Source organism: Tachysurus vachellii, chromosome 10, assembly GCF_030014155.1.
Source record: "Tachysurus vachellii isolate PV-2020 chromosome 10, HZAU_Pvac_v1, whole genome shotgun sequence".
NCBI classification, from domain to species: domain Eukaryota; kingdom Metazoa; phylum Chordata; class Actinopteri; order Siluriformes; family Bagridae; genus Tachysurus; species Tachysurus vachellii.
In genome coordinates, this window is record NC_083469.1 from 18,240,511 (window position 1) to 18,312,599 (window position 72,089).

The following is a 72,089-nucleotide window of genomic DNA, read 5'->3' on the forward strand; positions in this document are numbered from 1 at the left end:
AATCCGTGTGCCTGATAAGACAATAAATGTTTAACATGTCGATTTGTGCTCTGAGAAAACATTTCCTGACATGACACTGAAACGAACAAGAGTGTCGGTAATACACTGAATACTTTGAGTTAAAAATTTACCTTTAGCGACTATCCCTCTGAACACCGCTGACTCTCCGCTAACCTTCTGAGTAGCTGAGCACATCTTCTATAATCTACAGTGTGTACAGATTTAACATGAGCAACAATACGTAAGAGGCAAGTCTGGATTCGGATTTCATATACACTGAAACCCTAGAATTGCATTAGAATAACATTTTTACCACATACAGTAAACATGTTATACACATGCCACTGAGTATATAGAGGTTTTACATCAAAAAATTATTTAAACAGTATCAAATATTTGAAACTCTATATCTGCTTTAAAGATAAATAACATTCAAAATTTCTTCATATACACAGAATATTCAATATTTATTAATTACATGTTAATATCTGTAGGACAAGATCAGGAAAACTAACACAACTGTACTACAGCTGGATTTCTCTTGTATGAACTTCATAAATAAATGTCATGTAGGGCCATCCACTTACAGGCTGGTATTGTACAGTCCCTGGTGTTATGATATAATCTATAAAAGCGTTTGCTGCATTTCGGGCTAAAATAGAGAGGCCCTGAAACAAAAAGAACATGTCAAGCTGATGCTGGCACACAGTCAACAATTATATGCATACTTTCACTTCATAGACAGCAACACACATGAATGCCGGACTGTCGCTTACCTGTTAAATGTTTCAGGAACTTTTCTTTCTGCCGCAGATCTCTAGGAATGACGTCTGTCAAAAATCAACAAACAACTGTGAGTTATGTTACTATTATTGATAATAGTTTATGTATTAAAACAGTACTTCATTTTATAACTGTTTCGATACTTTTAAGAATGCCACCAAACAATACTGATTACTTGATGACATCTAGATATATAAATAATCGGAAATAAAATAAATAGATAAAATGTGTTTTTTTATCTCATGGTGATCAAAGTTAGAACAGGTGAACCTTAAGGGATTTGTGAAGAATAGCCTGAGGCACTGAAATTTTAGTGATACAAATTATTTAAATGATTTTCCCAGAGAGGGATGTGGAAGTATATTTATACCAACTGTTAGGAATAAAGTCTGTAAAGCTTCATATTCTCCAATTATCCATATGGCAGTGTCTCTGAACACACAGCATGTCAAACCTTGAAGCACATGGGTTACAACAGTAGAAGATGACATTGAGTTTTCACTCTTGTCAATAGGAGATGAAGCCGAGGTTTTAGCAATACTTGCTGCTCTTCACTGACAGAAGTGTTATTCAATACAGTCGTCTGCTGTTGGGGATCCACCTCAAGGTTTGGTGAGCTGTGTGTTCTAAAGTGCTTTTCTGATCACTACCTTCGTTAGAATGGTTATTTAAATTACCGTAGCCTTGCTAGCTCAAAGCACATTCATCATTCTCTTCTGACCTCTCCCCTGAACAAGGCAATTCCTCAGAACTGTCCCTCATTTGTCTACCAACAGTCATTATCACATTTTCCCTGCTCTGATGTTTGATGTGGACATTAACTGAAGCTCTTGACATGTTTGACTTTATCTATTGAACTGTTGCAACGTTAATGAATGATCGGATAAGTGAATTAATAAGCAGATGTACAGGTTTTCTAATAAAGTGGTCAGTGATGATATAGTGCATAATTATTGTACTGTTATGGGTGATGTGTAAAGAAATGTGATGGTGAAAGGTATGTGATATTCTTAGAAGATACAGGCATGGGTTGGAAAAGAAAAGATGTGAATATTTTGTTAATTTATTATAGGTATTATTAAATTACTCAATTTATTAACTGACTTTATCCAAACATCAGTAATGTAATTGCAAGTAAATATTGTAATGAATTGTAATCAATTGTAATCTGATAATATACTACAGGTTTTGAATCTAAGTGTACTGTATGTTAGCATTGTGCAATTGGATTGAGTTATAATAAGCTGAATTGCTTTAAGAAGATAAATATATGCTACAATCCTAAGAACATTTATTTACAATGGCATTTTTTCCTGTTTTCAGATGCCCTGGCCTCAACATTTAGGGCAGATTCAGAAAACGTACTGTTATATCTGATAGCGTAAAACATGATATGAAGCTTCTTTTTGTACAGTAATATTTTGCCTATTTATTTGCATGATAATAAAGCTCATTTTATTCCCGAGCTTTTCTGTAATAGACTTTATTAGAACCAAACTGACAATATTTATAGGCTTCATATTTCAGAGTTGAGGCTTAGATTAAACCCATATTCAAATCAGCCAATTTAGATGACAAAATAGGTTAATTATAACGCCTCATAATAATAATGATGATGAATAACAATAAAATCTGATAGTCATGGGTTTCCACCTCTGTAACAAAAAACAAAACAAAACAAAACAAACTCTGATAGTCATGGGTTTCCACCTCTGTAACAAAACAAAAAAACAAAACAAAACAAAATAAACTCTGATAGTGATGGGTTTCCACCTCTGTAACAAAAACAAAACAAAACAAAACAAACAAAACAAAACAAAATAAACTCTGATAGTGATGGGTTTCCACCTCTGTAACAAAAACAAAACAAAACAAACAAAACAAACTCTGATAGTGATGGGTTTCCACCTCTGTAACAAAAACGAAACAAAACAAACAAAACAAAACAAACTCTGATAGTGATGGGTTTCCACCTCTGTAACAAAACAAAAAACAAAACAAAACAAAACAAAGTAAACTATGATAGTGATGGGTTTCCACCTCTGTAAAAAAAAAACAAAAAAACAAACAAACAAAAACAACAACAACAAAAAAAAACAATCATAGGTTCCCTGTTTATGATTCCAGTCTGAGATCCGTATCTCAGATGTATCCTATTAAAGATGTGTGTATAAGACCGATATGTGTCCTTTAAAAGTAATGTCCTAATGTATTCAGTAGAGCGGTCTACTTTACCCAGAGTTTGGTCATGCTGATTGGATTTGTTGACTTCGTTCCCTTTCCTCGACTCGATGGCGTATTCCGTCTTGATGGGAAGCGAAGAGTGCGCTTGATGCTCGGTGGATTGCGCGTGATGCTCGAGCTCGTCTCTCCCGCTAGCCGCGAGCAGCTGCAGCAAGCTGGTGGTGGCGCGTGCGGACGCAGAGCCGCTCTGTCCGCAGTAGTCGCCGCTCACGATCAGCAGCGCGAGCGCAGTAATGACTGGCGCGCGCAAGCCGCTCATACTGAAGCGCAACCGGAGCGTGCCTCTCTCGCCACTGAGGCGTGTGAACTTCTGCCCTTGGACGAATAAAAACACAAAGCACACACGATGGAGACACCTTAATGAAAAAAAGTCTGCGTTCAGAGACCAGGATTTTACCACACGTCCACACAAGTGGGCAAAGCTTTAAGCGTCCCATTACGCTCAGGCGTATTTAGCCCATCGCGCGCGCATCGGTATGACGATAGCTAATTCGAAAGTTTATTTTGCAATGACACAGTGCAATCTGAAGAAATGACTCTTAGGAATTTAGCTGAAGTTACGCCCCAACAATGTCTTTCCTTTGCTCCTACTTGGCATGAAGTGTTGACGTGCCAAAGATTGGCTGCAAAACTACAGAGAAGGAATTGTTAGAATCTCATATATCTCAAATAAAACGCCCGAACCGGTGTTCAACTTGTAGCAACACGCTTCAATACATATGCACGTACTTAAAATAGTTGAATAAGCAGAAGTGTTTAGAGAAAAAAAAAATCTGAAAGAACTCTGAAGCCAGACGCATTTTACGCACAAGATCCAAAGCCTTATTATTACCTGTTTTGCGAGTGTCACGCTGGTTCGGTGTCCTCCAGGTGTCTTAGCAGTTTAATACAGTAATGTAGGAGCTGCTAGGGTTCCTCTCTTCAGGTAGTCTCAGGTTAGAGATCTATTGCACCATGGCACAGAGAGATCCCAGTCTCTTTATAGGCGCCTGTGGTCATTCACTAAACTGTGTAGTGAGTGACGACTGACAGCCGGCGACTTTTCCTTTTTCTTCCTCTTCTTCTCCTTCCTTCTCCTCCGTCGCGTCTCTTGGTGATGTCTGGGTCACATTCATCCGGCATGAGATCCCTCGCTTTTTATCCTGTGCTGCAGACGTAAGGACTCGTCCCATGCGGATTGTCCCGGCATGTCGATGTGCGCCTCCAAAGACGCATTTTAATGCTTTTCCCTTAATCCGGTCATAACTGCTGCATATATCCACTTGTGGCTCAGGAAAAGTGGTGTCCCCCCTCCAATTACTAAGAATCTTTTCATTCCCTTAAACGGGAATATCTGGATCTGTTTCTAAACATGGACTGTGGTCGAATAGGCTTTTTATCTCTCTCTCTCTCTCTCTCTCTCTCTCTCTCTCTCTCTCTCTCTCTCTCTCTCTCCTTCCAGTAGCGGATACCGCAATCGATTCGAATTTATTTGACTTGGACCATTACGGGAAAGTCATTATAGACAACGTAATTAGGCGCAATTCGTCTGAAATACGCGTATGTGCGTGTGGCGCGTTGGAGCAAGAACCCGCAGGTGACGCGACAAATTTATAATTTCTAGCACAAGGACCGACGAGTGAAAAGCCAGGCCTTATCTGCTTTCGTTACTTTACTCCATCCCAACTTTACCACTCCCTTTAAGCATGCAAAAAATGTCCACTCATATTTTACTCTCCTCCCTGTTTTTCTTAGCCTCCCTTTAAACGGTCACCGGAGAGGAATCACGTTAACATAGCAGTTCTCTTAGGTAATCATAATCAGGATTATAAAGCTTTGATACTATTATTACACCTACTGTAGATGGAGTGCTGCAGATTTAACAGTGCATTTTAGTAGGCTTGTACTGTATATAGAACAGTGGATCAACAGTGCCACATAGTGAGTCTGGGTAGGTGATGTTCCATGACCTGAAAACACGAAAGATCCTTGGGTATTGTATTGAACCCAAATTAAATACAGTCAGCAGAGTCTTTTCCCTTCTTAAAGTCTCCACAATCGTGTTTGTATCTTATTAAAAGTAATAATGTGGGTGACAACTACTATGTCTCTGAATGAATCCTGAGGTTCTTTTTGTTTTATGCATTTTATTATGTTATAGATTTAAATGCAAAAGTTGGATGATTAGCTAACTGACCATTTGCTGTTGGTTTATTAATAACGTTAAAAGTTAAACATTCCACAAATATTCTATAAATATTATTAGTATGATAATCATTGTTGAAATATTATCAACAGTAATACCTTTCCCCCCTGACTTGCATTAACAGCCCCTAATAAATGATGCTAAACAGCTATTTATCTATCTATTTACTAATCACAAGCCACAGGCTGAAAAGTGATGCTGATTTTTTTAATAGTAACAGAGGTAAAACTGATTAGAAGTTTTGAATTTTATTATTTTAATCTTTTCATTTTTGCTCCCTGAATCACTTTTGTCTTATAACTCAAGAGTTTTCACTTCCATTTGCCCACCTACACTTTCCCTTATTTTTCAGTGATGCTAAAATACTTTTACTGTGTATTGATATAGCTAGTGTTTCTTCTGAAATAAAGTCTTCCTGCCACCCCTATTTTTTCACCTGTGCTCTTATAGGGGTGATGCTTTATAAGCTTGAAGCTCCATGAAACTGGCTTCTGTAGTAATTTCAAGTATTTATTAGAGCAGGTATGACAAACCACAAAAGTGAAAAAAAAAAAAATCAAATAGCGCATGTACATTCATGCTTTAAACACTTAGCATTGTACATTGAACTTTAACCTGCTTTGTGTGTTTCACTACATTTGTTTCTTGTGTAACGGGGCGTAACCCATAAATCCATTTTCTGTACCCATGATCCTACACAGGGTCACAGGGAACCAGCAACCTATCTCAGGAAACTCAGGGCACAAGCTTAGGGACTCTCTGGATATGGTGCCAAACCATCAAGGGCACAATCACACACACACACAACAATTTATAGATACCAATAAACCAAAAACAAATGGTTTTGGACTGGGAAGGAAACCAGAGTACCCAGAGAAAGCCCCATAACACAGGGAGAATGTGCAAACATATTCTAGTGTCTAGTCTCTAACACTCTTTTGACATTGGCCATCGGACATTGTATCCAAGGTAGGTAAATTTTACTTCTGTCTGTTTTTAATTCATCTTTTGATTAAATTTGTTTTCGACCCCTATTTCTTTGTCCGCTTCAAAGTATGCTCTCTATCTTTGTTACTAATTGATACCAAGCCTGTTACAGTGAAGCCACCAGAGGTGGGAATTGCACCCTGATCTCTGGCAGGAGAACCTCAGACTGGGGTTTTATTAAAAAAATAATTAAAAACTAACAAACACAGGAGAACACTAGGGAAAAACAAAACAACAGAAAATACAGAAATCAGAAGACATCACAAATCACGTAACTGCAAAACTGAACATTCTCATCATTTTTTAGTCATTAACTTAATCTTAGTTTGTGCCTGTTCCCTGTCCACAGCTTTAATCTGTTCTGAACTCCTTGCCGAGGCTGATACCATACACAGATTTCACAACAGTTTTCATCAGTTTATCTTATCAGATATTGATGGAAATTCATAAGCTTGTCAGTTGACGCCTCATCTTGCATAAGCCAGCAAGCCTTACATGGCCATACTTGTAGATTTCTGCTTTTTCCAGAATTTTTGAGCAAGACCTTCCAACACAACCTTCCTTCATGACCTTACTATATTATGCAGGATAAATAAACAAAAATCTTTATTATTGTCCTAGTTGTTCTAGGCTATAGCAGTGTCATTTAGACCTATGTCATTATCTGTTACAAAATCTAAGCAGAAATTTAAACATATATAAACATTTAAAGCATTCCTGGTAGATTTCAATTGATCTACAATAGAGGACAGTTGTATTGTAGCATCTCTGTTCTTCTGAGCAAAGATTTGACCATTTCAAGGACCTGCTCATTCAAGCAATTGTCATACGGTAGCAACACAATGCATAAAACCATGTCGATACCACTGGAATTTCAGTTACTTAAATTTTATTTGTATAGAGCTTGTAACAATGGATTTAAAGCAATTTCACACAAATAAAAAAAATGTATAATGAAAATTCCAAATGGTATTATTTTTACTCCTAATGAACCAGAGTCAATAGTGGCAAGGACAAACAAGCTGGTTTAAGTATTTCAGAAAAGGCTGATCGCCAGGGATTTTCATGCACAGCAGTCTGTCTGATGTGGGTACAATAATCATGTGTAAGCTCTGGGTTCAATTTTATTCAGTATTTTGACTGTATACGTGATTCATTTATATTGGAAGTACGATATCTAATTGTGATAATTTAACTCAATTCATTTATTCATTTACATATATATCATTCACTGTGCAAACATTTCTGATGTTTCTGTGATTCCCAATTCCCAGGCTTTTCACTCTGAAGCATTATACCATAGTTCTGCATAATGTATTCACTCTTCATTACTGAGGACAAAAACAGAATCTGAACTGACTATAAATACAATTGTGAATACTTTGTAGCACTGGATTATATGTACTACATTGACTTAAAATGTCAATATTGTTCTATTAACAGGTGTCTTAGATAATTATTAGTTATGCAAAAACACATATCCCATGGCCTGCTATCAAAGTGCATAAGGTTATAGGCAGAATGAGCAATGAAAAAATGTGTGATAAATATACAAATACAATTAGCATGATGATAAATAATTGGGGTGCTGAATTAACCAAATCCAACTTTACGTTAACCTCCAACCCATAAATTGAATGCCATATTATAAACTCAGTTAATGCAACTAAATAAAGAACAAATTACCAGAAGGAAAAAGTGCAGAATAATGTATTGTGGTGCCAGTTGATTCTCTGATGCTAAGTGCAGTATTATGTTTGTGTGTGTATGTGTATGTTTGAGCATATGCAGATTTTAATAAATAGACTACATGTTCATCCACCTGGAATACTGTAGCTTCTGATTGAAAATAATACTAAAAATTATATGTTGTCAATTCTACATAGAATATAATAGTAAATACCCGGGTGCTGTGGGAAGCTGACAAAACACATTATGGTAAAGTGGGTTTCTTTACAGCTACAAAACATTGCCTGTATCAACAAGACTGACTATGTAATGCTTAATTTGTGAAGTTTATCTTTTTATTGTAGAAATAAGTGAAATTATAAACCTTGAAGTATTTAAACAAACATCATTCCTTCACGGCGTGTGACATCAGCAGTCTCAGAGGCATAGTAGACACAGCTGGTGCTATAATAAGTCGTTTTAAGATAAAGGCATGTCGTGTTGACACGTATTAACACTTGCCAAACACATCTGCTATGTTTTTCTAACATGGACTATACTATACACACTAATACTAACAAAATAGTCATGAAAATGCACATGATTCATGTATGTAGGAACAGTCAATGGAAAAAAGTCAACGTTAATAAAGATGAAGAAAATGTCTAAAAGGAAAGAAGTATGTGGATGTTTCTACGTCTTTTACATGTTGTAAGGTAAAAAGTTAAGAATTTTTGACTGAGCTATTAAAAGGAGATGCTGGACAGATAATGTAGCCTTATTTGCAGATACACATACACACACATACAGACACACACAGACACACACATGCTTATACAGAAACACATACACAAATCACTTAATCACATTTAATCAAAATCACTTTCTAAAGTCTGTGCGGTGTAAATCTGATGACAGGAATGGTAGCTGGGTAAAAGTCCTCAACCATATCTTACTAATCAGACAGAAATAAACATGAATTTGGCCTACTTAACTTTCTTTGGAGGGGGCATGGTTTCCTCCCCCGGTCCAAAGACATGCATGGTAGGTTGATTGGCGTCTCTGGAAAATTGTCTGTAGTGTGTGATTGCGTGAGTGAATGAGAGTGTGTGTGTGCCCTGCGATGGGTTGGCACTCCGTCCATGGTGTATCCTGCCTTGATGCCCAATGACGCCTGAGATAGGCACAGGCTCCCTGTGACCCGAGGTAGTTCGGATAAGTGGTAGAAAATGAGTGAGTCAGTGAGAACTTTCTTTGGATAGGAGTTTATGGTCTTAAGATATTGCAGATGTTTTCGTGATAATTATGATCCAATCTGTGTCCTTTAAAAGCCCTGTTTAAAATAGCTTTTTACTTCTTACAAAAGTGGATTTTAATGGGAACTATTAAATATGATGGAGGGTATCAAAGTAAACTATAATATCAATTTGGGGCTTTATTAATATATGAGACTTTTGGCAAATCCGCATCTGTAACAGTGAAACCCAATATGTTATCATATCCAGTTTTTCACATCCATGTACCAGTTAAAAATGTATGTAATTTTAAAATGTTAACCCTTAAACTAATTCTAACTAGACACTTAATTGCTCGGACTTTTTCAGTATTAAGCAAATACTCACTCTCACGCACTCATTTTCTACCGCTTATCCGAACTATTCTCGGGTCACGAGGAGCCTGTGCCTGTCTCAGGCGTCATTGGGCATCAAGGCAGGATACACCATGGACGGAGTGCCAACCCATCGTACGGCACACACACTCTCATTCACTCACGCAATCACACACTACGGACAATTTTACAGAGATGCCAATCAACCTACCATGCATGACGTAGAAACCCCCAAGGCACGGGGAGAATATGCAAACTCCACACACACAAGGCGGAGGCGGGAATCGAACCCCCAACCCTGGAGGTGTGAGGCAAACGTGCTAACCACTAAGTCACCGTGCTCCCATTAAGCAAATAATACTATAATAATACTATTAACCAAATAAAAAAATGTAGATAGTGTAATACTAATAATAATAATAATAATAATAATAATAATAATAATAATAATAATAATAATAATAATAATAATAATAATACATAAAGGGGGCACGGTGGCTTAGTGGTTAGCACCTTCGCCTCACACCTCCAGGGTCGGGGTTCGATTCCCGCCTCCACCTTGTGTGTGTGGAGTTTGCATGTTCTCCCCGTGCCTCGGGGGTTTCCTCCGGGTACTCCGGTTTCCTCCCCCGGTCCAAAGACATGCATGGTAGGTTGATTGGCATCTCTGGAAAATTGTCCCTAGTGTGTGATTGCGTGAGTGAATGAGAGTGTGTGTGCCCTGCGATGGGTTGGCACTCCGTCCAGGGTGTATCCTGCCTTGATGCCCGATGACGCCTGAGATAGGCACAGGCTCCCCGTGACCCGAGGTAGTTCGGATAAGCATGAATAATACATAAATACATACAATCGCTGAAAGGAGTCTACAAAGCTTTAGTGCTTGGCCCCTTAATAAAGGTTAACTACTGTTAAAGTTCCAGTGAACATGCAGCATTATTCGATGTATTGATGTCATTTCAATTGAAATAGATAGTCAAAGAAATGGAGAATGATGTCATCAAAACTGACAATTGATATGAGTGGAAGGTGATGCATCCACTTTATCTTCAATTCAGTTTAATTTTGTTGTAGTCATGAAGGGCTATAAAGGGGGATATAAAGAAAAATCTTACATAAAGATTACACTTGTATGTGTGTCAGGAGGTGTTCCATCACTGTAAAATGTGATAGTGGATTATCCATGCTTTAGGCTGTTTTGTGGCTTTTACATTGTTGATAGTATCATGAATTCTGCAAAATATCAGGATATTTCAGCCCAAAACCTGGTTGCCTATATCAGGTATTTAAGAGGTTTAAACTTGGTCATATATTGAGCTTTTGATAAGACTATGAGCAAAATAAAGTTTGCATTAAATGTCCCAGAAAGTGCACATTCCCAAACCTAACAATATACAGATTTTGTATAGAGGACTGGACCTCAAGTCTTCTCTACCTTCACCATAGCAGCATCACAAAATATTAACTGTAAGGATGCCAAAAAGGTTCAAAAGTAGCGATTTTTCAGAAATTTTCACTACTTAAAAAACTTAGTTTGAAGAATGCTGAGTACTTATATATAGTCATTTTTGCTCATTTTCAAGATGGTTTACCTTAATCCTGGAGGAAACTGTGACTCTTAGTGCATGCTATACAAAAAAGGTATTATGAAAAATGGTTTGCTTGGACGTCTGGTGGTCTAGTCAATCAGTAAGGCAGATAACATGGTGAACAGCTTTGTGTAGAAGTACCTTTGAACATACTCATTCACACGGAATTAAAGAACACGGAGCCAAAGTCAACACTGTCAGTGACTGCAGCTGTTTGTGGCACATCATATCAGAGAACTCAAATACCATCTTTCCCCGGTTAGGATAAAAGTTTTATCACGTCTCCACCCATGTTCTACACACACGTAAGCCACTAAGGCAACATACTGTATGCAACAAGCCCTGATGTGTCAGTAAATTCCCAATGCTTTCCTAAGTGTTCAAACAGCATGTGGTTGATTAGGAGCGATCTGTGCCTGTTCCAGCATCATTCAGATGCATGCTGGAACTCCAGCTCATTGTGCTGTTTAAGTTTGGGTAGTTTTGGGGAATGTGTTGTTGTCATGGTGTGCATCCGAATGTGCTGTTGCCATGGTGAGATTTTGTTTTTGCTGCATAGTAACCTCACAAACAGTTGTGTTATGTAAGAAAGTCAGGTATTGATATTATAGCCATAAATATAGCCCCGACATTTTTTATACAGTGGCTGGCTAGGTATTTATATCTGTAACCATTTTGTTAAAAAAAATCTTACTGAAAATTTAATAAATGATGAAAGGATAAAAATTACATCTTAGCAAGAGATCTTCAATTAAGTCTAATGTATCTACTTTTTGTAGATTAGAAAGATTACACTAAACCATAACCATATGCAACCATTCTTTGCATATTGTACACTTTTTTCATTTTAACATTTTCTTTCTACAAATGAATGCTTGAAATTTATACAGTAATAGAACAAGAAAAATCAAAGCTTATATATAGACAAATACAGTATATCCAGAAATAGGTTTAATAATCTTATATTTTGGGAACAAAATAGAAATATGTCTTCATCATTGCACATTGTCTGTACATACTGTACATATATAGACCACATATATCTCTATTTATAATACTTACTGCATCTCATGTACATAAGACATCCATTCCCCTGTACATATAGCCCCTATAGCTGTATCTCTTTGTAATTCATTGAAAATATTCCACTTCTGCACATCTGGATAGATGCTAACTTCATGGTAATTTCATAGGGTTTGTACATTGTGTGATTGTACTTTGTACAATGGCAATAAAGTTCAATCTTATCTAATCTGTATTGATATATGGTTACTTTCTGCATGTTAGAAGAATTCTGCATGCTAGACAGAAGCCATTTCTCAAGACAAAAAGCTTAATTTTATGAATTTGAAAACCACAGAAGAGTAAACTGAAGTACACTGTGTGCAATATTATACAAATTGACTTATACACATTAATTAACTTATACACAGGGAAATTAAAAATACAATTAAAGACATGATAAATAGAGTAAATAAAATGACATTTTAAATGATTGTTCTCATAATTTTCTTTTTTAAATTAAGCAGAACAGTTATTTGTATAATTGCTAACTGATTCAAAGCACAGGAGATGCCCATTAAATGAGATGTGACCCAGGGATGTGTCTGACTTTAAGGTATGGATCAACCCACAGAGGCGTTGTCTAAAATGCCCTAAAATGTTTTCAGATTGTTGTCTTTCTATTATGATCATCACCAGCATTTATCAGTGAAAATCAGGTTTATCTTATATCTAATGACAGCAGTTATTGTCTTTTTCTCCTCCTAACTGTTTCAACTGTAAAAGTTTGCTATAATAATGCCAAAATGGTAAACTGCACAAAGTATAGCTTTGTTCTTCCTTCCATAACCACATAAACATAATTATCAAAAACCTACCTGTGCAAAGCTGCTGTCTTGTTTGACAGACATGAACTTACAGCTTGACATGTCTCAAATGAACAAGAAAATTGATATTTTATGAATACATATATTCATATAAATTAAATGTAAATTTATATTTACATTTATAAATACATGATTACAAAGTAAGGAAAGTTCTATTTGTTTATGTGGCATGGACAACCCTCATATGATTTTCTATTTGAAATATCTCTGTTACAGGGCTTCCAATGCTAGGTGTTGAGACCCCAAAGTTGGGATCCCACTTGATTTAAAAATGGAGTTGTGAGAGAATGTCACAATCTCTTCTGTTGTTTCATTCAATTATTTTACAATTTAATATTAGAATTACAACTACACTACTGTCAGAACAATTCTTCTGGCAGTAGTAGTTTCTTGGTCTACCTGACCATAGCTCAGTATCAACAGAACCTCTTATTTTCCTCTTTATCCGAGTTTGAACAGTACTGACTAGCAGTTCAAGTGTTGAGATATCTTTTTAAATCATTTCCCTGCTTTATAAAGTTTAACTACATTATTACGCAGCCCGTTGGCAGTTTAATAGTCAATTAAACCTCTGTGTTTCAACCTGTATGTTTATAATGTGAACAAACATGTAAACAGGGTTGCTTAAGTTGATTTTTCAGATATCATTAGGTTATAAAAAGGAGTCAAACAACTATGTGATAATTAATGACTTCAAGTGACCACTATCCTTAAATAAGAAAATATTCTTTTGAATTATCAGACATATTCTCCAAATAAATGGCAATGTATAACAATTTCTTTCAGGCCATGCACACTTTTGAGAATAACTGTATATGATTTAATTAATGATTAATTCATTAAGTAAAAATTATGAAACAACATATGCATGAAAAACATTTTCATAAGACAGTTTGAGAGCATCTTACCACCTCAGTGTGCACAATAAATCTACTCTACAGCAACTTATCTGAAGATAAAATATTTAAGATTTGATCATTTAATAAGCACTGTGTGTGGTGTTGTTTACAAGCCACTGAAGTTCTTAACGGTATTATGCTTTTTGTCTGAAAAGTGTTCAATGTCATATGTTGCTTTTGTAACACAAATTTAGTTTTTTAAAGTAATGTATGAACATCTAAAATCTGTTTGTACTGACTAAATAATACAGAAGTCATAAAAAAACATCTATAACAAAGTTTGTATTAAAAAAATACCATGCAAATTTACTCTATATGTGGACAATGCAATAATTTGATCATTTTTATCACCTTATAAGTTACTTTCTACATACACATGAGAGCAAGTCAAGCTGTTTAAAAAAGTGCTAACTGCTTCAAGCATTAATTATATACAGTATTTCGTGTGCATTAATGTATAAAGTGTTAACAAGTATGAGTATATTACTTGTTAAAATACGGCTGCGTATGAGTAATGCGATTGTTCAAGTATTCGTGTTGCCCTGTTTCATACAAGGAAATGGTTCTTAGGGTCAGTAAAAACCAGACTTTTAGAAAACAGGACCACAGTAACTAACTCAACTGTTCAATTCAATTTATTATGTAGATCTTTTAACAATTTACATCATCTCAGGGCAGCTTTACATAAGTATAGAAACAAAATTTTCCAAAATGAGCAAGTCTGAGGCGACGGCAGCAAGGAAAACTTCCTGAGATGATATGAGGAAGGAACCTTGAGAGGAACCGGACTCAGAAGAGAACCCATCCTCATTTGAGTGACACTGTACAATAAATAATATACATATAAATGATGTCCTTTCTACAACAGTTTGTAGTTAAGTGGAATTAAGCAATCAAGAGCTCCTAAGGAACTAATACGTCCGTGTAATTTTTAGGTTCATTGAGACTTAACATTAATTCTATCCTGCCTAAGTCTTCAAATGTTCCCTGAGGAAGACCCGATCACAAAGTTGACCAATGCACAGTAGTTCAAAGATGGCGTGATAGTCTCCAAGTGGTTATATCCACAGCAATCCCATTGTGGCTGTCCATGTATATATATCCCCAGCAGAGTGTACCACCAGGCGATGAGACTCCAACCAGGGGTAGGGCATCAGGACTGATGAAGTGTGGTGTGGTGTAAGTGCTTTATTGAATGCTGAAAACATTTTTTATCATACACAGAGTCCTCCTTTTTTATCTTCATGGCTAAAACTAATCTTGTTTGAGAATGATTGTAGTTATTTTAGGAAATTTGACTCAAAGTTGGTTGAAAATACCTAGCAGATTTCAAGTGTTACACCCTGAGTTGTGCTTGTCCTCCCACACAGGCACAGACAGTTTCATTTCTGACCACAAAAATAGCAACTGAATACAAACAGAAGAAACTGACTTGCAACCAACCAAATATAAACTGCAACAGTGAATTATATACCTCAGGGTGTAAGGAATTCATTACTTTGGCCTCCTGTTTGGGACGATCATGCTGCTAAAAGAAAAGCATTCCCAGGTTAGGGGCCTGAAGTAAGTTAACACCAGAATCTTGATCTTGGTCTAAACGCAACAAAAAATATCCTATATGCTCAATTGATCACTCTCATCCTTTTGTGCTCATAAACACATGAATTCATAAAAAAACACAAAAGACTAACACTTATTATGCACATGTATTTTTCATGTTATTTAGACAAATCTGATGAATTCCAAGGATTGAATAGTACGAAAATATAATCGGTACATCAGTAAAGGTGTGCCAGTGATCTAATCAGAAGAGGTTTCTGAAATAACATTCATGCTTTTGATTTTCAAGCTAAGATAATGAAATCTTTTCATTTACTGAGTCACTGAAGATCTCTTGCCTTTCACTTCACTTCACTTCACTGCAATTCAGCAACCTGAATTAGCCTCTAAGACAGTTGGAGAAGGTACTTATCTATGATGAAAGATACAAACCCATATCTGTGGCACTGCTCCAGGCCTGGGAAGATTCCAAGTGCTGCTTACCTCCCATATCATCACCTAACCTGCAGCACAGACAGCAGGCCAAAACAAAGCTTAGCCTTTGATACGGTGCATGTGCAGTTTTGTATATGTAGCCCTCTTAATAATAAAGTCTTGTCAGATAAGTCTTTGACAGGTCAGTACTGTACTGTATATATTTGTAAAGCATCTGAGCATGGAGGTTGCTGGTATTTTATGCATATTTTCCTGTGTTCTTTTTCTGGTCTTGCCCTAACGTGAAATAGAAAAACAACTTGTTCTCATTTCATATCATATCATGTCATATCATATCATATCATATCATATCATGTCGAATTGTATTTTATTTAATTTATTTCCTTACGTGACAGAATGTTTCGTTGCTTATAGACATGTGCAAATGTAAATTGCAATTAAGGTTGTGTGAGTGCTGTTTGCCTTCCAAAATCAAATTAAGTCAATAAATTGTAAATAGTCCCAGAATGTCACAAATTAGACTCACAAGGTAAGATGCAAATGCAGGACTTATTAATAATGAAGTCACAAAAATAGGAACAGGGCAAAAGTGTCGGAAAAGCCACAAAATGACTTTTTATATTTACTATGATCTTCTATTTCATTTTAAGAGGAAACACCCACATATCTAAGAATTTTCTTAGAATTTCGTCACTAGGAGCAACTCTTTGCACTAAGAATTTTCATGAATATGGGCCCTGATTTTCTTATTGAAGAGCTAAACTTATATTTTCCGCTAAACTAAGTCTCCACAGTAGGGAAGACATCAAGCAGTTAAACATGTTTTAATCCAAATGGAACAAAATTTGAGTTATTTCTGTAACCAGGTTTTGATTGAATATATATAACAAAACATTTGTCATGATGGCTTGAACAAATCCCTGTTGGTTTGTTTTCTATCTTGTGCCATGTGCTTTTATTTATGTTTTTGTGTTCTCACATGTGTTTGCCCCACCCGATCCCACCTCTGCACACCTGTTCCTCATGCCTCATTACCCTCCCTATTTATACCTGTTTTGTGTCTGCTTTTGCTGTATTCCTATCCTTTATCTCCTGGGTTTGTCCAGATTGTGGCTCTTACTATGACACTCGTCTAAACACATGATTACACAGAACTCATGGAACAGCTACAAACACAATAGTGAAATGAAATATAAAAACGCACAGTCTGTTACAGAATTCTAACTGGGATAATCTTGTATAGTGTAACAAGTTATAATTAAAGTAAAAGTCTGCACACAGTGTAAAGGAAGTAAGTTTAGATTTAAGTGTAGCCATAGCATTAATTAGGTGCCTTAATAATTATGTCAATGGATCACAAGTTGCCACAACCGTATGGGACTGGGCGACTTAGCAAGCAAAATTGCACAGCAACAGTCGCTATTATGACCCAGTAGTTAGTAGGTAGTAGGTAGTAGTTATTCTGAACCAAGATGTACAGTACAATAAGCAGCAGTTTAAATATATGTGATTAGCTTGTTGTTTCAGGAGGAAGCACATGTATACCTTCACACTTTCAGAAAGAAAGAAAGAAAACAAATGAATAACTGTCAAGGATAGTAAGACAAATGTGTGTTTACTAAAAACGGATGCATGATGTTACAGAATGAGGTTATTTTCATTCCACCCTGTTATTAACAGTTTTGTGTGGAGCTGCGGGGAAAAAACTGCAGGGTTAAACACTGTTTTCTTTCTCATATGTAACAGAACCCTGACTCACTAATCCACTCATAATCTTAGCATGTTCTTATCTTATAATTATGAAATCAGCACCAGCCATTCAGAGCCATCTTGTACCCTGTAGGGGAGTGGATGTCTATATAGATGTAAAGTGATATCACATTTAGGTCAAAGATCATACTCTAGTCATGTCCTCTGAACATGCTTCATAAAACTGCTCATTCAAAATAGCTTGTAATAATTACAAAATATTACTAAGGTAAATAAATACCGCTTACTACGTAGCACTACATAGTGATGTTAATACATGAACTTGTACCAAAAGGAAAAACCTTGGTAGATATGTCAGATGGAGTGATATTTTTGTGATAATGAAATGGATAAATAAGTGAACGCTTACAGCCTAGAAAACATCAAAAACAAAAGAGGGGGTGCATGGCTGAGAATTGCTAAGCATTAACAATCAGCCCTTTAGGGATGTCACTCTAACGTGTACTAAAAGGGAGTTTAAGTGTTGTGACTTTATATCCAGACTAAAACTACAGTAAGAACATTTCTATACTTTTTTATGCGTAGGTGACACTGGTTCATCATTTTGCACCTACTTCAATCAGAATGCACAGGATGTTTGTTGGGAACTTGATGAGTAAAGGCTACAGCAGGAGGCAGAGCTTTCTCTTACAAACCCGAAAATTATAGAACAGATTCCCAAAGTGATAGCTTTCCAAAAGTACATGCACATGTTCAGGACTCTGTTTTCAGTTCTAGGCTGAAAACCTATTTCTTTAGTCAAGTCTTTTGTGGTTATTTACAAAACATTAACAGGAGTGTTTTATTGAACTGGGATGTTTAAATGCCATAACAACCTTCACCCACTGCCCTGCTCTCATCCCTTAAGTTTGATGATGGTGAAGCAGCTAGACTCATATAATCTCCCTGCTGGCTGTTCCTTTGCCGGTGTTACTGTTTGCAGTAAAATTTTTGTTTTGAATTAATCCATTTCTATAAAGCCAGTTTCTAAAAGTGTTACACAAATAACATTTAACTGAATTGAACTGGCTACAACAATCACATGTTCTAAACAAGAGTCCTTTAAGATTTCAAATTAATGTCATGATAAGAAAAACTATTGTCTTAAAAAATAATAATGTACTGGTTGTGTCCAATTTTTGTTCCATAAAAGCTCATTTACACTTTATTTTATTTACATTAATTGGTTACTCTTTCAGTAATCTTCAATAAACTACTACAATTACAATGAAAATAAGATAATATGTGGCAGTTCTCAATCAGACTGATGGGAAAAGACAACAGCAACCATAAAGCAAGACTTAATGAAGAATGCGGTCTCCCTTGTGGTTTATTTAAAACAGGACAATGTTTTACAGCCATCTTAAAAATGGAAAATAAAATATGATCCTGTGTAAGACATATTATTAAGAGAAAATTCTTAAGATTTAGAATTTTGAATTGAAAACACAACACATAACCACATTTTTTTTTAAAAAAGCTATATTGAAAATGTTACATGCCACCCTATAAAAGCTTTTACTGTGACTGTAACTGATTTAATTGTCATAATGTTTAGTTGATTAAATACTTATCAGTAGTATGAATAAAAAAAAAAAAACACAAAATACAATTATTTGTAGTTGATGTACAGCAGCACATGCACCTATGTTCATTGTAGGCAATAAATGACTTCAGTTTTTAAAATAATCCAAAGCTTGTTTTTAAAACAATTAAGACCATTTTCTTTTAGAATTCAGAATCAATGAATATGGAAATTAAATAAAAAACAAAAACAAATTAAAAAAACAACAAATCCACTGTTCCACCCCATTTTATGACACAATAACATTTGCATTAAATGTTCCAGTGGGATTTTTCATTTCTTAAAACATTGCAGCAAAACATCTGTAGTAAACATTTCCAGCTCTAGAAACAGAGACATATTTTTTATCATTATAAAATTGTTATGGCAATGTTAGTATTTCTAAAAGTTACCACTTTCAAAACACCACAACTAACAAAACACATACCTTTGTGCAAGAAATTCCTAACTAAACTATAGTAGACGTAAGCATCTATATTGAAATGAGATGATTAACAGAAGAAATCAAATTTACAGATTAGGTTAGTGTCACTAGGAGAAAAATCACATCCTTGACTTGATAATGATTCTGTTTACACTACCAATATCCTGATCAAAGAAAAATCTACCAAGCCTGAATTTTTCTAGGATGGCTTGTTGGTCGAATACCTGTTGTGAAGAGTCTGTCTTGGGTCCACTCCTGTATAAATTCATGAGTATTCCTTCAAGATTGACATGAAGACAAGCGACCGCAAAAAAATAAAAGATGAAAAATAACTTCATATTATCGCAGTTCTTCGCTTAAAAATGAGAAGTACTCCTGCTTTCCAACAAACAAGATTCTAATCTAATTCACAGACTAAGTTTTCTTCAGGTGTGACAGGACTTAGTGATCAATTATGAGAAATTAAATTCAGACCTGTAGATGGTTAAGATGAACAGGAGCAATTTGTGAGTGACACTCACATTTTACTAGCACTGTTTAAGAACCAATCACATCAAAAAAGATACAGAAATCCTGTCAAGCATAGTACCCTTACATTTCATAAGATACTGATATTGGGTTGGTTCACTATCAATTTTTTTTTTCCATTATGCTTTAGGCTTTGTCCTCTGGATTTCAGGCACCAGCGTGGTAGCTACACTCAGTGGCCCGGAGTATGAGTTGCTGAAACTCTGCAGTCCAACGACCAGACACTTCCAGGTGAAGCGAAAAGCTTTTGAAACTTTCTGGGGAAAAGAGAGAGAGAGAGAGAGAGAGAGAGAGAGAGAGAGAGAGAGAGAGAGAGAGAGAGAGAGAGAGAGAGAGAGAAGGAGAGGGAGAGAGAGAGAGAGAGAGAGAGAGAGAGAGAGAGAGAGAGAGAGAGAGAGAGAGAGATTACCAGTTTTAGTTAATTCCTTCAAAATGACAACAAAACAATCATTTAATTATTTTAAAAATATATCTGATTGTGTAAAAAAAAAAAAAAAAAAGCTTAGATGGATTTCCCAAGTTTCACTCCAGGAATGAAAGAATCAGCCAGAATATACAAATACCCCGCAAATACCCCTAATAAGAAAGAACATAGGTCAAGGCCTGTAGTGTAGGTCAAGCTCAAACTGTGCTTTTGTCAAAGGAAGACTAATTTTATACAATCATACACATTTATTTAATATTTTATATAATAATATATCTGACCAGGGGGCACGGTGGCTTAGTGGTTAGCACATTCGCCTCACACCTCCAGGGTCGGGGTTCGATTCCCGCCGCCACCTTGTGTGTGTGGAGTTTGCATGTTCTCCCCGTGCCTCAGGGGTTTCCTCCGGGTACTCCGGTTTCCTCCCGCGGTCCAAAGACATGCATGGTAGGTTGATTGGCATCTCTGGAAAATTGTCCCTAGTATGAGTGTGCATATGTGTGCCCTGCGATGGGTTGGCACTCCGTCCAGGGTGTATCCTGCCTTGATGCCCAATGACGCCTGAGATAGGCACAGGCTCCCCGTGACCCGAGGTAGTTCGGATAAGCGGTAGAAGATGAATGAATGAATGAATATATCTGACCAGCCTTACAACTACACTCAGATGCATTCATAATATTCACAGGGCATTCCATTAGATTTTGGAACATGGCTGTATGGCTGATTGTCAAAGGGCATTAATGAAGTCAGGCACTGATGTTAGCAATGAGGCTTGATGCACAGCTGACATTCAGATTCAGCCCAGTTGTATTCAGTGGGGTTTAGTCAGGGTTTTGTGCAGGTCACCTAAGTTCTTTCACTTCACCTTTGGCAAACCACATCTTCATTGAGCTTACAGTATGTGTTTGAGCCCCTTTGTGATGGTTAGCTGTAATGCTTCATACAATGACATTCTAAACATCTCAGTGCTTCCAGACAGCTCAGTGCTTCCAACTTTTTGGGATCATATACTGTAGTGTATTCTGATGCTCAATGTGTCAAATATACAATGCCAACAAATGGTCTGTTGCATTACATAACATAGCCATTTTAAAATACATGTGCTTGCAAACAGGTTTTGTACAAAGGGACCAACACGAATCACTCTCAAGTTGCAAAGTAATCTTATAAATTAGCACTGACAATTCATTTGAAATGGAAATACTTCATAATTCATAATAAAATATTATGAGAGGTGCATGGAACATTGGTGCAGTTCCAAGGTACAAAGTTCAACCATGAACTCAGGCTACAGTCTGTTTAGAGTTACTAGTTTTTTTTTTCTTTCTTTTTTATTTTTAAATTACATTCTACATTTACAATGTTTTCCATGTTGTATGGCCTAAAGTAGTTTTGAAGCATTTACGTCTTTTTATTAATATTTTATATTAATCTTAATACGTCAATCTTTTTTAGACGTATTGGTGTCACTTATGCTGGCATATACATATACATGTATATGCTAAATCAATGTATAAACAAAAGCTTAAGTATTACTAGTGTCTGCAGTTCTGAATAATAATATTGTTTATATCATGTCAGTGGTATTGCATGCTGACATAGAAGCAAGGAACATAACCTCATAACCTCGAGGAAGTAACATAGGTTTTGTTGTGATTAAGGGGTTAAATTTATTTTTATCATTTATTTTATTTAATAATGTATTTATTAAATAAAATAAATGATAAAAATAAATTTAACCCCTTAATCACAACAAAACCTATACATATTATTATATAAATAATAAATTATTATTAATAATTTCTTGTAATGGCGCCACAGATGACAGCCACAGTGCTTCACTCTCTGATTGAGTTTTATTGTAGATTCGAAACCCTCCACACCTGTTCTGACCATCTTTTTACACAACCTTTAACACCTTCGGTAACCCTCCTCTCACCCTCTCCTGCACTCCAGATCACTGAAGATGTGCATAAGGTCTTCAGAAAGAACAAAAGAAGAAAGGCACCAAGCCTAGGCGGTGTGTTACCAGCCTTTCCGAAAACCTGTGCTGACCAGCTGGCCCCGATGTTGGTGTTCAAGTGTTTGAAGCAGACGGGGACTTCAGCTACAAAATCAGACATCAGAAGACTGCAGAGACTGGTTCAGACTTCTGAAAGAATTATTGGTGTTCCCCTACCCACCGTTCAAGAACTGTATATATCCAGAGTGAATAAAAGGGCTCAGAAAATCACTCTGGATCCCTCACATCCAAGTCATCCTCATTTTCAACCTTTACCATCTGGCCAGTGCTACAGAGCCCCAAATACCAGCACAACCAGGCACAAGAACAATTTCCTCCCCTAGTCAATCTACTTCATGAACAGTTAAATCGTCCCTGATTATGCACAGGCTCCCCGTGACCCGAGAAGTTCGAATAAGCGGTAGAAAATGAATGAATGAATGAATAATCTTATATATAATCCTAGTATATCCCTGCATTTCATTCTATTCAATTCCAACATCTAAATCATCTAAAGCACAACTGTACATACAATTTATTTATTTTTCAATTGATTGGTTTTTTTTTTCTATAAGTATTTACTTGTGTCTTTATCGTCTGTAATTTGTCATCTCTGTGTACTGGAAGTGTTTGACACTAAAACAAATTCCTTGTATGCGCATGCGCACTTGGCAATCAAGCTCCTGATTCTGATTCTTATTATTATAATTATTGGCCAGAAATATAACATTATCACTGCCCCAATATTAAGAAACGTTTATACTGACCTCCTTTCACGGTTCCTATCCCAACTAGTGCAGAAAATTCCTTGTTTAGTAACTTTAAGACCAAACAGCCTGAAAAAAATACTATTCAGAAAGTTATACAGAAAATCTAAACTATTGAGTTAGGTTTAAGTGCACATACTTTTCTGAATCTTTTATGTTTCTCCCGATTTTTCTTGTGGTTTTCGTCTGTGGCTGTATCCAAGTCTGTGTCCTCCTCTAGAGGCTCGTATTTGTCAGGCATCACAGTGAAATGCACTTGTTTAGATGTCTTCTGTTTGCGGCCAGTGGACTTTGCGCACTTCTGCTTGTGTGTGTCGCGTTCACACACATGCGGCTTTTCGGGAAATTCTTTACGCATCGTTCTGATGGACTCTTCCTCAACGCAGTGGTTGATTTCCGACGTGTCGTTCTTTTTATGTTTAAATTTCTGTTCGGATTTGCTAAGTTTCTTCCGCAGCATTTTCGGACCCAGCTAAATGAACCCGGAGTCTTACTTTACTGACGTAATTGACGTGAACGAGCATGCGCAGTGCAGCGCACCTTATAAACCGAGACAAAACGCGATGTAGAAATAAACACAGAAAACTTTGCTAGTTGGAAATTTGGTTTGAATCTGACAGACATGTTAAAGATTTGTCAGACATGATTAAAAAGTTAGCTGAAAGTGTTTTTGGTACAGCACGCCTTATTGTTAACATTTCATTGTTTTAGCATTATGTATTTCTACATAATTTTCTTGTGTACACATTGCCCTCATCTTAACCTGATGGTGATGGTTTATATACAGTACAGTGGCATGTAAAAGTTTTGGCACCCCTGGTCAAAATGTCTGTTTATGTGAATAGTTAAGCAACTGGAAGATGAAATATATTTTAAACAAAATACATTATTATTTTCATCTTTTACATTTTCTAAGTAACAGAAAAGAAAAAAGGCCCTGCAGAAAACCTTTGGGCACCCTGCATAGTTAGTACCTATGGCAATAGTACCTTTCAACCCTTTCTAGCTCTTTAGCAAGTATCACAGCTTGTAAATGCTTTTTGTAATCAGCCAAGTGTTTTTCATTTCTTGTTTGAAGGATTTTTGCCCCTTCTTCCTTACAAAAGTCTTCTAGTTCTGTGAGATTCCTGGGCCATGTTGCATGCACTGCTTTTTTGAGGCATCTATGGACATGTATAGGTCAGGAGACTGTGAGGGCCATGGCAAAACCTTTAGCTTACGCCACATGAGGTAGTCCGTTGTGGATTTTAAAGTGAGATTTTTACCAGGGGTGCCCAAACTTTTGCATGCCACTGTATATATATTTATATATGTTAAAAGACCAAATGTAAATTTAGAGCATTTCTTAGCAAAGACAACAAGCTCATATTCATTAATACTAATATTTTAACTTAGGAAAGATCAGACTTTGTCAGTTTTTTGGCCAAAAAAAGCTAAATCGACTGTCCTAAATTTTTTTGACTGAGAAATTCACCTGAATCCACTTTTCATCGAATTCACCTTGCGTGCTATTTAAATAGGGACTTATGGTGTAAATAAAGCCAGTGGCACAACTCTTCCAAGTTTTAATTAGATTTGGACAAAATGATTCAATTCAAGACACAAGTTTTAATTAAACAATAGACTGCAACTACCAAGTTTAATAGCAGTGAGCCATCTCACACACACAAACAAGCACAACAAAATCACTCCACACTGTTAAGCGGCTGTGTTATGAACATGCAAAACTGTATCACACGCATGCTACAGTGGTAAATTGCACAAACGGTTTTTTTGTAGCACGTGAGGCATATATGTCGCACCGTACAGTCCTGCCTTAGGGTGTCCAAAGTTATGTTTTTTTTTTGGAGTGTTCCCAGATATATTTTTGTATTTTTAGGGTGTCCCCAGCTACAGTAGGTTATTGTGTCCTTAGGCTGTCCTCATGTCTGTTTTTGTGTCCTTAAAGTATCCCCAGGTCGGATTTTGTATATATAGTGTCTCCAGGTCTATTTCTGTGTCCTGAAAGTGTCCCCAGTTATTATTTTGTGTCCTTAGAGTGTCCTCTTTCTATGTTTGTGTTATTAAGGTTTTCCCAGGTCTGTTTTTGTGACCTTAGTGTGTTCATAGGACTGTTTTTGTTTTCTTTGTGTGCCCCAGGTACGTATTTGTGTCTTTAGGATGTCCCCAGGTCTGTTCTTGTGTCTTTAGTGTGTCCCCTGGAATTTTATTTTTGTTCTTAGGGTGCACTCAGCTCAGTTTTTGTGTCCTTGGGGTATCGCCAGGTCCATTTTGTGTCCTTGTGTCCCTATGTATACCATTGTGTCCTTAAAGTGTTCCCAAGTCTGTTTTAGTGTCTTTCAGGCATCCCCAGGTCTGTGTCACCGGGGTGTCAAAATCTATGGTTTTGTGTCCTTAGTGTGTCCCCAGTTCTGATTTCCTGAGCTCAGAGTGTCCCTAGATATATTTTTGTGTACTTAGAATGTCCCTAAAAAAAGTATGTTTTTCTGTCCTTAGGTCAGGGCTATTCAATTAGTCATAGGGGCCAGTTCATGAAAAGAATCCCAAATGAGGAGCCGGAGAGATATGGCTTGCAATATGAGTGATGACACAACAACAATATAGGAGCCCATATGTTGTATTTTTGCATTATAAGACACACAAGTAAGCTTTTTTCCCTACATTTAAACATGCTCGTGTTGTATTTTGAAACTATGTAACATCAGAGCATTGTAAGATGCCCAAATAGACTTTTTCTACATTCAAATGGGTAAATCAGCGAGCCATATCACACTCATTTATAATTGAACTAATTTAACAGAAACTTAAGGGCACATAATAAAAAAGTTCACAATAAGGAAAATAACATTGTTTCATGTTATTTTTTGTCAGAATTAAGTATTTTACTATGCCTACTTATACTACAACAGCCATCCCAATAATTGGCAAACATTTAAAAATCGTGTGTGTATGTTGTCAGCGCAATACGCATACAGTAGTGCAGCTTCTGGGCTGTGAGGGATTGTGTGATTACTTGTTTTAATGATGATTTGCATGTGTAAGTAGTTCTAGGGTAGTAGAGTAGGGTTTATGCTGTTTCACTGAATTTCCCGATTGTTTGTTTTTTTGTTTGTTTGTTTTTTGTGTGAATAAACTGAATAAAGAAATGAACAGAGGAAATTATACTTAACAAAAGTTCTCATCTGTTATTATCCTCTCGGTCATCGAGTCTCACAGGAGAAGTTGTTTGAAACTTACCTGTAATGTTTATTCATTCATTCATTCATTCATCTTCTACCGCTTATCCGAAATACCTCGGGTCACGGGGAGCCTGTGCCTATCTCAGGCGTCATTGGGCATCAAGGCAGGATACACCCTGGACGGAGTGCCAACCCACCACAGGGCACACACACACACACTCATTCGCTCACGCAATCACACACTAGGGACAATTTTCCAGAGATGCCAATCAACCTACCATGCATGTCCAAAGACATGCATGGTAGGTTGATTGGCATCTCTGGAAAATTGTGTGTGATTGCGTGAGCGAATGAGTGGAGTTTGCATGTTCTCCCCGTGCCTCGGGGGTTTCCTCCGGGTACTCCGGTTTCCCCCGAGGCACGGGAGAACATGCAAACTCCACACACACAAGGTGGAGGCGGGAATCGAACCCCGACCCTGGAGGTGTGAGGCGAACGTGCTAACCACTAAGCCACCGTGCCCCCCCCCTGTAATGTTTAAAAAATAAATAAATAAATAAATAATACACCTATAATAAATCTACAACTAGGTTTATTAAATGCCAAACCTCAAATCAATTAGCTGCTAAAATGTAACTAATTAAGAAACATCTGTTAACTGTAACTTACTGCTATCTTTGTAGAAAAACATTTTAAGGTTAGAATGTTTCTCAATAGCTAGCAGCACGCTATACATAAGTTATGGCACAGTCAAATGGATGCTGTGGCTCTTGATATTCCACAAAGACTTGCTGTCCTAGTCACAGATGTTATTACTATTGCTACTCTTATTATATGGTGATAATATAAAATTTGTGGTTTATAAATCAGAAAATTAATATGTTGATTCATAATATAGACCTGTAGATTAGCAGATGCCACACAGCAAGTTGAGGTAATACCATGTGAGGTTTTTATTTCCTTTAACTATTGCAAAGTTTTTCCACAAAATGTATACGGATTACAAATCCATCTAACTGGTAGCACTGACCATGTTATTCAACATTCATCTAAAAGAGACAACTAAGAGAGCCCACTTTTTTTTGTGAATCACGTGCGTACTACACTGGGTTTTAACCTTAGCAACCCTTTATAATAAATTATTAATTGCTTCATACTGTTTGTGTTTCTTTTTTAGTTCTACAAGGGTCAAATAAGATCTTATTAAAGTGCATACTTTGACTAATGACTAAAATAATCAGAATTAGACTGTAATAGGACCAAATGAAAACATTTATTAAAGTAAACTTTGAGTTTATTTACAACTATTCTATTTATTTAATGCTACTCAGCTGTTAGCTATATAAAGAGGGAGAGGAACAGAGCTACAGTATAGTGTATTAAGGCTTGCTTAATGAGAGGTGAGGTATATAAAAAGTTCCATGTACATAAAACATTATCAAACATCTTCAAACGTTTCTAAAGATATAAGTGGGATGGATATTTATATTCCACTTAATGTAAAGGACAGGGGAAATTGTTGAATAAGTCTTTATATATTGCACCTATTCTGCATTGAGGGTTGACAGACTTACCTGTGAGATATATATTTATATGAGGTATGAACATTTGAGTTATGTCTCAAGTGACTTATCTCACACCAATCCATCTCGATATGTCGCATACGAGAAATGAAGAGAGAAGCAAAACATTGACCACCAATGTGGATGCAGTGCAACCTGGATCCAGCAGGAGGCGCCAAGGTGTATATCATACAGCAAACAGAATTTTGATTATGGTCATGGATCAGGTACACAAAGTTATTTTAGGTCATGTAAACAAAAGTGAATCAGTCTGTTCCACTGACCCACTGCGCCTCTCAGCTCTGTTATGTAAGTCTGTGCTACTTTTCTTTGTACTGTATATTACAAATCTGAACGCTGTATTCTGTTATTCAGTTTTAATAATCTATCTGCTATTTGAAAGCTCTGTTGTTTTTGCCTGTAAGCCTGCAAAATGAAGGCAGACAGTCTGAGGAGGAAATGCAGCTGTTTGTGGATATTTTTGTGAAGCTTTTTATAAAATTTTAATGTATATATTATTTTTTCCAAAAGATTCTATTTCTAATGAGGATTTTAGCCTGTTATTTCCCAAAGATTCTTCAGCTTTGAAGATGCCAATAGTTAATGTTAATATTTAAATATATCAATATTTTGTGTAAAGTTACAATGAAAAAGTGAAAGAAGTGCTAGTTGAAGTGTTTCCTGAATAAGTAGGTTTTCAACTGCTGAATATAGCCAGTGACTCAGCTGTCCGGACCCCTAGGGAAAGTTGATTCCACCACCTTGGTGCCAGAACAGAGAAGAGTCTTGTTGTAAACTGGTCTTCCAATGAGCAATGAATATGTAAGGAAACTTACAAACAAACAAATAAATGTCTCCTATATACTTTTCTTTGTTATATTACATGTTTGTAATTTGTTTATTATTAGGCTTAGACTATGTGGTTCAGCCACCATACAAGTCCTAATGAATGAGGTGCTACAGGAGAAATAAATTATTAGAACTACACTATTAATATTAACCCATCATTTATACTCTCTCACTCTCTCACTCATTTTCTACCGCTTATCCGAACTTCTCAGGTCACGGGGAGCCTGTGCCTATCTCAGGTGTCATCGGGCATCAAGGCTCATTTATACTACAGTTAAAAATATTTAGATCCATGTTTAATATTTAAATCAAGTACAATTATTATAATCAGCACAATCTCAGTTAACAGCCATCATTTTGATGTGATGTCTTAGCAAATGTATGAGATTTTAGTAACCCTGATGTAAAATGCCTTCCCATATTCCTGCTCCTGATTGCATGACTTTGTATAATCTCAGGAAGAAACATTTCTGCACATGTTATGTACTCTATTATCTGTATCAAGTGCACTGTCCATGTCCTAAATTAATATTAGCTTCCCCAACAGCAGAAATTCTCCATCTTTGTACTGTATATGTCTTTAATGAAATGCATTACAGTTCATAAATGGATCTTGCTGGTGGCATACTGCATAAACTTGTCACAGTCTTTCTGCCTTCATTTTTATGATCCCCCAAGAGCCCCAACAGCATAGTAATTTGTTGCTACTGTGAAACAATGTGATTACTTTCTGATTTTAAATGTCAAAGACATTACACAATGCAACACTTAAATTACTTTTTCAGAATCTAAATAACCCTAAGCATATTTTTTTATAATTCCAGTTCCTTCATTTTCTCTTCTACTATGGGTGTGGAAGACAAATTGTGCAATGAGCTGTTCCAATGGATGGAGAAGCAGGAGGAATGTGCGGAATATCTCATGAACTTGGCAAAAGAACTGGAGGAAATGACAGAAGCTATGACTGCCGGCCAGATGGTGGGAAACACAGCAACAGTGATTGGGTCTGCTGTCCTGGTTGGAACAGGCATTGCAACTTTTCTGACAGGAGGCCTGGCTGCACCCTTGCTGGTCACAGCAGCAGGTGTTACAGCTGGAGTTGGTGCTGTAACCAGTGTTACATGTAAGCTCTTAGAGAGTTGGAAATCCAGTAAAACAATGAAAAATGCAGAGAAGACTGACAGGGAAATTAAAAAGATTTGGAAGCATATTGAAAGTCTCCAGGAACAACTATCAAAGGAGTGTGAATTGACGAATGACTTTGATGAAGTGCAGTGTGAAATCACAGCAAGAATCTTGAGTGCCATGGCCAAACGGAATGGGAGAGATCTGTCCCAAAGTCGCCTAACTTACTTCTTGAGAACTGACCACACATATTTTCATACACATCAATCGTTTGTTCCAAGCGAAGGGTTATTCATGGGTGTCAGTAATTTGTTAGGATTCATTGGATTTAACACAATCTTTCTAAAAACAGCAGCTAAAAAAGGAGTAAAATATGCTCCACTTTTTCTGGTTAATGAAGGAATGGCTGTTGCGTTAAAAGGAGCAGGCCAGGTATTTCTACACACACACACATACACACACACAAAATCCAGTTACTGTTTTTCTTTCTTCTTTCTTCTTTTTTTTTTTAAAAAAAAGGGTCTATTTAGCATTATAATGGTCATCTCCAACATCTATAAACAAACAAATACCTTGATGTGACAACAAAAAAAAAATCACATCAATATGTAGTCATATTTTTTCCCCAAAAGAAAACCAACATTTAAAAACACTAATGAAATGCACAAAAAGCTAAGCAAGAATTAAGACTATCTCTATTAAATTAGAACTTTTAGAATTTTGATGTTCTGGGACACTCAGCTGTGTGTTTATACTATGCCAAGAAAACATTATGCCAGCCCTGACTCCAGAGGAGCAACAGTTGCTGCTCATCAATCTGGGAAGGTGTTATACTTTAAGGCTATCTCCAATTTGAAATTCACCATTCTTGTCACGGAACGCAGGATAAAAACAGACCCAAATGCAGGATACCACGGTTTATTAATAAAACCAAACACAGACCAGACAAGACAAAATAAAAGACAAGGATACTAATACTAATGACAGTTAGACACATACAGTAAGGGACAGGTGTGCTGAGGCAGAAAGGAATAGACAAGGGCAGGGCAGACACATGAACACGAAACGTAAACACTAAGCACATGGCCAAAGTCCGGGCTAGATCCTAACAATTCTACAGTGAAAAGTTTTGCTGATAAATGGAGAGCCTCATATGAATTGTCTAACATTGTGGTGAAGGGCTAAGGATTTGCTTGTTTTGCAGCCATACTGTAGATCCTGGGAAACTTTCAGTCATTAAGACAATGATGAACTCCACTTTATACCAAAATATTCATGGGACAAATGTGACACATCTGTCCACCAATTTTTGCTGGGATGTTATTTGGCCTAACGCATGTAAGACTTTGATCCTCAGCACACCTATAAAATCTAATAAATGGCTGAAGTAAAAAGTAAAAGGTGTTGGAATGGTCAAGTCAGTGTCTGAACCTCAACTCAATTGTGATGCTGTGGACCTGAAAAGAGATGTGCACAAACAAATTCCCTTAACCATTAATGAAGTAAACCAATATTTGTTGAAGGATTTTTTTTAAAAAAAAGGCCAAAACCTCTCTAAATGTTTGAAGAGACTGATAAACTCCTACAGGCAACATTACTATGTTACTGAATTATAGCGTGCACTTAATTAATACTTGGTTTCTGAATGCTGAATTAATTTTGGGGAAAGATGACAATATTGGCATTGAACATAGTCAAATGTACAAGACCATCACACCCTTATGGTGTGCTTCCCCAAGCTCTTGCCACAAAATAGAAAGCACAGTTGTATAGAATATCTCTGTATATTGAAACCTTGACATTTAATTTCACTGGAGCTGAGGTAAGAAGTCCATAACTGTTCCAGAATCACAATGCCCCTGTGAAAACAGCATGAAGACATGGTTCGCCAATTTAGAATGAAAGAAAACAAGTGGCTTGCACAGACCCTAATCTTTAAAAATATGTAAAATCTAAAATTGAAATATGAAAAGAAATTTCACTTCTCCGCAGGCCGCAGGAGGAGCCCTCGGCCTGGTGCTCGCAGTTCCTGATCTGATTGACAACTGTGAAAAACTGATTAAGAACAAACATCAGACAGAAGCTAGCAAATATCTGAGGAACAAAGCATGTGAAATTCGTGATGCTGTCAAAAAAATTAAAAAGCAATTTAATGAACTGCAGTAAGTACATAAGTGTTTCTTTGATCATTTCATGTAAATGATATATTGAATAAGCAACATGAATAAGAACTGCTTACTAGATTACAATAATAATACAATATCTGGATCAACTGCTGGATTTCATCACCTACATTTATCTTCCAGAGAGATGCTCAATGAAATCCCTGAAATCGAGTGTCACATTGATTTGACTACAGAGATGTGTGGCAACCAAAGATACACAAGAGGCACCATATCCATAGAGTCTAAAAAGACCAAAAAGCAGGAGGGGAAAAAAAAGGAGTTTTTTTTCCTATCCACAACAGACATGTGTGAAAACAAGCCTGGTGACAAAAGTAAACAGAAATCAGGTGGCAATTCAAATAAGAACAAAGAACAGAAGAGGAAAGAAAAGAAATCTCGCCTTCCTACAATAACCATGTCCAACGTGCGTTCTCTTCCAAACAAAATGGAGGAAATTAAAGAAATGGTGGAGGATGCTGAATTCTTTGCCAGTGATCTGATGTTCTTCACAGAGACATGGTTAAACAGCAACGCACGCCAAATCAGCTTGGATGGATTTGTTTCTATCCGGGTTGATCGCGATGCAGAGCTTACTCAAAAACGTAAAGGAGGGGGAATGATCGTTTTTGTAAATAAGACCTGGGCGAAAACAGTGCAGGTGGAAAATCTCATGATGACCCGAGACTATGAGTTAATGGTTGTGTCCATTATACCACATGACCATCCTCAGGATGCTCCACCACTTATCTTCATCCATGTTTATGTACCAGGGCCTAAATTTAAGATAGCTGCCGCAGACATAGCTGGTTTTTTCTTTGATGCTCTGGAGGAATGGCCAGATAGTCCTGTTTTTTTGTTGGGTGATTTCAACAGATGTGACATGACTCCTTTCTTGGGTACCATGGATCAATTCATCACATGCCCAACCAGATACAATAACACCCTGGATTTGTGTTATGCAAATGTGCCTGGGGCTTATATATGTGTTTGCAATCCCCCGTTAGGCCGGGCAGACCATAATGTTATTCATCTGATTCCTATAGAACAATATGACCCTTCCAAACATGGTAAGTGTAAGCATAGCAAAACCAATCGCAGTAAGCAATGAAAGGAAAAATTTATTTTACCAGACAAATCAGAAACTTACCTGTCAAGTTTCCAAAATAAGAATCAAAAACACAACTATAATATAGGCACCTTCAGAGTACATTTTCTGAACCATTGGGTGTACATGGTCCTCCAAAATGGTTTAGTAGACCTTGAAAGTGATGCACACATCTAGTAAAGTACTGGGCCTATGGAAACCAATTGCAGCCCAAATCATCACTGTTATTGAAATGTTACAGTAGATGTTAGTAGACTCCTTTTTATATTAGTTAACTTATTTATAATCACTAAGCAATCTTTATGTAATCATGCATGCTACACTGACTAATCGTGTTAAAATGAACTTAACTTTAACTTAATCCAAGCATTAAATCTTATTATTATAGGTTACTGCTATGATTATATGCCTATATATTATATCTAATGTTATAATTATATTTAAAATAAAATACAAAATAATAATGATTTTAGAGTACTACACTTAGTATTAATCTTAGCAACCTTTGTGATTTTGTTGCGGTTGTTGTTTTGTGTTTTCTAGTTTATCAACATTTTTAATTATTCTATTCTTCTGTTATTCAAGTTATTCAAAATTTCTTATAATTTCTTATAAAACGAAGAGACACATACACGAATTTCACATGCTTTATCGTGGTTTGTAGTGAATTAATAGTATTGTATTCTGGATCATTTTATTATTACATATAAATTATTATTACATATATTGTCACTTCTCATGCACTTTGTTCAGTAGTAAGACATTATAAAGACAGTTGGATCCTCTGTGTAGCCTTGTGTGGACTCTGGCTACTATACATCCTCTGCCCCATGTAGATAAGGTAAGTCTTGCATACCTTTTTTTTAAGGTAGAGCCACACTCAGTTGCATCCTACATAATAAAAATTTTCTCATTTATCTCCTTGAATGAAAGACAATAGTCATGCCTCAGAATTTTAATTTTTGACACAAGTAACATTATAAAAACAATGTGCTAAAGTCTTGTAATTTGGTGTCAATTGTCTAATTTGTGTAATTGTGTAAATTATAAAGCGCTATACTACTATAGGTTTGTTATTATTATTATCTACATGTGAATTGTTTGAGTACAAATCTAAAAGTATGTAATATTGTGTCAAATAAAATACTGTCTGTCTGTATGTCTCTCTTTCTGTCACATATGTATACATTCATACATACAGTACATACATACATACATACATACATACAGTCATGTGAAAATATTAGGACACCTCATTAAATATTCTTTATTAGGAAATGTCATTTTCTGATCTTGTTTTAATTTGTACCTGTAGATGATATAATTGCATGTAAACAACATATATTATAGATTTTCTTCTATTATTTAATTAATGAATTAAATTAATGCCAATGACATTTCAAAAAACACATTTTAATATTAGAAAATGCTTATACCATAACCAAGAAACTGTATAAATGGTATACATTCTTTTACTATTACATTGACCACTGTACAAATGTAAAGACTGGCTTGTTTCATTATCAGAATCAGAAATCACTCACTCACTCACTCACTCACTCATCTTCTACCGCTTATCCGAACTACCTCGGGTCACGGGGAGCCTGTGCCTATCTCAGGCGTCATCGGGCATCAAGGCTGAATCAGAAATCAAATCAAATAAATAAATTAGACAGCTCTGTAGCCAGTCTCCATCAGTAAGCTCTCTAGGACAAGTTTGGTGTTATCCTGGATGTAGGGTTGATAGAGCCAACAGGACAGATACACCATGCAGAGATCTGGGTTTGTTGTGTGGGCCACTTCCCGTAATATGGTGCTCTTAAGGGCCAGCTCCTGCTTGTAAGCCTCATAAAGCTCAGAAGACACTTCAGCTGCAGTTAAGTGTAAAAAAAAACATTGTTCCTGTTATATAATAATAATAATAATAATAATAATAATAATAATAATAATAATAATAATAATAATAATAATAAGGCATGATGTAAACATTAAGAAGTAATCTCACAACTCCTTGAACTGTAACTCAGAAACTGGATTTTATGCTGAACATATTTTCTATGAATTTGTTCACAAACACTAACTACATATATATTATTGGTACATATAATACCAGGGTTAAAAATTTTCATCAAGGGTTCTTTGGATGACTAACATTGTCTAAATGGGAAAGTCTTTTTGTAGGTTCTTCAATTAAATCTTTAAGGGTTTACCAGCTACACCAAAGAATCCTATGTGGTAGCACATGACATGTCAGTATCTTTTTAATGAAACTAATTATTACATTACCAAAATGATTTGTAAACCAAGTGTGAATCAGTGGTTTTGGTCTTCCTTTCTCTCCATACTGTCTCCAGTTCACATATCCCCTTCTCAACAGACACCATTCTTTCCATTTTAGACAGAATGTGGGCCTTTACAGAAAAAAACAAAAACAAAAAACAAACATTGACTCTATGTGTATGTAACAGGTACTTTCATAACTTGCTATGACTAACTCAATACTAATCAGTAACAAAATTAAATTAAATTTAGATTAGATCTCTTGAAGCAGTATACACTGGACCTGAAACTGTAATATATAATGGAACCTGACATTTTGGTTACTCAACCCGCACCATTTTGTCTACAACATTCTGTAGTTTGGTGCATTCCTCCTCTAGCTCTGGGTTGCTATAAAATGCACTTCTTTCTGCAGCAGCTGAAATCTGGCCCTCCATCATAACCTCAGGCTCCTTCACAGACCTGCTTCAGAGAACATGGATGAGGGAAAAACAGAATTAAGCTTTAACAAGACTTTTCACTTTCAATGTTGTGAGTCTTACTCTTTGCTCAGTCTGAAGTTGACTATTTTGGTTGCGATGGTAGATCCTTCGTCACACAGACGATCCCATTTCAGGATTAAATTATGCCAGTCTGCTGCGTTATCCTTCAGTTTTCTGGCACTTCCTGTTAAGTTGCCTTTTCTTCCAGGGGTTGTGGCATCTGATTACATGAAAAAACAGAATCTTTTTGTTGTGATGTTTTTTGTTCTGATGCTTTTTTTAAATACTATAAAATGAGAGTTATACAGGGGGTTAATCAGGCAGTCTATATGTAAATAATCATTATAATTTAGAGGCAAAATAAAGGTGTTATATATAAATATATGTGAAAAATAAAGGGAAAAATACAAAAAAAAATTTTTTTTTTAATTTGCGTCAGAAAAGAAAGCAACGTTTTTTATGTTGTAAATTTTTAACGTCGTTTTTTTTAAACATGCCTTGCACAGTACTGAATATGTCCATGTATGTGTCCAACAATGTCAATTTCCTTTAAAATCTTTGTAAACTGCTTTAACAACAACAGAAACAAAACTATGCTGTTTTTTAAACCGATTTTTACCATTTATTGAGGTGTTTATGAGGGAGGATTTACACCATAATGTTGATTATTAATAGGTTAACATTAGTGCATTGTATTTGTGTTGTTCCCTTTATTATGTGATAAAGAAAGTATATTCCAACAAACCTTGTTAACTCTTTGCACAATAAATAAGTGTCAAAGCTTCATTCATTTCTTGTTTGTTATTAGTTTATTACCAATGATACAAAGTACTTCATCCAGTCAGGAACAAATACACACTAATAATCAAATTACTATCAGGATTCAGACAGCAGGTTACTTTACAGAGCACATTAATCTCCTGAATAATACTTACTGTACCCTCCATTGCAGTCTTAGTTCTGTCATAAATGTAACACACTAAACCTGTAAACATTTTAAAGTGAGATTTTTACCAGGGGTGCCCAAACTTTTGCATGTCACTGTACAGTATATATATTTATATATGTTAAAAGACCAAATGTAAATTTAGAGCATTTCTTAGCAAAGACAACAAGCTCATATTCATTAATACTAATATTTTAACTTAGGAAAGATCAGACAATGTCAGTTTTTGGCCAAAAAAAGCTAAATCAACTGTCCTAAATTTTTTTGAGTGAGAAAATCACCTGAATCCACTTTTCATCAAATTCACCTTGCATGCTATTTAAATATGGACTTATGGTGTCCCCAGGTTTCAAACCAGTGGCACAACTCTTCCAAGTTTTAATTAGATTTGGACAAAATGACTCAATGCAGCCACGACACAAGTTTTAATTAAACAATAGACTGCAACTACCAAGTTTAATAGCAGTGAGCCATCTCACACACACAAACAAGCACAACAAAATCACTCCACACTGTTAAGCGGCTGTGTTATGAACATGCAAAACTGTATCACACGCATGCTACAGTGGTAAATTGCACAGACGATTTTTTTGTAGCACGTGAGACATATATGTTGCACCGTACAGTCCTGCCTTAGGGTGTCCAAAGTTATGTTATTTTTATTTTGGAGTGTTCCCAGATATATTTTTGTATTTTTAGGGTGTCCCCAGCTATGCTATTGTGTCGTTAGGCTGTCCTCATGTCTGTTTTTGTGTCCTTAAAGTATCCCCAGGTCGGATTTTGTATATATATAGTGTCTCCAGGTCTATTTCTGTGTCCTGAAAGTGTCCCCAGTTATTCTTTTGTGTCCTTAGAGTGTCCTCTTTCTATGTTTGTGTTATTAAGGTTTTCCCAGGTCTGTTTTTGTGATTTTAGTGTGTTTCTAGGACTGTTTTTGTTTTCTTTGTGTGCCCCAGGTATGTATTTGTGTCTTTATGGTGTCCCCAGGTCTGTTCTTGTGTTCTTATGGTGTCCCCAGGTCTGTTCTTGTGTCTTTAGTGTGTCTTTCCTGGAATTTTATTTTTGTTCTTAGGATGCACTCAGCTCAGTTTTTGTGTCCTTGAGGTATAGCCAGGTCCATTTTGTGTCCTTATGTCCCTACTATTGTGTCGTTAAAGTGTTCCCAAGTCTGTGTCTTTCAGGCATCCCCAGGTCTGTTTAGTGTCCTTAGGCTGTCCACAGGTATTCTATTGTGCCTGTAAAGTGTCCCCAGGTCTGTCTTAGCCCTTAGCGGCATCACACAAATTTTTCAAGACCATAAATGCCTCAAATTATATAAATAATACCATTTATATATCTTAAATAATACATTTAAATGTTTTAGTTGCCATTTTCACATTTTAGTGAACAATTCAAAGTTTCTGCATTTCAGTAAAAAATCTATATTGGTTTTGCTTTAAAGGAAAATGATATAGACATCCTAATGACTAAAATAATCAGAATTAGACTGTAATAGGACCAAATGAAAACATTTATTAAAGTAAACTGTAAGTTTATTTACAACTATTCTATTTATTTACTACTATTCAGCTGTTAGCTAAGAGGGAGAGGAACAGAGCTATAGTGTATTAAGGGTTGCTTAATGAGAGGTGAGGTATATAAAAAGTTCCATGTACATAAAACATTATCAAACATCTTCAAACGTTTCTAAGGATATAAGTGGAATGGATATTTATATTCCACTTACAGTAATGTACAGTAAAGGACAGGGGAAATTGTTGAATAAGTCTTTATATATTGCACCTATTCTGCATTGAGGGTTGACAGACTTACCTGTGAGATATATATTTATATGAGGTATGAACATTTGAGTTATGTCTCAAGTGATTTATCTCACACCAATCCATCTCGATATGTCGCATACGAGAAATGAAGAGAGAAGCAAAACATTGACCACCAATGTGGATGCAGTGCAACCTGGATCCAGCAGGAGGCGCCAATGTTAAGGACAAAAAACATAACTGAACAAAAGCATTTAAAACTAATTAGAAATCTTGGAAACTATCATACAGCAAAATAAATAAATAAATAAATAAATAATAATAATAAATTAAGAGATGCATAGAGATGAGCAGCACAGAAAATGCAAAGTAAAATATATCTAGACATATTTTAAATACATTTTTGTTCACTTTTGAAAAATGTTATTTCGATAAATATTATTTTATTTTAATTTTGAATAGTACCTAAATGTGAGAAAAATGTACCAAGAGTTTTGCTCGTGTTAACTGTTAGTGTTGATTATTGAAATAAATAAGAAAAAATAGAAAATAAAATATAAAACAAAACATAGAATAAAACAACTGTAATTATGATCTCTTATGATTATGAATTAGATAAGAAGCATGGATCATGGTCATGAATCACGTACACAAAGTTATTTTAGGTCATGAAAACAAAAGTGAAAGCATTCTGTTCCACTGATTCACTGCGCATCTCAGCTCTGTTATGTAAGTCTGGGTTACATTTTTATTATATATTACAAATCTCAACAATTCTTCTTGTCAGATCAAAATTCTACGTGTGAAAGTATTAATCATGTATCAAGTATAGGTTGCTGTATTCTGTTATTCAGTTTTAATCATCTATCTGCTATTTGAAAGCTTTGTTGTTTTTGCCTGTAAGCCTGCAAAATGGAGGCAGGAAGTCTGAGGAGGAAATGCAGCTGTTTGTGAATTGTTTGTGGAGCTTTTTATAACATTTTAATGTATTTATTATTTTTCCTAAAGGTTCTATTTCTAGTGAGGATTTTAGCCTATTATTTCCCAAAGATATTTCAGCTTTGAAGGTGCCAATAGTTAATGTTAATATTTAAAAATAACAATATTTTTTATGTTGTTTCTTTGTTTAAGAAATATAAGACATGTTGTGGTCGAAAGCTGCTAAATATTTCCTTCTAGCTTTACCAGCTGGCAAAATACTAAATTATTTTATCTAAAGCGTTATTTTCCATCTTCATATAATACATGATTAAATTGATAAACAGGATTCAGATTTTCTAATTGTATTAATATTGTGCTATTTTCATGATAACAAGTTGTCTGTGATGTTCTGTAGTAGCAGTTGGTCAAAAATTTTACATAAAATAAACAAAACAGGGTGAGGCTTTAGTTCTGCAGGCAAACAAGTGATAGAGAAAAGAACACTGGTCTTCCAATGAGCAATGAATATGTAAGGAAACTTACAAACAAAGCAATAAATGTCTCCTATATGCTTTTCTTTGTTATATTACATGTTCTTTGTTACATTACATGTTCTTTGTTATATTACATGTTTGTAATCTGTTTATTATTAGGCTTAGACTATGTGGTTCAGCCACCATACAAGTACTAACGAAAGTGGTGCTACAGGAGAAATTAATTATTAGTAAATTATTAGTACCCTATTAATATTAACCCATCATTTATACTACAGTTAAAAATATTTAGATCCATGTTTAATATTTAAATCAACACCTTCTTGTTTGAAAATTCAACTTCACTTTGGTACAATTATTATAATCACAATCTCAGTTAACAGCCATCATTTTGACGTGATGTCTTAGCACATAGCAAATGTATGAGATTTTAGTAACCCCGATGTAAAATGCCTTCCCATATTCCTGCTCCTGATTGCATGACTTTGTATAATCTCAGGAAGAAACATTTCTGCACATGTTATGTACTCTATTATCTGTATCAAGTGCACTGTCCATGTCCTAAATTACTATTAGCTTCCCCAACAGCACAAATTCTCCATCTTTGTATACGTCTTTATTGCAATGCATTACAGTTCATAAATGGAACTTGCTGGTGGCATATAAACTTGTCACAGTCTTTCTGCCTTCATTTTCATGCTCCCCCAAGAGCCCCAACAGCATAGTAATTTCTTGCTACTGTGAAACAATGTGATTACTTTCTGATTTTAAATGTCAAAGACATTTACAAAGACATTACACAATGCAACACTTAAATTACTTTTTCAGAATCTAAATAACCCTAAGCATATTTTTTTATAATTCCAGTTCCATCATTTTCTCTTCTACTATGGGTGTGGAAGACGAACTGATCAATGAGCTGTTCCAATGGATGGAGAAGCAGGAGGAATGTGCGGAACATCTCATGAATTTGGCAAAAGAACTGGAGGAGATGACGGAAGCTATGACTGCCGGCCAGATGGTGGGGAACACAGTAACAGTGCTTGGATCTGCTGTCCTGGTTGGAACAGGCATTGCAACTTTTCTGACAGGAGGCCTGGCTGCACCCTTGCTGGTCACAGCAGCAGGTGTTACAGCTGGAGTTGGTGCTGTAACCAGTGTTACATGTAAGCTCTTAGAGAGTTGGAAATCCAGTAAAACAATGAAAAATTCAGAGAAGACTGACAGGAAAATTAAAAAGATTTGGAAGCATATTGAAAGTCTCCAGGAACAACTATCAAAGGAGTGTGAATTGACGAATGACTTTGATGAAGTGCAGTGTGAAATCACAGCAAGAATCTTGAGTGCAATGGCCAAACGGAATGGGAGAGATCTGTCCCAAAGTCGTCTAACTTACTTCTTGAGAAATGACCACACAAATTTTCATACACATCAATCGTGTTTTCAGAGCAAAGAGTTAGTCATGGGTGGCATTACTTTGCTACTATTCCTTGGATTTTACGACATCCTTCTAAAAACAGCATCTAAAAAAGGAGCAAAACAAGTTCCACATTTTCTGATTACTGAAGCTATGGCTGCTCTTTCATTGAAAACAGGAAACAAGTTAAAAGGAGCAGGCCTGGTATTTCTAACACACACACACACACACACACACACACACACACACACACACACACTCCAGTTACTGTTTTTTTTTTTTTTTGCGTAAAACAGGGCCTATTTAGCATTATAATGGTCATCTCCAATGTCTATAAACAAACAAATAACTTGATGTGACAACAAAAAAAAATCACATCAATATGTAGTCATATTTTTTCCCCAAAAGAAAACCAACATTTAAAAACACTAATGAAATGCACAAAAAGCTAAGCAAGAATTAAGACTATCTCTATTAAATTAGAACTTTTAGAATTTTGATGTTCTGGGACACTCAGCTGTGTGTTTATACTATGCCAAGAAAACATTATGCCAGCCCTGACTCCAGAGGAGCAACAGTTGCTGCTCATCAATCTGGAAAGGTGTTATACTTTAAGGCTATCTCCAATTTGAAATTCACCATTCTTGTCACAGAACGTAGGATAAAAACAGACCCAAATGCAGGATACTATGGTTTATTAATAAAACCAAACACAGACCAGACAAGACAAAACAAAAGACAAGGATACTAATACTAATGACAGTTAGACACATAAGGGACAGGTGTGCTGAGGCAGAAAGGAATAGACAAGGGCAGGGCAGACACATGAACACGAAACGTAAACACAAAGCACATGGCCAAAGTCAAAGTCAAAGCTAGATCTTAACAATTCTACAGTGAAAACTGATAAATGGAGAGCCTCATATGAATTGTCTAACATTGTGGTGAAGGGCTAAGGATTTGCTTGTTTCGCAGCCATACTGTAGATCCTGGGAAACTTTCAGTCATTAAGACAATGATGAACTCCACTTTATACCAAAATATTCATGGGACAAATGTGACACATCTGTCCACCAATTTTTGCTGGGATGTTATTTGGCCTAACGCATGTAAGACATTGATCCTAAACACACCTAAAAAATCTAATGAATGGCTGAAGTAAAAAGTAAAAGGTGTTGGAATGGTCAAGTCAGTGTCTGAACCTCAACTCAATTGTGATGCTGTGGACCTGAAAAGAGATGTGCACAAACAAATTCCCTTAACCATTAATGAAGTAAAGCAATATTTGTTGAAGGATTTTTTTAAAAAAAAGGCCAAAAACTCTCTAAATGTTTGAAGAGACTGATAAACTCCTACAGGCAACATTACTATGTTACTGAATTATAGCGTGCACTTAATTAATACTTGGTTTCTGAATGTTGAATTAATTTTGGGGAAAGATGACAATATTGGCATTAAACATGGCCAAATGTACAAGACCATCACACCCTTATGGTGTGCTTCCCCAAGCTCTTGCCACAAAATAGAAAGCACAGTTGTATAGAATATCTCTGTATATTGTAACCTTGACATTTAATTTCACTGGAGTTGAGGTAAGAAGTCTAAAACTGTTTCAGCATGACAATGCCCCTGTGAAAACAGCATGAAGACATGGTTCGCCAATTTAGAATGAAAGAAAACAAGTGGCTTGCACAGACCCTAATCTTTAAAAATATGTAAAATCTAAAATTGAAATATGAAAAGAAATTTCACTTCTCTGTAGGTCGTAGGAGGAGCCCTCGGCCTGGTGTTCTCAATTCCTGATCTGATTGACAACTGTGAAAAACTGATTAAGAACAAACATCAGACAGAAGCTAGCAAATATCTGAGGAACAAAGCATGTGAAATTCGTGATGCTGTCAAAAAAATTAAAAAGCAATTGAATGAACTGCAGTAAGTACTGTACATGAGTGTTTCTTTGATCATTTCATGTAAATGATATATTGAATAAGCAACATGAATAAGAACTGCTTACTAGATTACAATAATAATACAATATCTGGATCAACTGCTGGATTTCATCACCTACATTTATCTTCCAGAGAGATGCTCAATGAAATCCCTGAAATCGAGTGTCACATTGATTTGACTACAGAGATGTGTGGCAACCAAAGATACACAAGAGGCACCATTTCCATAGAGTCTAAAAAGACCAAAAAGCAGGACAGAAAAAAAAAAGAGTATATTTTAATATCCACAAAAGACATGTGTGAAACCAAGACTGGTGACACAAGTAAACAGAAATCAGCTGTCAATTCAAATAACAAAAAACAGGATGGGAATGATTCTGGAGAAAAGAGGAAAGAAGAGGAAAGAAGAGGAAAGAAATCCCGCCTTCCTACAATAACCATGTCCAACGTGCGTTCTATTACAAACAAAATGGAGGATATTGAAGAAATGGTGGAGGATGCTGAATTATTTGCCAGTGACATGATATTCTTCACAGAGACATGGTTAAATAGCAACTCACCCCCAATCAGGTTGGATGGATATGATTCTGTCCAGATCAATCGCGATGCAGAGCTTACTCAAAAACGTAGAGGAGGGGGAATGATCGTCTTTGTAAATAAGGCCTATGCAAAAGAAGTGCAGGTGGAAAAACCCATGTTGACCCAAGACTATGAGTTAATGGTTGTGTCCATTATACCACATGGCCATCCTCAGGATGCTCCACCACTTATCTTCATCCATGTTTATGTACCAGGGCCTAAATTTAAGATAGCTGCCGCAGACATAGCTGGTTTTTTCTTTGATGCTCTGGAGGAATGGCCAGATAGTCCTGTTTTTTTGTTGGGTGATTTCAACAGATGTGACATGACTCCTTTCTTGGGTACCATGGATCAATACATCACATGCCCAACCAGATACAATAACACCCTGGATTTGTGTTATGGAAATGTGCCTGGGGCTTATATATGTGTTTGCAGAGCCCCACTTGGCCGGTCAGACCATAATGTTATTCATCTGATTCCTAAAGATCAGAATGACCCTCCCAAAGATGGGGAGTGTAAACATGACCATACCAAACCCAGTAAGCAATGAGACGTGAGGCTTATTATTATTGATAGCTTGTTTTGTCCTATAGATGTAGGTGACTTTAGATAAACTAAAAGAAAAAGCATTGAAAAAGGAGAAAGGATTATATTTGTAGAGAGAAATGGAATGAAGTTTTAAGTTGCTCGTGCCCAAAATTCCAATAAGAATCAAAAACACAACTATAATATAGTTACACCTGTGTTGATGAAAGCACACCAGTGACCTCAAATCAGTTTGAATGTTTAGATAACAATGGAGCAATACCTTAACATTAGCTACTGAAACATAGCCTATTGAGAAACATCTGTTAACTGTAACATAAAGTCATTTTGATGTATATAGTAGTGTAGGGCCTCTATTTTGTGGCCAGCACAGTATACTTTTGTCTTGGAAATCACAGGTATAAGCCCTGCACAGTGGACAGGTGATTATGTGATACTGGTGGTGGTTTCCTGACTTGCTTGTCCAACTCACCCCAAAGTGGCTCAAAAATTGTTCTTATCTGGTGACCGTACAGACAATGGAAAATGTTCACTTTTATGTTCACTGTCACCGGTCTTGGAAACCAATTGCAGCCCAAATCATCACTGTTATTTAAATGTTATAGTAGATGTTAGTAGACTCCTTTTTATATTAGTTAACCTATTTATAATCACTAAGCAATCTTTATGTAATCATGCATGCTACGCTGACTAATCGTGTTAAAATGAACTTAACTTTAACTTAATCCAAGCATTAAATCTTATTATTATAGGTTACTGCTATGATTATATGCCTATATATCCAATGTTATAATTATATTTAAAATAAAATACAAAATAATAATGATTTTAGAGTACTACACTTAGTATTAATCTTAGCAACCTTTGTGATTTTGTTGCGGTTGTTGTTTTGTGTTTTCTATTTTATCATTTTTAATTATTCTATTTTTCTGTTATTCAAGTTGAGAAAACTACAGAAAGAAAATTTCTTATAATTTCTTATAAAACCAAGAGACACATACACAATCGGCCCTAACATTAAATCCACTGGCCTTTTATTGGGTAGATCCTTCCTTCTGAGCCGTAGAGGCATGGAATCCACAACACCTATGATGGTGTGTGTATTTATTTATTTATTTATTTAAATATGTTTATTGTGTATCATTCAAAATACCAATAGCACTTTTACTGTTGCTGCGGGTCATTTACACCAACATTTATTTACTATGGTGAAAACTAACCAATATTGCACCATTTTTTGCTTATTAATATTTGTTTATTCTTCTTCAAAATACTCATATTTTTGGTGGGCCAGTGGGACAGAGGGATGACCTGAAAGAATTCAATTATTATTCTGTTATTTGATTACTAAAAATATATATCACATTAATTGTCTTTATACGTTATCGTAGTTCGTAGTGAATTAATATTGTAATAGTATTGTATTCTGGATCATTTTATTATTACATATAAAATATTGTCACTCCTCATGCACTTTGTTCAGTAGTAAGACATTATAAAGACAGTTGGATCCTCTGTGTAGCCTTGTGTGGACTCTGGCTACTGTACATCCTCTGCCCCATGTAGATAAGGTAAGCCTTGCATACCTTCTTTTAAGGCAGAGCCACACTCAGTTGCATCCTACATAATAAAAATATTCTCATTTATCTCCTTGAATGAAAGACAATAGTCATGCCTCAGAATTTAAATTTTTGACACAAGTAACATTATAAAAACAATGTACTAAAGTCTTGTAATTTGGTGTCAATTGTCTAATTTGTGTAATTGTGTAAATTATAAAACAATATACTACTATAGGTTTGTTATTATTATTAGCTACATGTGAATTGTTTGAGTACAAATCTAAAAGTATGTAATATTGTGTCAAATAAAATAGTCTGTCTGTATGTCTCTCTTTCTGTCACATATGTATACATTCATACAGTACATACATACATACATACATACATACATACATACATACATACATACATACATACATACATACATACATACATACATACAGTCATGTGAAAATATTAGGACACCTCATTAAATATTCTTTATTAGGAAATGTCATTTTCTGATCTTGTTTTAATTTGTACCTGTAGATGATATAATTGCATGTAAACAACATATAGATTTTCTTCTATTATTTAATTAATGAATTAAATTAATGCCAATGACATTTCAAAAAACATATAACATTTTAATATTAGAAAATGCTTATACCATAACCAAGAAACTGTATAAATGGTATACATTCTTTTACTATTACATTGACCACTGTACAAATGTAAAGACTGGCTTGTTTCATTGAATCAGAAATCACTCACTCACTCACTCACTCACTCACTCATCTTCTACTGCTTATCCGAACTACCTCAAGTCACGGGGAGCCTGTGCCTATCTCAGACGTCATCGGGCATCAAGGCTGAATCAGAAATCAAATCAAATAAATAAATTAGACAGCTCTGTAGCCAGTCTCCATCAGTAAGCTCTCTAGGACAAGTTTGGTGTTATCCTGGATGTAGGGCTGATAGAGCCAACAGGACAGATACACCATGCAGACATCTGGGTTTGTTGTGTGGGCCACTTCCCGTAATATGGTGCTCTTAAGGGCCAGCTCCTGCTTGTAAGCCTCATAAAGCTCAGAAGACACTTCAGCTGCAGTTAAGTGTAAAAAAAAAAAAAAAAAAACATTGTTCCTGTTATATAATAATAATAATAATAATAATAATAATAATAATAATAATAATAATAATAATAATAAGGCATGATGTAAACATTAAGAAGTAATCTCACAACTCCTTGAAATGTAACTCAGAAACTGGATTTTATGCTGAACATATTTTCTATGAATTTGTTCACAAACACTAACTACATATATATTATTGGTAATGTATATGGTAATTTTATATATATATAAAATATAAAATATATATATATATATATATATATATATATATATATATATATATATATATATATATATATATATATATATATGTATGTATAATGTATGTATGTATGTATGTATAATACCAGGGTTAAAAATTTTCATCAAGGGTTCTTTGGATGATTAACATTGTCTAAATGGGAAAGTCTTTTTGTAGGTTCTTCAATTAAATCTTTTAGGGTTTACCAGCTACACCAAAGAATCCTATGTGGTAGCACATGACATGTCAGTATCTTTTTAATGAAACTAATTATTACATTACCAAAATGATTTGTAAACCAAGTGTGAATCAGTGGTTTTGGTCTTCCTTTCTCTCCATACTGAAAGGTCTCCAGTTCACATATCCCCTTCTCAACAGACACCATTCTTTCCATTTTAGACAGAATGTGGGCCTTTACAGAAAAAAAAACAAAAACAAGACTCTAAGTGTATGTAACAGGTACTGTCATAACTTGCTATGACTAACTCAATACTAATCAGTAACAAAATTCAATTAAATGTAGATTAGATCTCTTGAAGCAGTATACACTGGACCTGAAACTGTAATATATAATGGAACCTGACATTTTGGTTACTCAACCCGCACCATTTTGTCTACAACATTCTGTAGTTTGGTGCATTCCTCCTCTAGCTCTGGGTTGCTATAAAATGCACTTCTTTCTGCAGCAGCTGAAATCTGGCCCTCCATCATAACCTCAGGCTCCTTCACAGACCTGCTTCAGAGAACATGGATGAGGGAAAAACAGAATTAAGCTTTAACAAGACTTTTCACTTTCAATGTTGTGAGTCTTACTCTTTGCTCAGTCTGAAGTTGACAATTTTTTTTTGCGATGGTAGATCCTTCGACACACAGACGATCCCATTTCAGGATTAAATTATGCCAGTCTGCTACGTTATCCTTCAGTTTTCTGGCACTTCCTGTTAAGTTGCCTTTTCTTCCAGGGGTTGTGGCATCTGATTACATGAAAAAACAGAATCTTTTTGTTGTGATGTTTTTTGTTCTGATGCTTTTTTTAAATACTATAAAATGAGAGTTATACAGGGGGTTAAACAGGTCGACTATATCTAAATAATCATTATAATTTAGAGGCAAAATAAAGGTGTTATATATAAATATATGTGAAAAATAAAGGGAAAAATACAAAAAAAAAATTTTTTTAATGTTATGTAGTTCTGTCATAAATGTAACACACTAAACCTGTAAACATTTTAAAGTGAGATTTTTACCAGGGGTGCCCAAACTTTTGCATGTCACTGTATATATATTTATATATGTTAAAAGACCAAATGTAAATTTAGAGCATTTCTTAGCAAAGACAACAAGCTCATATTCATTAATACTAATATTTTAACTTAGGAAAGATCAGACAATGTCAGTTTTTGGCCAAAAAAAGCTAAATCAACTGTCCTAAATTTTTTTGACTGAGAAATTCACCTGAATCCACTTTTCATCAAATTCACCTTGCATGCTATTTAAATAGGGACTTATGGTGTCCCCAGGTTTCAAACCAGTGGCACAACTCTTCCAAGTTTTAATTAGATTTGGACAAAATGACTCAATGCAGCCACGACACAAGTTTTAATTAAACAATAGACTGCAACTACCAAGTTTAATAACAGTGAGCCATCTCACACACACAAACAAGCACAACAAAATCACTCCACACTGTTAAGCGGCTGTGTTATGAACATGCAAAACTGTATCACACGCATGCTACAGTGGTAAATTCAACAAACGTTTTTTTTGTAGCACGTGAGACATATATGTCGCACCGTACAGTCCTGCCTTATGGTGTCCAAAGTTTTTTTTATTTTGGAGTGTTCCCAGATATATTTTTGTATTTTTAGGGTGTCCCCAACTATGTTATTGTGTCCTTAGGCTGTCCTCATGTCTGTTTTTGTGTCCTTAAAGTATCCTCAGGTCGGATTTTGTATATATAGTGTCTCCGGGTCTATTTCTGTGTCCTGAAAGTGTCCCCAGTTATTATTTTGTGTCCTTAGAGTGTTCCTAGGACTGTTTTTGTTTTCTTTGTGTGCCCCAGGTACGTATTTGTGTCTTTAGGGTGTCCCCAGGTCTGTTCTTGTGTCTTTAGTGTGTCCCCTGGAATTTTATTTTTGTTCTTAGGGTGCACTCAGCTCAGTTTTTGTGTCCTTGAGGTATCGCCAGGTCCATTTTGTGTCCTTGTGTCCCTATGTATACCATTGTGTCCTTAAAGTGTTCCCAAGTCTGTTTTAGTGTCTTTCAGGCATCCCCAGGTCTGTTTTTGTGTCACCGGGGTGTCAAAATCTATGGTTTTGTGTACTTAGGGGGTCCCCAGGTCTTTTTTTGTATTATTAGTGTGTCCCCAGTTCTGATTTCCTGAGCTTAGAGTGTCACTAGATATATTTTTGTGTACTTAGAATGTCCCTAAAAAAAGTATGTTTTTCTGTCCTTAGGTCAGGGCTATTCAATTAGTCATAGGGGCCAGTTCATGAAAAGAATCCCAAATGAGGAGCTGGAGAGATATAACTTGCAATATGAGTGATGACACAACAACAATATAGGAGCCCATATGTTGTATTTTTGCATTATAAGACACACAAGTAAGCTTTTTTCCCTACATTTAAACATGCTCGTGTTGTATTTTGAAACTATGTAACATCAGAGCATTGTAAGATGCCCAAATAGACTTTTTCTACATTCAAATGGGTAAATCAGTGAGCCATATCACACTCATTTATAATTGAACTAATTTAACAGAAACTTAAGGGCACATAATAAAAAAGTTCACAATAAGGAAAATAACATTGTTTCATGTTATTTTTTGTCAGAATTAAGTATTTTACTATGCCTACTTATACTACAACAGCCAGCCAATAATTGGCAAACATTTAAAAATCGTGTGTATATGTTGTCAGCGCAATACGCATACAGTAGTGCAGGTTCTGGGCTGTGAGGGATTGTGTGATTACTTGTTTTAATGATGATTTGCATGTGTAAGTAGTTCTAGGGTAGTAGAGTAGGGTTAATGCTGTTTCACTGAATTTCCAGATTGTTTGTTTTTTGTTTGTTTGTTTTTTGTGTGAATAAACTGAATAAAGAAATGAACAGAGGAAATTATACTTAACAAAATTCTCATCTGTTATCATCCTCTCGGTCATCGAGTCTCACAGGAGAAGTTGCTTGCACCACTCGCCTAACATCACGTAACTCCTGCTCTGTGCCACAACTCATCAAACCACAATATAAGTCTTGACATTCTGCAAATTTAATGAATTTTAGACAATGTAAATTTTTGGTCATTAAAAAACACTCAAATGCTAAGCCCACAGGTTTACGTGTTTTTGGTTGAAAAAATCATGCAATGAAAGGAAGAATTTATTTTATCGGACAAATTTGAAACTTACTGTACCTGTAATGTTTAAAAAACAAATAAATAAATAAATAATACACCTATAATAAAGCTACACCTAGGTTTATTAAATGCCAAACCTCAAATCAATTAGCTGCTAAAATGTAACTTATTAAGACACATCTGTTAACTGTAACTTACTGCTATCTTTGTAGAAAAACATTTTAAGGTTAGAATGTTTCTCAATAGCTAGCAGCATGCTATACATAAGTTATGGCACAGTCAAATGGATGCTGTGGCTCTTGATATTCCACAAAGACTTGCTGTCCTAGTCACAGATGTTATTACTATTACTACTCTTATTATATGGTGATAATATAAAATTTGTGGTTCATAAATCAGAAAATTAATATGTTGATTTATAATATAGACCTGTAGATTAGCAAGTGCCACACAGCAAGTTGAGGTAATACCATGTGAGGTTTTTATTTCCTTTAACTATTGCAAAGTTTAAGAGAGCCCACTTCTTTTTGTGAATCACCTGCGTACTACACTGGGTTTTAATCTTAGCAACCCTTTATAACAAATTATTAATTGCTTCATGTTGTTTGTGTTTCTTGTGTTTTTAGTTCTACAAGGGTCAAATAAGATCTTATTAAAGTGCATTCTTCTTCCTCATGCAGACGTTTTGCTTTCAATGTAAAGTATAGTGATGGACATACAGCACTTATTTACTTTCTATTTTAAAGACTTTCTTGTGTTCCACTAACAGCATGTTTTGGAATGACTGAAAGGCAATATGCCTGCCTCTGAATTTTAAACACCTGACCCCAAAATAATCTAAAAAAACAGAATTATTTATTTAGTAAAACACCTTAAAGACCAAATTTTTGGTATTTACAATTATTTTTTAGAGTATTTTCTGAACACTTTTGTCTTTTTAAATACAATTGTGCTCTGCATGTTCAATTCCACAAATGTTACAGATTTTAGCAGCATCAAACTAATTTTTCAAGACCATAAATGCCTCAAATTATATAAATAATACAATTTATATATCTTAAATAATACATTTAAATGTTTTATTTGCCATTTTCACATTTTAGTGAACAATTCAAAGTTTCTGCATTTCAGTAAAAACTATATATTGGTGTTGTTTAAAAGGAAAATGATATAGACATCCTAATCACTAAAATAATTATATTATTAATTAAACATTTATTAAAGTAAACTTTGAGTTTATTTACAACTATTCTAATTATTTACTACTATTCAGCTGTTAGCTATATAAAGAGGGAGAGGAACAGAGCTATAGTGTATTAAGGCTTGCTTAATGAGAGGTGAGGTATATAAAAAGTTCCATGTACATAAACAATTTTCAAACATCTTCAAACGTTTCTAAAGATATAAGTTTGATGGATATTTATATTCCACTTAATGTAAAGGACAGGGGAAATTGTTGAATAAGTCTTTATATATTGCACCTATTCTGCATTGAGGGTTGACAGACTTACCTGTGAGATATATATTTATATGAGGTATGAACATTTGAGTTATGTCTCAAGTGACTTATCTCACACCAATCCATCTCGATATGTTGCATACGATACCACCAATGTGGATACAGTGCAACCAGAATCCAGCAAGAGGCGCCAAGGTGTAAGACAAAAAAACGTAACTGAACAAAAGCATTTAAAACTAATTAGAAATCTTAGAAACTGTCATACAGCAAAAAAAAAAAAAAAATTTATAAAAAATTAAGAGATGCATAGAGATGAGCAGCACAGAAAATGCAACTTAAAATATATCTAGACATATTTTAAATACATTTTTGTTCACTGTTAAATTAATAAATAAATATTATTTTATTTTAATTTTGAATAGTACCTAAATGTGAGAAAAGTGTACCAAGAGTTTTGCTCGTGTTAGCTTTTAGTGTTGATTATTGAAATAAATAAGAAAAAATAGAAAAGAAAAAAAACATAGAATGAAACAACTGTAATTATGATCTCTTATGATTATGAATTAGATAAGAAGCATGGATCATGATCATGAATCACGTACACAAAGTTATTTTAGGTCATGAAAACAAAAGTGAAAACATTCTGTTCCATTGATTCACTGCGCATCTCAGGTGTATTATGTAAGTCTGTGTTACATTAAATTTTAATGTATATATTACTTTTCCTAAAGATTCTATTTCTAGTGAGAATTTTAGCCTATTATTTCCCAAAGATATTTCAGCTTTGAAGGCGCCAATAGTTAATATTAATATTTAAAAACATAATTTTTTTTTGTTATTTCTTTATTTAAGAAATATAAGACATGTTGTGGTTAAAAAGCTGCTAAATATTTCCTACTAGCTTTACCAGCTGGCAAAATACTAAATTATTTTACCTAAAGTGTTATTTTCCATCTTCTTTAATACATGATTAAATTGATAAACAGGATTCAGATTTTCTAATTGTATTATTATTGTGTTATTTTCATAATAACAAGTTGTCTGTGATGTTCTGTTGTAGCAGTTGGTCAAAAATTTTACATAAACAAAACAGGGTTAAAATTTAGTCCTGCAGGCAAAAGAGTGAAAAAGAAAAGAACTCTGGTCTTCCAATGAGCAATGAATATGTAAGGAAACTTACAAACAAACAAATAAATGTCTCCTATATGCTTTTCTTTGTTATATTACATGTTTGTAATCTGTTTATTATTAGGCTTAGACTATGTGGTTCAGCCACCATACGAGTCCTAACGAATGTGGTGCTACAGGAGAAATAAATTATTAGAACTACCTTATTAATATTAACCCATCATTTATACTACAGTTAAAAATATTTAGATCCATGTTTAATATTTAAATTAACAGCTTTCAACTTCACAACAAATTCAACTTCACTGTGGTACATTTATTATAATCCCAGTTAACAGCCATCATTTTGACGTGATGTCTTAGCACTTAGCAAATGTATGAGATTTTAGTAACCCCGATGTAAAATGCCTTCCCATATTCCTGCTCCTGATTGCATGACTTTGTATAATCTCAGGAAGAAACATTTCTGCACGTTATGTACTCTATTATCTGTATCAAGCGCACTGTCCATGTCCTAAATTACTATTAGCTTCCCAGCAGAAATTCTCCATCTTTGTATATATGTCTTTATTGCAATGCATTACAGTTCATAAATGGAACTTGCTGGTGGCATATAAACTTGTCAGTCTTTCTGCCTTCATTTTCATGCTCCCCCCAAGAGCCCCAACAGCATAGTAATTTCTTGCTACTGTGAAACAATGTGATTACTTTCTGATTTTAAATGTCAAAGACATTACACAATGCAACACTCAGATTACTTTTTCAGAATCTAAATAATCCTAAGCATATTTTTTCTAATTCCAGTTCCTTCATTTTCTCTTCTACTATGGGTGTGGAAGACGAACTGATCAATGAGCTGTTCCAATGGATGGAGAAGCAGGAGGAATGTGCGCAACACCTCATGAACTTGGCAAAAGAACTGGAGGAGATGACGGAAGCTATGACTGCCGGCCAGTTGGTGGGAAACTCAGCAACAGTGCTTGGATCTGCTGTCCTGGTTGGAACAGGCATTGCAACTTTGCTGACAGGAGGCCTGGCTGCACCCTTGCTGGTCACAGCAGCAGGTGTTACAGCTGGAGTTGGTGCTGTAACCAGTGTTACATGTAAGCTCTTAGAGAGTTGGAAATCCAGTAAAACAATGAAAAATGCAGAGAAGACTGACAGGGAAATTAAAAAGATTTGGAAGCATATTGAAAGTCTCCAGGAACAACTATCAGAGGAGTGTGAATTGACGAATGACTTCAATGAAGTGCAGTGTGAAATCACAGCAAGAATCTTGAAAGCCATGGCCAAACGGAATGGGAGAGATCTGTCCCAAAGTCGTCTAACTTACCTCTTGAGAAATCTATCGTTTGTTTTAAGCGAAGGGTTCTTCATGGGTAGTTTGTTAGTATTCATTGGATTTTCCTGCAACTTTCTAAAAACAGCATCTAAAAAAGAAGCAAAATGTGTTCCACTTTTTCTGACTACTGAAGGAATGGCTGCTCTTTCATTGAAAACTGTGTTAAAGGGAACAAGCCAGGTATTTCTACACACACACACACACACACAAACACTCCAGTTACTGTTTTTTTTTTTTTTAAAACAGGGCCTATTTAGCATTATAATGGTCATCTCCAACATCTATAAACAAACAAATAACTTGATGTGACAACAACAACAAAAAAAAACATATCAATATGTAGTCATATTTTTTCGCAAAAGAAAACCAACATTTAAAACACGATGGGAGGTGATGATGATGATAATTCAGGTGTTACTAATAAAATGCACAAAAAGCTAAGCAAGAATTAAGACTATCTCTATAAAAGTAGAACTTTTAGAATTTTGATGTTCTGGGACACTCTGCTGTGTGTTTATACTATGCCAAGAAAACATTATGCCAGCCCTGACTCCAGAGGAGCAACAGTTGCTGCTCATCAATCTGGGAAGGTGTTATACTTTAAGGCTATCTCCAATTTGAAATTCACCATTGTTGTCACGGAACGCAGGATAAAAACAGACCCAAATGCAGGATACCACGGTTTATTAATAAAACCAAACACAGACCAGACAAGACAAAATAAAAGACAAGGATACTCATACTAATGACAGTTAGACACATACAGTAAGGGACAGGTGTGCTGAGGCAGAAAGGAATAGACAAGGGCAGGGCAGACACATGAACATGAAACGTAAACACTAAGCACATGGCCAAAGTCCGGGCTAGATCCTGACAATTCTACAGTGAAAAGTTTTGCTGATTAATGGAGATCCTCATATGAATTGTCTAACCTTGTGGTGAAGGCCTAAGGATTTGCTTGTTTTGCCGCCATAGATCCTGGAAAACTTTCAGTCATTAAGACAATGATGAACTCCACTTTATACCAAAATATTCATGGGACAAATGTGACACGATATGTGACAATTTGTCCACCAATTTTTGTTGGGCCATTATTTGGGCTAACGCATGTAAGACATTGATCCTAAACACACCTAAAAAAAATCTAATGAATGGCTGAAGTAAAAAGTAAAAGGTGTTGGAATGGCCAAGTCAGTGTCTGAACCTCAACTCAATTGTGATGCTGTGGACCTGAAAAGAGTAAAGCAAAGTAAAGTTACTAATGAAGTAAAGCAATATTTGTTGAAGGATTTAAAAAACAAAAGGCCAAAATCTCTCTAAATAATTTGAGAGACTAATAAACTCCTACAGGCAACATTACTATGTTACTGAATTATAGCGTGCACTCAATTAATACATGGTTTCTGAATGATGAATTAATTTTGGGGAAAGATGACAATATTGACATTAAACATAGCCAAATGTACAAGACCATCACACCCTTATGGTGTGCTTCCCCAAGCTCTTGCCACAAAATAGAAAGCACAGTTGTATAGAATATCTCTGTATATTGTAACCTTGACATTTAATTTCACTGGAGTTGAGGTAAGAAGTCTAAAACTGTTTCAGCATGACAATGCCCCTGTGAAAACAGCATGAAGACATGGTTCGCCAATTTAGAATGAAAGAAAACAAGTGGCTTGCACAGACCCTAATCTTTAAAAATATGTAAAATATAAAATTGAAATCTGAAAAGAAATTTCACTTCTCTGTAGGTCGCAGGAGGAGCCCTCGGTCTGGTGCTCGCAGTTCCTGATCTGATTGACAACTGTGAAAAACTGATTAAACACAAACATCAGACAGAAGCTAGCAAATATCTGAGGAACAAAGCATGTGAAATTCGTGATGCTGTCAAAAAAATTAAAAAGCAATTTAATGAACTGCAGTAAGTACTGTACATGAGAGTTTCTTTGATCATTTCATGTAAATGATATATTGAATAAGCAACATGAATAAGAACTGCTTACTAGATTACAATAATAATACAATATCTGGATCAACTGCTGGATTTCATCACCTACATTTATCTTCCAGAGAGATGCTCAGTGAAATCCCTGAAATCCAGTGTCACATTGATTTGACTACAGAGATGAGTGGCAACCAAAGAAACACACAAGGCACCATTTCCGTGGAGTCTAAAAAGACCAAAAAGCAGGACGGGGAAAAAAATGAGTTTTTTTACATGCCCACAAAAGATATGTGTGTAAACAAGCCTGGTGACACAAGTAAACAGAAATCAGATGGCAATTCAAATAAGAACAAAAGGAAAGAAGAGAATTCTCGCCTTCCTACAATAACCATGTCCAACGTGCGTTCTCTTCCAAACAAAATTAGGCAGATTAGAAATATGATGGAGAATGCTGAATTCTTTGCCAGTGATCTGATATTCTTCACAGAGACATGGTTAAATAACAGGTCACCCCAAATCACCTTGGATGGATATGATTCTATCCGGGTGGATCGCAATCCAGTGCTTACTCAAAAACGTAGAGGAGGGGGAATGATAATGCTTGTGAAAGAGGATTGGGCACGTGATGTGAAGGTAGAACACATCAGGAATACCCCAGACTATGAGGTAATGGTTGTATCCATTATACCACATGACCATCCTCAGGATGCTCCACCACTTATCTTCATCCAAGCTTATGTACCAGGGCCTAAATTTAAGATAGCTGCCATAGACATAAATCGATTTTTCTGTGATGCTCTGGAGTTATGGCCGAATAGTCATGTTTTTTTGTTGGGTGATTTCAACAGGAGTGACATGACTCCTTTCTTGGGTACCATGGAGCAATACATCACATGCCCAACCAGATACAATAAGACCCTGGATTTGTGTTATGGAAATGTGCGTGGGGTTTATAGAAGTGTTTGCAGAGCCCCACTTGGCCGGTCAGACCATAATGTTATTCATCTGATTCCTAGAGATCAGAATATTGGGGAGTGTAAGTATGAGCATACCAATCCCACACGTGAAGCGCATTGAAAAAGGAGAAATGATTGTATTTGTTGAGAGAAAGGTGAAATTGAATGAAGTTGTAAGTCCCAAATTTCCAAAATAAGAATCAAATACACAACTATAATATAGTTACAACTGTGTTGCTGAAAGCATGCCAGTGACCTCAAATCAGTTTGAATGTTTAGATAACAATGGAGCAATACCTTAACATTAGCTACTAAAACATAGCCTATTGAGAAACATCTGTTAACTGTAACATAAAGTCATTTTGATGTATATAGTAGTGTAGGGCCTCTATTTTGTGGCCAGCACAGTATAATTTTGTCTTGGGAATTACAGGTATAAGCCCTGCACAGTGTTTAGAGGGATTTTGGGCCATTTCTCTTTTAGAACAGTGGACAGGTCATTATGTGATACTGGTGGTGGTTTCCTGACTTGCTTATCCAACTCACCCCAAAGTGGCTCAAAAATTGTTCTTATCTGGTGACCGTACAGACAATGGAAAATGTTCATTTTTATGTTCACTGTCACCGATCTTGAGTCATGTGCATGTGGGCATTATCATCCTGATACATGGCACCTTCAGAGAATTTCTGAACCATTGGGTGTACATGGTCCTCCAAAATGGTTTAGTAGTCCTTGGAAGTGATGCAGACATCTAGTAAAGTACTGGGCCTATGGAAATCCAATTGCAGCCCAAATCATCACTGTTATTTAAATGTTATAGTAGATGTTAGTAGACTCCTTTTAATATGAGTTAACCTATTTATAATCACTAAGCAATCTTTATGTAATCATGCATGCTACACTGACTAATCGTGTTAAAATGAACTTAACTTTAACTTAATCCAAGCACTAAATCTTATTATTATAGGTTACTGCTATGATTATATGCCTATATATATTATATCTAATGTTGTAATTATATTTAAAATAAAATACAAAATAATAATGATTTTAGAGTACTACACTTAGTATTAATCTTAGCAACCTTTGTGATTTTGTTGCGGTTGTTGTTTTGTGTTTTCTATTTTATCAACATTAACATTAACCTAACATTAAATCCACTGGCCTATTATTGGGTAGATCCTTCCTTCTGAGCCGTAGAGGCATGGAATCCATAAGACCTATGATGGTGTGTGTATTTATTTAAATATGTTTATTGTTTATCATTCAAAATACCAATAGCACTTTTACTGCTGCTGCGAGTCATTTACATCAAACTTTATTTACTATGGTAAAAACCAGACCAATATTGCAGCATTTTTTGCTTATTAATATTTATTTATTCTTCTTCAAAATACTCCTCCTTTAGGTGGGCCAGTTTGACAAAGGGATGACCTGAAAGAACTCAATTATTATTCAGTTATTTGATTACTAAAAATATATATCACATTAATTGTTTAAACTTTATCGTGGTTTGTAGTGAATTGATATTGTAATAGTATTGTAATGCCATTGCATTATTCTGGATCATTTTATTATTACATATAAAATATTGTCACTCCTCATGCACTTTGTTCAGTAGTAAGACATTATAAAGACAGCTGGATCCTCTGTGTAGCCTTGTGTGGACGCTACACTACAGTCTCAATGAAACATACGAGTCAGTCTTTCAAAGAGAAGTTACGAACTTTATTAGGTAAAACAGGAATATATAGTCGTACAAGTAGAGGGAGGGCATAGTGTGTGTGTGCGGAGCTTAATGCTAGTATCCACAAAAGCTGCCTTGACCATTATCACAAAGCAGGAATCCCCCCATCATGTTTCTTACAACTGCTTTCGTGTTGCACATGCGATACGTGCAAAGCAGATGGTCCCACTATGGTGGGGAGGGGGTTAAACTAAACCCCCTGCCTGGCCGTTCCAATTGGCGAATTTCCAGAATTACGGGTAACCCTGTCCCAAGGCAGATGATCACGATGAGGAGGATGACAACCATGCTGGTCACTGGTTTTGTGTCCTGTGCTCAATGACAGGTGGTCGTTCAGTTTTCTTCAGCCTTTCCCGGCACCTCCTGCAGCTTGGATGATGTCCGAAGAGCCGGCACAGAGGGGTCCGTGGGGTCACTTCTGAGCGTCGTGATCACTGATAGATAGGGAGTCCACTGTCCAAACAGTGTATACCAAAGTCCCCAACTATGATCTCCGTGTTCATCTCGTTACTTTGGTTTACTACTTTATGCATAATCATGCAGTGTATCGGAGATAGACCCATGATCGTCATCATTAGAGGGAATGAAGGTGCAACATTTATCTCCTATCATGACACATACCCCTCCCTCTTTAGCTAATAAAACATCTAAGGCTATTCTATTTTGTGTTGTAGTCAATCTAAGGGTGGCGAGTTCTTGTCTGATGACAAGAAAGGAAAATGCCTCTCAGGTGCAAATGCTGTTTGAAACTCTTGTTGAACTTTGTGAAAATGCCAATAAGCTGCATGATATGGTGATTCCCTTACTTCCTGAAGATGAGCAAGAAAAACAAAATGAATGGTTTTTGAGCATCATGAAATATACTGATACATTTAAAGATGCAGTTCAAAAGTGATTGAAGACACCAGAGGAGAATGTTATTCCTGTTCAGTCTGAAACACAGTCTGGTGCAACACAGGAAGAGTTTACTATTCCTCAAGCGACAGTCCAAGCTTCATCCATTGTTACATCAGATAAACTACAAGATGACATTAAACCTAATGATAGTGTCTCAAATGTGCCCAGCACATTTCTTCTGTACGTCTCAAAGCAGAGGCTGAGTTGGCTGCATTAAAGGCACGACAAAAATTGTTGAAGGATAAACATGAAGTGTTTGATGGTGACCCTTTTCAGTATCATGCATTCAAGAGAGTGTTGAGAGTAAGACTGATAACTACAGTGACTGCCTGTATTACCTTGAACAATATACTGTTGGTCCCCCAAGGGATTTAGTACAAAGTTGTCAGCATACAGAGGTTGTGGTAATATGTAAAATATATGTGTGAGTTGGACATGCCAGCCAATATGATGATTATAATAAAGAAACTCCCTTACAGACTTCAGGATGAATGGAGAACAATGACTTGTGAATTACAAGAAAGACAGAACCGCCAAGTTACCTTCATTGATATTGTTAACTTTATAGAGCATCAAGTCAAAGTGGTAATGGACCCAGTGTTTGGAAATATACAGGATGATCCTGTAGTAATAAATAAGGATGTGAAAAGAAGTAAATTTCTTTCTCGTCCTGGAATAAAATGAACCAGCTTTGCTACCACTGTGATTGCTGTAAGCAAAGGAAGTGAATCTGAAAAGACAGGAAAGGTAAAGGTTGGTCTTGATAATGTCTCTTCTGTGAAGGCACACACATTGGGTATGTGTCCTCAGTTGGGAAAACAATCCCACAATGAGAAGTTTAGCTTCTTGAAGTCAAGTGGAGTTTGTTTTGGCTGTTTGAGCATTGGGGACATAAGCAAAGAATGCAGAAAACGTCTTTGTTATGATGTTTGTGGTCTTAAACATCCCACTTTGCTACATATCTTTCCAAAGGAAAAGACTCTTGATACAACTGAGAAGAAACCAAAGATGGCAGTGAATGATGTTTTGATTTCCAATGGTCTTACTGGGGCTGGTGACTACGATTGTAAACTCCCAATTGTGCCTGTACAGATCAAAGCCAAGAAAGGCAGTAAAATTGTTACTACTTACGCCTTTTTAGATCAAGGGAGCACAGCTGTGTTTTGTACTGAGAGTTTAATGAAAAAACTTAACCGCACAGGAACCAAAGTGTGGATACTTTTAAGAACTACGGGACAAGAAAAGGTTACTAGTAACTATGCTCTGTCTGAAATGGAGGTAGCAGTATTGAATGGGAATGACTTTTTTGAATTGCATCAAGTCTACAAACAAGAAAGTATGCCTGTTCACAAGAGGAATATACCTAAAGAAAGTGACCTGCAAAGATGGCCCCATTTAAAGAGTGTTCATTTACCTGAGATTGAGGCGGGGATTGAGCTGCTGATTGGAACCAATGTTCCTAAAGCTTTAGAACCATTGGAAGTCATCCGCAGTGTATGATGGACCCTATGCAATCAGGACAATGTTAGGAAAGATTGATAATGGACCACTATCTGGAGATACTAATGATGTAAAGGATTGTGCTCAAACAGAGGTCACAGTCAATAGAATTTCAGTTCTGAATCTGGAAGACATGTGGCAACAGCAGTTTAAAATGGACTTCCTGAATGTAGCCAAGATGAACAAACTAGCTATTCAAGAGAAGATCAGAAATTTATGGAAATGGTAACAAATTCTGCTAAGCTTGTTGAGGGGCATTATGAGATTGGCTTACCTCTGAGAAATAGAATTCATATGCCAAATAATCGGAGAATTGTAGAACAACGTGCTTTACATCTAAAGAAGAGATTTCAAAAGGATTCTGTCTTTCTTACTAACTATAAAGATTTTCTGAAGGATATCGTTTGCAAAGGTTATGCAGAGCAAGTACCTGCGAAGGATTTGACGCGTAGTGATGGACAAATTTGGTATATCCCGCATCATGGTGTCTACCATCCCACAAAGAAGAAAATCCGTGTGGTGTTTGATTGTGGAGCGAGTTTTCAAGGAACACCACTTAATGCTCAGCTCTTGCAAGGACCAGATCTCACCAGCTCACTCATTGGAGTTGTGACGAGATTTAGAAAAGAACCTGTGGTGATTATGGCAGATATCGAGTCAATGTTCCATCAAGTAAGGGTACCATCCCAGGATGCTGACTTGGTAAGGTTTCTTTGGTGGGGATTTAAGCCAAGATCCTACTGATTTTAGGATGTTAGTGCACCTATTTGGAACAACGTCATCTCCTAGCTGTGCTAATTTTGCTCTAAGGAAATGTGCAGAAGATCATAAGGAAGAATTCAATAAGGAAACAGTGGATAAAATTCTACATTATTTTTATGCTGATGATTGCCTTGTTTCAGCTGCTACTGTTGAACAAGCGATGACATTGTGCCAGGAACTTGTATCCATATGTGCCAAAGGTGGATTCAGGCTAACAAAGTGGATGAGCAACAGACGTGAAATCATGGCGGTAATACCTGAGGATCAAAGAGCAAAGACAGCAAAAGACTTGAATATTGATTGGGAATCACCATTAGTTGAGAGAGTGTTGGGTATGCAGTGGTGCATTCAGTCTGACACATTCAAGTTCAAGATTGTAATCAAAGACAGACCTATGACTCGAAGAGGAATACTGTCCATGATTAGCTCTGTCTATGATCCTTTGGGAATTGTGAGCCCTGTACTATTGTCTGCTACGAAAATATTGCAAGACCTCTTCAAAGGAAACTTAGGACGGGACGATTTCTTGCCTGAATTAGTTGTTCAAAAATGGAAAAGCTGGAAAGCTTTGAGCTTACAAGAGGTTTAAAACCTCCAAACTTTGGTGACATCACCTTTGCACAGTTGCATAATTTTTCAGATGCAAGCAAGGATGGCTATGGAACTGTGACATACTTGCTAACACGCAATATGCATTCTCTAGTACATTGTGTTTTTTCATGGGAAAGTCAAGAGTAGCCCCAATAAAATCTGTTACCATCCCATGTATGGAGCTCATTGCTGCTACAATGGCAAGCCGTATGGATGTTATATGGAAGAAGGAATTACATCCGCAGCTTCAGGATTCTGTTTTTTGGACAGACAGTGCTTCTGTTCTTAAATGCATCAAAAATGAGACTTCACGATTAAAAATCTTTGTAGCCAATCGGGTGACAGAAATTCTCAAGGCTTCACAAGCTTCACAGTGGGGATGCGCAGATACAGCAAGCAATCCAGCTGATGTTGCTTCTGGAAAATCGACTGCCAAAGTCTTTCTCAAAAACAGGACATGGACATCAGGTCCAGCCTTTCTTCTTCATTCTGAAAGTGAATGGCCTGCCAATCTGAATGACCTTGAAAAGCTTGAAGTGGATGACCCTGAGAAAGGTATTGAGATTAACTCTGTGCAGCTTCATGAAGAGGATGACAAGCTTGCACGCTTCATTAATCACTTCTCTTCTTGGTTCCGTTTGAAAAAGGCAATGGCTTGGATTTTAAGATTTAAGAAACTGCTCTTATCTCTTAGTCAGAAGAGGAAACAACTGAGACTTGCTTCAGCCCATTCTGTTGGACAACAAGGAAATTCTCTGGAAAAAGAAAGAAAAAGATTTTCAAAGGTCAACTCGAAAATTCTCATCTCTCTCCAGAAGAACTAGAGACAGCTGAGTTGGAGATTATTAGACTCTCACAAGTAAAGATGTTTCCTGATGAGCTTGCTTGTCTAAAAAGAGGGGAAATTGTAAAGAAAGGTAGCCACATTTATGGAATTTGTCCTATGCTTAATTATGTTCTGATGGTTGGTGGCAGATTAAGTAGGGCATCAATGCCTGAAGAATCCAAGCATCCAGACATTCTAGCAAAGAATTCTCACATTTCTGATATTCTCCTGAGACACATGCATGAAGAAGTAGGACATTGTGGTCGTAATCATATGTTGTCTAAATTACGACAAAAATATTGGATTACAGGTGCAAGTACAGCAATAAGAAGTGTACTATCCAAATGTGTCATATGTCTAAGACTAAATTCATTTCCAGGATGCCAAAAGATGGCTGACCTACCATCAGATAGAGTCACTCCAAATGAACAACCATTTACCCGTGTTGTGGTGGATTATTTTGGACCTTTTGAGGTAAAAAGTAGAAGAAGTGTGGTAAAAAGATATGGAGTAATTTTTTTCCTGTTTAGCCATGCGGGCTATACATATTGAAGTGGCACCCTCATTGGACACAGATTCATTTATAAACGCACTTCGACGTTTCATTGCAAGACGTGATCAAGTCAAAGAACTCAGATCTGATAAGGGAAGGAACTTTGTTGGAGCAGAGCGGGAATTAAAAGTTGCCATACAGGAATGGAATCAGTGTCAAATTAATGGTGTCCTCCTTCAGAAAGGTATTAAATGGTCATTTAACCCCCCTACTGGATCACATTACGGAGGGACCTGGGAAAGGTTAATTCGATCTGTACGGAAAGTTTTGAATTCCATTTTTAAGCTGCAGAATTTGGATGAAGAGAGTTTGCAAACGGTTCTTTGCGAAGTTGAATCTATTATCAATGGTCATCCAATCACCAAAGCATCCACTGATCCAAATGACCTGGAAGCATTAACACCAAACCACCTGTTGATTTTGAGAACTTTACCATCGTTACCACCAGGTGAATTCAAAAGGGAAGATGTTTATGCTCGTAAACGTTGGAGACAGTACATGTCAGACTTGTTCTGGAAGAGATGGGTTCTGGAGTACTTACCGCAGCTTCAAGAACGTCAGAAATGGTCAAGAGTTAAACGCAACTTTAAACCAGGAGACATAGTGCTCATAGGGGATAATACAGCACCTCGAAACTCCTGGCTTATTGGACGCATAATTCAAACATTTCCAGATAGAAGAGGATTTGTGCATCATGTGCAAGTTAAAACTAAAACCAACTGTCTGGAAAGGCCAATAACTAAGGTCTGTCTTTTACAAGAAGCAGAAGATGGATAATTTTGTTGCTTGAAATTTTTTGACTTTTGATGACTTTCTTTCAAAATATGAACAATTTTTTCTGCCTGACTTTTTCAGGATTTTTCCTCTTTTGAAAGAAGAAATGGACATTATATGATGTAAATGCATTATTGTTGATTGAGTTCATGTCTAATTTATGGAGATGTAAATATTACTTGAGAATAATTAGGGGCTGGAATGAAAGGGACATGAAAGAGTTAAATTAATGTCACGTGATCATGGTGGAGGGTCATGGGATTACCTGGGAATAGGAATATTAGTCACCTGTTCACTTAGTGTGGTAGAGAGAGGGGGTGAGTCAGGACGATGTATTCTTTGTTGAACATATACACATATACACAACTTTGAAAACTTAAAGAAATATCTGTCTGTGCAATTAAAAGTGACTATTAACATCTGTTTGCCTCACTGATACTTCATATGCGTCACAAATGCATTGAGTTCCTGCTTCAGCCTCTCAGCGGCTTTTAACAACGCAAGATAGCCGCTACACCCTCAGAGAGAATACACGCGCGAGTTAGAGCAAAAAGTTCAGCTGCCTGTGCAGACATAAAAGGTAAAGAGTAAGCTTCAACAATAACATCAGGCAGAGCACACACAGAATACCCACACAGAAAGTGACCATCATGTGGCTTTGAACAACAAATAGCGAATCGCCTGTATTTATTGGAGTGGATTCTAAATCAGGGCGAATGCTAGTAGAGTGAATGATTTCAGCACAGCAATCATGCAGAGTGTCGTGCAAGAGCGTGACCTAACGTATCTGATGAGGAGGTGGCTTTGATTTCTAGATTACTGGTTGAACATAAGATAGTTTCATAACCTGACCTACTTTGTGCCATCATGTGCTGAGTCTGTAAGTTCTGAAGGACCTGTTTTACCTGATGTGGTGAATGTAAGATCAGGGGATGAGACAATTTTTTCAGCATCTTGTACCGTCACAGCACGGGCGGCCACAGCTCGGAAACACGCAGGTAAGCCCTGGGCAACAGTATCAAGTGTTTTAGACAGGAATGCACATGGTCTCAAACCCCAGATACTTCACTGTGGGCAGACAGAACTGCAACTTGGGTTTTGAAACCTTGAAGCCTTTTGAAGCTAGATGGCGCAGGAGGCGAGGAAGGCTTGTTCACAGTTTTCCAGAGGCTGCGGAGACTAAGAGGTCATCTGCATACTGTAAGACAACAGAACCAGTGGCTAGAACAAGATCTCATAATGCGTCCCTTACAACGGCAGAAAACACTGCCGGAGAATCAATATACCCTTGTGGTAGGCGTGTCCACATATACTACCGCCCCCTGTACGTGAAGGCAAAGAGAGGCTGCGTCTGCTCTTCGACAGGAACACTGAGCAGAACATAAGTCAATAACAGAAAAGAATGTTCACATGGAATGGAGGTGAGAATGGAGGCATCTAGCACAACAGGTGCCACAGGGATAATTATGTCATTTATTTTCCTCTTGTCTTGTGTGAAGCGCCAGGAACCATCCGGTTTGGGAACCAGATTGACAGGAGTGTTGTATGAACTTACACACGGTTTGACTACTCCCTATTGTAGAAGAGATTGTAAAACTCCATCCACGCCCTGCAATTTAGCTTCAGACAAAGGATACTGTTTAATGAACACAGGGTCTAAATGTTTTAACTTAGCTGCGTAGGGTGTACACTGCACAAGACCCACGTCATTCTTATGATCGGCCCACAATGAGGGCGGTAGAGTTTCTAGTAAGGCAAAAGATGAGGATGATTTTTGTGTGGTAGAGAGAAAACAGTCGTTAAACGTCATATCAGATAAATGTGATAGTGGAGCAGACTCAGGAACAGAAACAACAAGTTTAGAGCCAGAGAGGCTAATACAAACATGTAGCCTGCTCATGAGATCCCTCCCCAAAGGATTAAAAGGACACTCACTCACTCTCACTCTCACTCATTTTCTACCGCTTATCCGAACTACCTCGGGTCACGGGAAGCCTGTGCCTATCTCAGGCATCATCAAGGCAGGATACACCCTGGACGGAGTGCCAACCCATCGCAGGGCACACACACACTCTCATTCACTCACGCAATCACACACTACGGACAATTATCCAGAGATGCCAATCAACCTACCATGCATGTCTTTGGACCGGGGGAGGAAACCGGAGTACCTGGAGGAAACCCCCGAGGCACGGGGAGAACATGCAAACTCCACACACACAAGGCGGAGGCGGGAATCGAACCCCCAACCCTGGAGGTGTGAGGCGAACGTGCTAACCATTAAGCCACCGTGCCCCCCCATTAAAAGGACACTCTGACATATAAACAAATCGGTGATGTAAAAAAATGTTAGGATCAGAAGGACATGTGACGAGGGGGGATGGAATAAAAGGCATTTCTTTTGTGACAAATACCAGATAAATACCATAGATGTCCCCTTGGGGTCCTAAAAATGTGTCAAAACCGCCGCCATCTTTGTACAGGTGTCTTGTACTTTAAATGCATGGACGATGCCGGAGTTCTGTGCTGCGTTTGGTTGTTCAAACGAACGATATCTAAAAACCAGACAGCAAGGGATTACATTTCACAAGTGAGAATGTGTTTTATGATATTGAATGTTACGACATTATATTTCTGGTTACCGACTGGTTTTCCTAACCGACAATGTTTGTAGATTCCGAAGCTCTTAATAAGGACATTAAAAATTGACCCATGCTTTTTTGCTTAAAGGTGAAGACCCAACTTTATGTATGTTCCGTAAGATTCCCTTTTCTGTCAAACATATTTTGTTAGATTGTCCTGGACTTAACACAAACAGAATGCTCTTTTATCAAGTTACTTCACTTAAGGACATATTTAATGACATTATGCCTGAAAAGGTTTTGGAGTTTTTTTATCTCATATACATTTTTTTAATGTATAATATGACATATTTGGTCTTCGTAATCACATTGTTGAGACTCAAGATGGCATGGACAACCATCACTTTAACTTAATTTCATTGGTTGTCTGTAACTTTCATAAGTTGTGACAACACCATGTTGCAAAGGTTCATACTCTGCAACTGCAGAGCAAAAGTGTCAGGAAGGAACTGTGTAAAGTCGTGTTGTTGTTGCATGGAAACTAAACACTTTTTTTAAAATGGTTAACTCAGCTGACAGTCCTGGAAGGGTCACCAGTTAGATTGGCAGTGTAACACACAAGTCCAGCCTCAAAGTCAAACTTTTTTTTTTTTTTTTTTGGGTTTATGTGACTTTTGTACATACTTATTTAATGTGGCAAAAGTATTGCGGGACAGGAATAAAGATAAGATTGAACGGTCTTTGGCACGTCAACTATCTAACTTTCACATTATGTTCTTCTTAAATTTGTTTGTATATCATATTTCATAAACCAATACAATTTAAATGTTTAAATTAACATGTATAGTCACACCATTGTAGCAGTGTTGCATGCAGTAGGCTATAAGGTACAGTAGGTAGCGATTGTTCATTTGAAGTTTACTCAAGTGGAAGAATGTAAGTAATAAACTTACACCTACTAGCACTATTCATTATATTTTGAAAAAGTAGATTATCTTAATATCAAAACCTTAAATTTTCCCTGGACTTAATGATAAATACATGTCTGACCGTTGGAATGAGCCAAAAAAAAAAAACTAAAAAATCGGATTCATGACGATTTATGGTGCTTTTATTTCTTTGCCTACATTGACGCTGATGCATTAAGAGGAAGGGGTCCCCTGTACCAAGATGGCGGCTCTATTGACGCATTCGTTCCAATGTACTGCCGTACCCAAGGCGAAATCTAGTGTATATCTATGGGCATGGGCGTAAATTTCATTTAACAGTAGGGGGGACAATAAATATAAAATTTCTCATGAGCAATTTTTGAAGGGGGACACAAATAATACAGTCTTATAAACTATTATATACAGTGAAAAACTTTGCTTTCATCATTATTATTGAGACTGCGTCGTTATGGTTATTTTCAAAGTTTTTCTCAGGTTCACTGACAGCAGATTTTTCTTCAAAACTATTTATTGCATTGTTTGTGTTGTTCAAACAAACGATATCTAAAAACCAGACAGCAAGGGATTACATTTCACAAGTGAGAATGTGTTTTATGATATTGAATGTTACGACATTATATTTCTGGTTACGTTGGATTGTTTCAGTCCTTGGTTAACGACCACAGCTAATCCATGCTAGTTACCCATTAGTTAAGCTAATATACAGTTAAGCCATCAACATACAATAAAATATAAACATGACTGTTATTTTAAAAAATATATAAGAATGATAATATAATATTATAATAATATATATAATAATAATATTATAATAATATTATATAATAATAAATAAAATAAGTAATGTTTTGTAACAAAATCAATTTTTAAATAATCACTTTACAGTAACTGCTCTATGTATAAAAACAAAACGGCTTTGGCGTGTTAGTTGTAGTGCACGATGCAACAAGCTATTGTAAACAAGCTCTCGTTAACCAGATAAATAATATTTTAATCGCTAATATAGCAGATTCATGGAAAATTACATCTAGTGATGTACATCGGTAATCAGCATTTTTGCCGCAACTAATTTATGAATGAGTCTGCATCAAATACATTAAAGAGAATCGCTTTATTTAAAGGAGTTCAACATTAATTGAGCCGCAGCCACACACCTGAACTGGGAAAGCAGGCAGTGGGTCAAACCACTGTGAGGAAGGGGAGGGGGAACTCAACTGTTTCTAAATGCATTTTTAGGGCCTGAGCACCGAAAGGTGCGAAGCCCTATTGTTTTTGCTTGGATTTATTTATTTATTTATTTTTCTTTCCACACATTGGCCAATTGGGGTCCCTTAACATGCTCGAAAACTCTTGAAATTTGGCACACACGTCAGAGTCGTGCGACACTACGCTCGGGCAAAGGCTGGAATACGGGCATGGCAGGGGGGCTCTGTAGCGCCCCCTGTAATGCAAAAACAGCAGGGGCGTACCCATCATTTAAAAAGTGGGGAGGACGAAATGTCTAGTGTTATCTGTTTTTTTTTTTTTTTTCAGTTAACCCTTGTGTAAATGACAGGTTTTATTTTTAATCATGATTTTTTTAATCATGCTTTATATGCGTTATGATTATATATGATTATAAAACAGAAAGAAAGAAAGAAATAGAACAGCTTGCCACTGGGACAGTGCCCTTAAAAAGACATCTTTGTACCTTATTTACATTTTTTACATTACCCATCATCCTTTGCACCCCGTCATCCACCATGTTTGTTTCCTGTCTTCACCTGTCTGTTCACCCGGACTCTATTTATACTCATCACCACTGTCTTCACCCATTGTCGGTTATCGTCTTTACTACGTTGTATGTATGTGTGATTTACCTGCTCCTTATTATTAAAATGACATCTTTAATGTCACTATTCGTCGTCCTCGTCTCTGTCGTGTACATACAGTGACACATACTTGATATTATGTAGAATTGGCAGAGTTAAACATGCTGTAAAATCTCAGTTCAACATTATCTCTATTCTTATTTGAAGGGTTTTGATAACACACTTGTTAAAACAAAATGCGTTATAAAAGAGTTTATATAACATTTGTCAAAGCAGCTATTTTTCCTTATAATCCTTTAAATTAAAACTTGATAATTATTCAACAAGAGCGACGTTACTAAACATTGTGCAACACAATTCGGATACCATATGCCAACTTACACTGCTTGACATTTTTATAAAAAAGGAGTGAAGCGTTTTTTGCTGCTTTGAGCTCATCGTAACCGAATGCTGGACCGCGGGTGCGACTCGAGCTACAGTACTGTGGGGCGCGTGATGATGACGTGACAAGTGAGTGACTGATTGCCGTCATGTATAGACTACTGTATCTTAAACTTTCTTGTCTCTTTGAATTTTAAATCACTCTGCATTTATATACATTGCTCCATTAAAACCTCAACATGTGGTGAACACAACTCTTCACTAAAAAAGTGAGGGGGACGAATTTACTTTTTATAAAAAGTGCGGGGGACATGTCCCCCACGTCCCCCGCATAATCTACGCCCCTGAAAAACAAACATTGGTGCACAGATCGGGCAATTATGTACACACATGTACGAGAGTTGGTACGCATGTAGATCTCATCGACCCGAACAACTTTCGGCCTCTAAACTATGAGCTCCGCCCAACAGGAAGTCGGCCATTTTGGATTGTTTTATAAGTGCATGCGGTGAACTTTTAAATACTCCTCCTAGGGAATTCATGCGATTGACATCAAACATGGTGAACATGATGCCGAGACATTGCACTTGCTAAATTGCGAAGGGATTTTTGATATCTTGAACGGTGCTGCCATGGCGAGGTGACAAAATTATGGCAAATTCAGAGAAACAGGAAGTGTCTAATATTCATTCATTCATTTTCTACCGCTTATCCGAACTACCTCGGGTCACGGGGAGCCTGTGCCTATCTCAGGCGTCATCAGGCATCAAGGCATGATACACCCTGGACGGAGTGCCAACCCATCGCAGGGCACACACACACACTCTCATTCACACACGCACTCACACACTACAGACAATTTTCCAGAGATGCCAATCAACCTACCATGCATGTCTTTGGACCGGGGGAGGAAACCGGAGTA

The 72,089-nt window shown here is 36.3% G+C and overlaps 5 protein-coding genes and 2 pseudogenes across 7 annotated transcripts in view; 3 read left to right on the top strand and 4 right to left on the bottom strand.

Moving 5' to 3' along the window:
- Positions 1-4,672, bottom strand: part of alkal2b (ALK and LTK ligand 2b) — a 5,299-nt gene extending 627 nt beyond the window's left edge. Inside the window, exons 1-5 of one of the 2 annotated variants that reach the window (XM_060879125.1) lie at positions 3,860-4,672; positions 3,019-3,337; positions 777-830; positions 588-668; positions 132-205 (exon numbers count right to left, since the gene is read on the bottom strand). In XM_060879125.1, the coding sequence (XP_060735108.1) occupies positions 141-205; positions 588-668; positions 777-830; positions 3,019-3,286 (468 nt within the window). In that variant the 5' untranslated portion in view covers positions 3,287-3,337; positions 3,860-4,672 and the 3' untranslated portion in view covers positions 132-140. Of the gene's footprint in view, positions 1-131; positions 206-587; positions 669-776; positions 831-3,018; positions 3,343-3,859 lie in introns of both variants that reach the window. The other variant, XM_060879124.1, reaches the window with a different exon arrangement.
- A 14,227-nt stretch (positions 4,673-18,899) lies between these two features.
- Positions 18,900-23,822, bottom strand: c10h1orf115 (chromosome 10 C1orf115 homolog). The gene is made up of 2 exons (XM_060880234.1): positions 23,464-23,822; positions 18,900-20,388 (listed from the first exon to the last, which is right to left on the bottom strand). Exons 1-2 carry the CDS (start codon positions 23,782-23,784, stop codon positions 20,251-20,253), a joined length of 459 nt encoding a protein of 152 aa, XP_060736217.1. The 5' UTR covers positions 23,785-23,822; the 3' UTR covers positions 18,900-20,250.
- Positions 23,823-28,328: 4,506 nt separating this feature from the next.
- Positions 28,329-33,751, top strand: LOC132852184 (uncharacterized). Of its 2 annotated transcripts, none has more exons than XM_060879265.1 (4): positions 28,329-28,374; positions 29,739-30,471; positions 32,032-32,201; positions 32,346-33,751. In XM_060879265.1, exons 2-4 carry the CDS (start codon positions 29,761-29,763, stop codon positions 33,310-33,312), a joined length of 1,848 nt encoding a protein of 615 aa, XP_060735248.1. In that variant the 5' UTR covers positions 28,329-28,374; positions 29,739-29,760; the 3' UTR covers positions 33,313-33,751. The 2 variants fall into 2 exon arrangements, with proteins under 2 accessions (XP_060735248.1, XP_060735247.1); XM_060879264.1 differs by lacking the exon at positions 28,329-28,374 and adding an exon at positions 28,769-28,887.
- Positions 33,752-34,954: 1,203 nt separating this feature from the next.
- Positions 34,955-37,059, bottom strand: LOC132852149 (cyclin-dependent kinase 2-interacting protein-like; annotated as a pseudogene).
- A 2,393-nt stretch (positions 37,060-39,452) lies between these two features.
- On the top strand, positions 39,453-46,514 carry LOC132852693 (uncharacterized). The gene is made up of 4 exons (XM_060880054.1): positions 39,453-39,506; positions 41,060-41,813; positions 43,372-43,541; positions 43,691-46,514. Exons 2-4 carry the CDS (start codon positions 41,082-41,084, stop codon positions 44,688-44,690), a joined length of 1,902 nt encoding a protein of 633 aa, XP_060736037.1. The 5' UTR covers positions 39,453-39,506; positions 41,060-41,081; the 3' UTR covers positions 44,691-46,514.
- Positions 46,515-47,106: 592 nt separating this feature from the next.
- LOC132852695 (cyclin-dependent kinase 2-interacting protein-like) lies at positions 47,107-48,582 on the bottom strand (annotated as a pseudogene).
- Positions 48,583-53,077: 4,495 nt separating this feature from the next.
- Positions 53,078-57,913, top strand: LOC132851920 (uncharacterized). Its single transcript, XM_060878900.1, has 4 exons — positions 53,078-53,099; positions 54,351-55,068; positions 56,643-56,812; positions 56,962-57,913. Exons 2-4 carry the CDS (start codon positions 54,373-54,375, stop codon positions 57,911-57,913), a joined length of 1,818 nt encoding a protein of 605 aa, XP_060734883.1. The 5' UTR covers positions 53,078-53,099; positions 54,351-54,372.
- The last annotated feature ends 14,176 nt before the right edge of the window (positions 57,914-72,089 follow it).

Excerpts from the sequence above, each read along its gene's own strand:
- LOC132851920 (XM_060878900.1), top strand. The coding sequence starts at position 54,373 with ATGGGTGTGGAAGACGAACTGATCAATGAGCTGTTCCAATGGATGGAG. Across the intron at positions 55,069-56,642 it reads TGTTAAAGGGAACAAGCCAG|GTCGCAGGAGGAGCCCTCGG; the intron begins GTATTTCTACAC and ends ACTTCTCTGTAG. Across the intron at positions 56,813-56,961 it reads AAGCAATTTAATGAACTGCA|AGAGATGCTCAGTGAAATCC; the intron begins GTAAGTACTGTA and ends TTTATCTTCCAG.
- LOC132852693 (XM_060880054.1), top strand. The coding sequence starts at position 41,082 with ATGGGTGTGGAAGACGAACTGATCAATGAGCTGTTCCAATGGATGGAG. Across the intron at positions 41,814-43,371 it reads AGTTAAAAGGAGCAGGCCTG|GTCGTAGGAGGAGCCCTCGG; the intron begins GTATTTCTAACA and ends ACTTCTCTGTAG. Across the intron at positions 43,542-43,690 it reads AAGCAATTGAATGAACTGCA|AGAGATGCTCAATGAAATCC; the intron begins GTAAGTACTGTA and ends TTTATCTTCCAG.
- LOC132852184 (XM_060879264.1), top strand. Across the intron at positions 30,472-32,031 it reads CGTTAAAAGGAGCAGGCCAG|GCCGCAGGAGGAGCCCTCGG; the intron begins GTATTTCTACAC and ends ACTTCTCCGCAG. Across the intron at positions 32,202-32,345 it reads AAGCAATTTAATGAACTGCA|AGAGATGCTCAATGAAATCC; the intron begins GTAAGTACATAA and ends TTTATCTTCCAG.
- c10h1orf115 (XM_060880234.1), bottom strand. The coding sequence starts at position 23,784 with ATGCTGCGGAAGAAACTTAGCAAATCCGAACAGAAATTTAAACATAAA. Across the intron at positions 20,389-23,463 it reads AACATAAAAGATTCAGAAAA|AAAGTTTCAAAAGCTTTTCG; the intron begins GTATGTGCACTT and ends TCTTTTCCCCAG.